The following is a 72,089-nucleotide window of genomic DNA, read 5'->3' as shown; positions in this document are numbered from 1 at the left end:
CCAGTACACAGAATTATCCCGTTGAGCCACTGACAAACCTGAACTGCCTGAAGCCTCATTCTCATAATGAAAATGTCGATTGATAACCAAACATCAAGAAAACTCCAAGCACACATTTCACAAGAAAATTAAGGGCTTTCTTAAAAGAGTACAGATCTGAAAATGTGCACTGTTAATGGTATCCACCTAATGATAGTCGAATGGTAGTTATTAGGGGTGTGACGAGATCTCGTACCACGAGATCTCGCGAGATTTAACTCGACTATATTACCCGTCGCGTTAAAAATCTGTCTCGCGAGATTTGTGAGCTATCCAAACTTGTGGCCTGTGGGGGCAGTAATGCGCCTTTGCTACATCTAGCCTGCCAGAACCTGGAGAAGGAAAAGAAGAAGAGGAGGAGAAGGAGGGGAAGCAGCCGTAAGCTGTATTCGAAATCGTTCCCTATCACGGATAGTGTACTATATAGGGTGCTCGCCATTTTGTAGTGGTGTTCTGGACCCTATTCGTCGCTGTTTTTTATGCTGAGGCTTTTAGTTTATCGAGCCGTCTTTATTTGTTAGTACTTCCGGTTGGACCGGAAGTGACCTTTCCGGAAATGATTCCGCCGACTACTACTTGCGTTAACACCAGAGAAATCGCATCTTCCTCCTTCTTAGTCTTGCTAGCTGTATAATCGCAATGTTTGTAAGTACTGCAGCTCGTTAGGTCATTAGCAGCATTATATTGTGTTTATGCAGTTTGAGTGCATCCCGTTTTGTAACTGATATATATTTATGCTTGTGTTTCAGTTTCACTCTTTGAATTTGAGTAAACCTTCTTAATCGGCACCACGCTTCTTGGAGTTATTCATCATCAATTAGTTTAGCTGAACTGGATAGTGGGATTGCTGCTCAGATCCACCCAGACCAGTACAGTGAAAAAACAGCATAACATTAAGCTGTAAGAAAGGAACGGCTGGAAGAAAGACTAAAGGACCTCCGTCATACTGGCCCCGAGCAAGCCTACATGACAACCTGCCCCGACGTCTTCACCTCAGTGAACACACACATCTCCTCTCACCATGGCAGAAGGGGGTTCTGAATATACCACAGTGCCCGAAGAACGTTTTGAAGAAGAGGACCACAAGTCAATACGGTCTCGTTCCTCAAAAGCATCAAGCAGTTCTTCTGCAACCCAGACCGCCATCAAAGCCAGAGCAAAGGCAGAAGCTGGTCGCTCCAACTTTGCCTACGTTCAGAGGGAAATAGAACTCAAAGTAGAGAAGGCCCGCCTCGAACTAGAAAAGGTCAGACTGGACGCCACCCTAGAAGCTCTACAAACAGAAAAGGAAATGGACGCTGCACTGATAGAAGCAGAAATACTGGAGTCAGGTTTGATAGACTCAGACCATCAGTCACACCGCAGTAGAGCTTCTAAATCTCTCTCACCCCAGACACGACTCCAGCGTACAGAGCACTATGTACGGGACCAATCCAGCCTGAAGTCTTACTCACACAATACACATGCCTCATCTTATCAGGAGCTAACACTAGCTACAAGTGACATAAAGAAGCCTGTTGCGCCCATTCTTCACACACCCCTGCCTTTGGAAACAGAGGCGCTCTGGCAGAACGATATTGGGATGGACGGGAGAGGCCGACAGCGACCCCTCAACGATCCTCATGGCAACCAGGGCAGAACGGTCAACCAGAGCAACCCCGACACCTCCACCGCCAACGACCTCGCCAGGTATCTTGCACGGAGTCAGTTGGTGACCTCAGGGCTAACCAATTTCGACGACAAGCCAGAGAATTTCTGGGCATGGAAGTCCACCTTTTATGGAGCCACCAAAGGCCTGGGCCTGTCAGCTGGAGAAGAGCTTGATCTCCTCATCAAATGGCTTGGCAAGGAGTCCTCAGAACAGGCAAGAAGGCTCAAAGCAGTAAACATCAGGCACCCCCAGGTCGGATTGATGATGGTTTGGCAGAGGCTGGAAGAGTATTATGGCTCACCAGAGGCAATCGAAAGGGCTCTGTTTGATAAACTGGAGGACTTTCCGAAGGTGACGTACAAAGACCCTCACAAGCTCCGCGACCTCGGTGACCTGCTCCTAGAACTAGAAGCTGCAAAGACGGACGGCTACTTACCTGGCCTGTCTTACCTAGACACTTCCAGGGGAGTGGCTCCCATCGTCGACAAGCTTCCATTCAACCTCCAGGATAAATGGGCTTCATTTGGGTCCAAATACAAGGTAAAAAACAATGTGGCTTTTCCCCCCTTTGCTGTGTTTGCTGACTTCATCCGCAGGGAAGCCAGAGTTAAAACGGATCCCAGCTTCAACCTCCCACCTTCCCGCACAGCAGCCGAAAAGAAAGAGAGGTTTGACAGACAGATGAAGACAGCCATATCAGTGCACAAGACACAAGTGTCCCCCACAGAGAGCCCTAGAAACATTGACCCTGGGAAGCACTGCCCCATCCACGACAAAGACCACCCACTGAGGAAATGTAGAGGCTTCAGGGAGAAGACCCTCGAAGAGCGCAAGCAGTTTCTAAAAGACAATCACATATGTTTCCAGTGCTGCTCCTCAACAACCCACTTAGCTCGGGACTGCATCACAGAGGTGGACTGCAAGGAATGTGGCAGCAACTGTCACACCTCAGCACTCCACCCAGGACTAGCTCCCTGGAAGTCCAAGTCCCCCCCCCCTGCTTCAGAGAACGGGGAGGGAGGAGAACAAGCGGACAATCAGGAAGTCACCTCCAAGTGCACGGAAGTATGCGGAGATGGAATGAGTCTCAGAGCATGTTCCAAGATCTGCCTCGTCAGCGTCTTTCCCGAAGGACGAAGGGAGGAGTCCAGAAGGATGTACGCTATCTTGGATGAGCAAAGCAACCGTTCCTTGGCGACGTCAGAGTTCTTCAACATCTTCAACGTGGCGTGTAGTCCATCGCCATACACACTCAGGACATGTTCAGGTCTCAAGGAGACAGCTGGCAGAAAGGCCCGTGGTTACGTTGTGGAGTCAGCTGATGAGAAAGCCAGTTTCCCTCTTCCCACACTCCTCGAATGCAACCAAATCCCAAACAACCGTTCAGAGATCCCAACCCCCGATGCTGCTCGGCACCACGGACACCTGAGACGCATCGCAGACGAGATCCCACCCCTGGTTCCAGACGCACACATACTCCTGTTGCTCGGTAGAGACATTCTGAGAGTACACAAAGTAAGAAGCCAAATAAACGGTCCACATGACGCCCCATTCGCCCAAAAGCTGGACCTTGGATGGGTCGTCGTCGGCGACGTGTGCCTCGGGGGAGCGCACAAGCCACCCCACGTCGGAACATTCAAAACCTCCATTCTGGAAAATGGACGGCCCACTTTCCTCAGCCCATGCAGCAGCAAAATCCAGGTGAAAGAGACGTTCGCCCACGGCTACTCAGCGTTGGACAACACAGACAGCACACAGACGCTCAATGGGGAAAACCTGGGTCAGTCAGTCTTCCTTCACACAGCCAACGACAACAAGCTCGCTCCTTCAATGGATGACCTGAGGTTCCTGCAGATCATGGAGGACGAGTATCGACAAGACGAGTCGAAAAGTTGGGTCGCACCCCTTCCTTTCCAGTCCCCACGAAAACAACTGCCCAACAACAGGGAGTACGCCAAAAGCCGCCTCAACTCTCTCCGCCGCACTCTAAGCAAGCAGCCACAGATGAAAGCCCACTACCTAGAGTTTGTCGAGAAGATGCTTACCAACAAACATGCAGAGATCGCTCCACCTTTACAGGAAGGCCAAGAGTGTTGGTATCTTCCATCATTCGGAGTATATCACCCAAAGAAGCCAGGACAGATCCGTGTGGTGTTCGACTCCAGTGCACCTTACAAGGGAGTCTCTCTCAACGACGTGCTCCTCACAGGCCCTGATCTCAACAATACCCTCTTGGGGGTGCTCATGAGATTCCGGAAGGAACCTGTTGCCATCACCGCCGACATTCAGCACATGTTTCACTGCTTCATAGTGCGTGAAGACCACAGAGACTTCCTCCGCTTCCTGTGGTTCCGCAACAACGACCCGGACAGTGACATTGTGGATTACAGAATGTGCGTTCATGTCTTCGGCAACAGCCCATCCCCCGCCGTCGCCATATACGGCCTGAGAAGAGCAGCCAAGGAAGAAGAAAAGAACTTTGGCAGCGACGTGAGAAGGTTCGTCGAACGAGAGTTCTATGTAGATGACGCACTTAAGTCCTTCCCTACCGAAGCGGAGGCCATCAGTGTCCTCAGACGTGCACAAACGATGCTTGCAGCGTCAAACCTCAGGCTGCATAAAATAGCCTCCAATAGACCTGCTGTGCTAGAAGCATTCCCTCCAGAAGATCGTGCCAAGGATATCAAGGATCTCAACCTCCTCACCGACGACCTCCCTCTACAACGCAGCCTTGGAGTGTCCTGGAACATTGCTTCGGACACTTTCACATTCCAGGCCATGGACGACAACAAACCTTTCACCCGTAGAGGAGTGTTGTCCACGGTGAACAGCCTGTATGACCCCCTTGGCTTCTTAGCCCCCGTCACAATACAAGGCAGGCTGCTCCTCAGAGACCTCACCAAGCAAGCCGAGGACTGGGACTCACCCCTCCCCGGAAACAGGGAAGCTGAGTGGACCAGGTGGAGAGACTCATTAAAAGACCTACAAGAGCTTCAGATACCCCGCACCTACACGTCTTTCTCTCCCTCTAGTACTCTCCTCAAGGAGCTTTGTGTCTTCGCGGACGCGTCTACTACGGCCATCGCAGCAGTAGCTTATCTGAAAGCCACCACCGAAGAGGGACAGACTGAGGTCGGTTTCGTCTTTGAAAAAGCCAAGCTGGCGCCTCAACCAGACCTCTCTATCCCTAGACTGGAATTGTGCGCAGCAGTGCTTGCAGTCGAGATTGCAGAGTTGATCGTGGGAGAGTTGGACCTGGAGGTCGACCGTATCACATACTACTCAGACAGCAAGGTAGTCCTTGGGTACATTCATAATCAAGCAAGGCGGTTCTTCGTCTACGTGAACAACAGAGTTCAACGGATACGACAGTCCACATCCCCAGACCAATGGAGGCATGTGCCTACCGACCACAACCCAGCCGACCACGGGTCTAGGTCTATCCCAGCGGCCCTCTTAAGCAGCACAACATGGCTCTCCGGACCAGCTTTTCTTCGGAATCCACCTCCCCACCCTCTCGAAGCCCAAGAGACATTCAACCTTGTTAACCCCGCTTCCGACTCCGACTTACGCCCCGAGATTGCTGTGAACCTCACCGTAGTCTCTCGACACCTTATTGACCCCACACGCTTTGAGCGTTTCTCAAAATGGACCTCTCTCACCACCACAGTCGCACGTCTGATCCATATTGCCCGTTCTTTTGCCCTGCCGGCACAGAAGGGCAGCTGCAGAGGATGGCACATCTGTCCAAGGGGCCCCTCAGAGGAGGAGATGGATGGAGCCAGGATCTTCGTGATGAAGACCGTCCAGCATGAGCTTTATGCAGAAGAGCTGAAGAGCATAGCCTCCAAACAAAGTCTCCCCCCTCGTAGCAGTCTATTGAAGCTACACCCTTTCCTCGACAGCAATGGGCTTCTCAGAGTCGGAGGCCGCATAGCTCAGTCTAAGCTAGCAACAGAAGAAACAAACCCCATCATCATCCCGGGCCGCCATCACCTCGCAAACCTGCTTGTGCGTCATCACCATGAGGCCGTGAAACATCAAGGGAGGCACTTTACAGAGGGTGCTGTCAGAGCAGCCGGACTCTGGGTGGTTGGAGCTAAAAGATGCATCAGCAGCATTCTCTTCAAGTGCGTCACCTGCAAGAAGCTTCGTGGGAAGACAGAACACCAGCAAATGGCAGATCTGCCGGCCGAGTGTCTACAAGTAGCCCCTCCATTCACCTATGTCGGTGTAGATGTCTTCGGACCATGGGAGGTCACTTCACGTCGTACCAGAGGAGGACACGCCAACAGCAAAAGATGGGCTGTCATGTTCTCATGTATGTGCACAAGAGCCGTGCACATCGAAGTAATAGAAGCCATGAGCTCCAGCAGTTGCATTAATGCCCTGAGAAGGTTCTTCGCCATCAGAGGCCCAGCAAAACAATTACGCTCGGACCAAGGCACCAATTTCATCGGTGCCTGCAGAGAACTCAATATGGATAAACCAAGCCCCAGCTCAGAGACCGTGGAGAAATATCTCCAGGAGCACAACTGCACCTGGGTATTCAACCCACCCCACTCATCTCACATGGGGGGCGCATGGGAGCGCATGATTGGCATCGCCCGTCGCATCCTCGACTGCATGCTCCTTCAACGTGGATCATCGCGTCTCACACACGAAGTCCTGACTACTCTTATGGCTGAGATTACTGCGGTGATGAATGCAAGACCCCTTGTCCCAGTGTCTTCAGACCCGGAGTCTCCTCTCATCCTTACTCCAGCTATGCTCTTGACCCAGAAGACCTGCACAGCCCCTCCTCCCCCAGGTGACTTTGGGGAAGGAGGCCTCTTCAAGGAGGAATGGAAACAGGTTCAGAGTCTAGCGGACACCTTTTGGAAAAGGTGGCGACGAGAGTATCTCCACACACTTCAAAGCCGTCGTAAGTGGCAGGAAAAGAAGCCCAACCTCCAAGTAGGAGACATCGTCCTAATGAAGGACAATCAAGCCAAGAGAAACCAGTGGCCTATGGCTATTGTCGTGGAGGCCTTTCCAAGCCAGGACGGGGTCGTGAGGAAAGTGGACATCAGATTCGTCAAGGAAGGCACCCAGAGAGTCTTCTCCCGTCCCGTGACCGAAGTGGTCCTCCTCCTTTCTCCACAAGACTAGTACTTTTGGTTTTATCTGGGCTCGTTAGAGACCCCAGGGGGGGAGTGTTCTGGACCCTATTCGTCGCTGTTTTTTATGCTGAGGCTTTTAGTTTATCGAGCCGTCTTTATTTGTTAGTACTTCCGGTTGGACCGGAAGTGACCTTTCCGGAAATGATTCCGCCGACTACTACTTGCGTTAACACCAGAGAAATCGCATCTTCCTCCTTCTTAGTCTTGCTAGCTGTATAATCGCAATGTTTGTAAGTACTGCAGCTCGTTAGGTCATTAGCAGCATTATATTGTGTTTATGCAGTTTGAGTGCATCCCGTTTTGTAACTGATATATATTTATGCTTGTGTTTCAGTTTCACTCTTTGAATTTGAGTAAACCTTCTTAATCGGCACCACGCTTCTTGGAGTTATTCATCATCAATTAGTTTAGCTGAACTGGATAGTGGGATTGCTGCTCAGATCCACCCAGACCAGTACAAGTGGTGTTCGAATTCTCAGTGGTTCATTTCATGCACTATATAGTGCACTCAAAATACCCACAATTTGAGTGTACATACGATGTACCCTACATGTTACTCCCGTATACCACAATGCAATGCGGTCGTGTTTTTCCGGAGGAGAAGAAGAAGTTGAATAACCGCGAAAACGAATACATTTAATGATGGAGCCTCCGGCTTGTGTTTAGAAATGTCAACAATTTATTTGGGATTTAACATAGAATATTTAACATTCAAAATTAATTTAAAAAAACTTAGACAAGGAAATGTAACATTCAACATCAATAGAGTGGCGAAGTCACGCCCCTTCCGGTAGGGCTCATGGGACCTATGAGATCGAAAAATATGAATGGGTGTCAATGGAGAGAAAATAATTATTTTCTGGTCCCAGTCTTTATATGCCCTGGATTACACATATGTTGTTTGTGGATTTAAAGGATAATTTTTCATGCAAAGAAAACTAAAAATGATTTGAATGATAATTTTAGGTTTTATGTGAGGCCGCTTTGTGAACTACAGCTCTTCGCTGCTCTCGACGCATATGATATGCGTCACCACACCCGCCCTTGGAACTCGGCACAGAGATGGCGATCTCTCTGCCCCACTTCACCGCTTTTTCCAAGAGGAGGATAAAAGCATCGAAAGAGGTGAAAACCATTATAAGTCGGGGCACGTGCAGAGTTTCAGTTATGCCGATGGGAAGATTGTCGGTCTTCTCCACGCCAGTCGCAGGGAGCGTGACGTCACATACGAGCCGTGTAGTCTTTCTCGTTGTGTTTTCTCTACAGCCTTTATCTGAACAATTGCACAATAAACGGTCGAACTCTTTGCATGAAAAATTATCCTTTAAATCCACAAACAACATATGTGTAATCCAGGGCATATAAAGACCGGGACCAGAAAATAATTATTTTCTCTCCATTGACACCATTCATATTTTTCGATCTCATAGGTCCCATGAGCCCTACCGGAAGGGGCGTGACTTCGCCACTCTATACAACCTCCAGCCCGGTTTGTTTAGATGATGTGGGCGCATCACGTCACACAAATACCCGGCGCATTTACTGACGCAAATGACGTTTAGAAATGTTCAGCGTAGTGTCCCAATTCTCGTTTGTTCATTCCCTATATAGTGCACTATATCATGAACACTATATAGGGAATAGTGAGTGAGTGTATAGGGAACGATTTCGAACACAGCTAAAGACAGCCAGAATGACGTCGGAAAATACCCGTATTACCGTCGAAGATGCCCCCGCCACTTTTAAATCATTTGTTTGGCAGCATTTTGGGTACCTTGATTTGGTTTTGCACATAATATTGTTTGCACTTGAAAAAAATAGATTTTTTTTACTTTATTTTTTTGTTGAAGTAAAATTTATTTTACTTCAACTTTTATAAATGTTAGTTTTAGTTTCAATTTCATGCATGTAAAGAGTTATAATAAAACATTTCAAAATGCACGTGCAACTTGGTTAAATAAAAGTCTGTTGGTCCAGTCATATATTTTGTCATTGTAGTTTTCTTAAAATCTCGTCTCGTCTCGTTCACTATAACTATACTCTCCGAATCAGTTTATCATGTTTAGCTATGCAATTGTGGAAAAAGTATACATTTTTAGGGCATAAGACCCGGGTTTTAAACAGGGTTTATAAATGTGTCTGATTCTAGGGATTAATATTCTAAAATAATTTTGAGTCCAGGTCAATCTGGTGAGGAGTAATAAGCCTATGATTTTTTACAACAGCGCCACCTTTGGGTGCAGTACCACCAAATTTTGGTTTATGCATTGAGGGGTTATTGGTAACCATACCTGGACAATTCAAGAGTTTTTGACTTACGGTATAGGCTGCAGTATGACTTTTACAGAATTTGAGGGAAAAAAAAACGTTACAGAAACAATACGGACCCCTAATTAATCTAAGAAGGGAAAGGAAGAGAAACATTGAACACAGTTAACACAGTTCCGCCACTTATAATTTTTATCCTTCGACAAATTAGAAGGACAGGAGATAACTAAGATACTGCTTTCATGGACATTGGCCATTGATCAAATTTAATTTTTTTGTTTTTCTTCCATCTCCACGTGTGTGTGTGTGTCTGTGTATGATTTCTGGAGAGTATGGGAATTTGCTTGCATGGCCTCTATGTGTATGTTTTTGTGTGTGTGTGTGTGTGTGTGTGTGTGTGTGTGTGTGTGTGTGTGTGTGTGTGTGTGTGTGTGTGTGTGTGTGTGTGTGTGTGTATAAGTAGGAATTCTTTGCAATTTTGATTGTGCTTTGTGTCTGCGTCAACTGTGTTTGTGTATGTATGTGTGTGCATGCATAGTCCCTGTGTGTGAATGGGGCGTGTATATGTATTTATGTGTGTGCATGCATTATCCCTGTGTGTGAATGGGGTGTGTATGTGTATGTATTTAGGTGTTTGTAGCCGTTGATCAAAAGGCAAAGCTTATCTTCTGAGGAGAGAGGTAGATGGATCTGAAATTTCAGAGCTGTTCAGACTTCCTCCTCTGTCACTCCACTCCCATCCCAACCCCACCAACCAGCATACAACACACACATCAAATGTGTTTAAGGGTCAGGCAGACAGACATACTGATAAAATGACCGAGTGATTGACTGATTAACTAACAGACAGACCACCTAACTAAAAGACAAACAGGGATAAATATTCGGCCCTGCCATTTAACAGATTTACTGGCGCACTTCCTATTTGAATGGAGACATTTTATTTCTGAAGTTTATTTATGAAATCCTTTATTCTAGACATAATTATTGTGTGTGGCATGTTTGTTATTAGGTGTTAAGTTAATATAAGAGTGATGCATTGTTCTTGCATGCTATTCTGATTGGCCAGACGATTAGCTAAATCCTCTGCATATTTGTATTTTATAAAGACTGGTCAAGTTGGGCCGTACATTCGTACATTACAGGACTGAACTTACAGATTGGTCTTGCCAGGGCCAGCGCTGACCGTTTCGGTGCCCTAGGCGACTCGACATTAAATTGTGCCCTGGACAGGGTTTTTCCGAGCGGGGGGGTTTTGTTTCTTTTCGCTGGTTTCGTATATTTTTATTAATTAATTAAGGGCGCCACCAGAGGGCGCCCCCGACACATTTGCCGCCCTAGGCAATCGCCCAGGTCGCCTATGCCGAGGGCCGGGCCTGGGTCTTGCCTTTGTCATCAGGTTGGTTGTCCGCATTAAGCGACAAGGGACCTACTCTCTGAAAACTTGCAAAAATAATGCGTAAGGCATTAGTGGTCCTCCTGGGGTATCCTTCTTGTGGGTCCTCAGAAGGCTAAAGAGGCCAATTCTGGAGCCACATACTTTATTACAGTGTGGGCATGGATGTAAGGTGCCAGGGGTAGGGATTGGGAGGGCCTGTTTGGTGGTGAACCTCTCCTTCCTTTGCTGCTGCTTGAGTTTTGCAGCCTGTCGGAGTTGGTCCTCATGGTAAGTGGCACCTTCTTTTAGGAAGTTTCTCCAGGTGGATTTGTGTCGTGCAGTGTCCTCCCAGTTTAAACTGTTAATGTTGAATTTTTGGAGGTTTGTCCCAATATTGTCCTTCTAGCACTTTTTCTGGCCTTCAGGTGCACGGTGGCCAATTGAAAGCTGGGAGTAGAGTACCTGCTTTGGGAGGCGAGTATCAGGCATTCGTATGACGTGGCCTGTCCATCGCAGCTCATGCTTTGTGATAGTGGTGGTGATGTTGTGTATGTTTGCAAGTCAGTGCCATCAGAATGACAAGTCCTTGTGTCATTGTGTACAAAAGTCAAATTGCTTAGTCATGTTGTCAATATAACAGTGTACTCTGCAGGGAAATTCTAATGTAAAATATGGCTAAAGTTTTGAAGACAATTTTTGTAAATTGTAAGTTACACCTTAGTATATGTGGGAGATTGATTGCAAGAGACTGGACAAGATTCACATTTACGCTTTGACTGTTTGTGCTGTAATTTGTTGACGACCATGTCATTGCTAGCAATGTGAACATAGGACAATCTTTTTTTTTATTTTTTATTATTATGTTTATTTATTTATTTATTTTTTCCACAATGTCTTTTTTTTTTTAACCATTTATGATGACTATATGCTCTGTAAGGTGACCTTGGGTGTCTTGAAAGGCGCCTCTAAATTAAATGTATTATTATTATTATCTCTTTAGGGTAAACTGTACATGCATTGCTGTAGGAATTACAGTGCATTCTTCCTATACCTCCTGACATTCCTGGATGTTGGGCCACAAATTCTCGGTAACCCTTCCTTTTATAGTCCCCTAATTACTAGGTGTTTACCCTGTACATACATGGTAAATCATAGTGTATTACTGGGTAATTACCACTGGTAATAAGAAGGTAAATATAGAGGTAGTTACCCGGTAAATACATGGTAAATCATAGTGTATTACTGGGTAATTACCACTGGTAATAAGAAGGTAAATACAGAGGAATTATCCGGTAAATTATAGCGTATTACTGTGTAATTACCACTGGTGATAAGGTAAATACAGAAGAATTACAGCTGAAGTACTAAGTAAAACCTCCACTATTACCCATCAACTCAACTAAGTACCGTGTAGTTGTAACTGTTTAAGGTTGGTAATTACTCAGATATTGTGTACTTTAGGGCTGCAACTTCGATTATTCTATGAATCGGATAAACAAAAGAAACATTTGTAATTGCCGCATCTTTATTCAAAAAATGAACATAACTTCAAATTCACATAACAGACTGAAGTGTAAAAACACCAGGTTATTGCTCCAATGTCCCGGAACTATTAAAAGTAATATTAAATGATGTAAAAATAAAAATACATAACTGGGATAACACAAAAAAAACATACAATGTATGATACATTTATATATATACAGTATATAAGGGATGTCGATTGGTTAACCGGTCAACCGATAAGATCTTTAACCGGTAAATACTAATGTTTAAAAATAAATGAAATCATGTTAAAGGCCCACTATGCAACTTTTTTAGCCAAAATTACATTAAGTATGCAGGTTGAGAGTTATGCTGATGGTTCTGCATCCATTTCTGGGTCGATTGGTGGGTGTGTCATTTACCCATGTCGCCTCTCCAGTGAAAAAGCGCATATGCAACTTGCTCTGTTCGGACCGACACAATCCGGATGTGACGCAGCGGAAGTATCCTCGAAAATGTAGTCAGATTGTAGTTTTGAAAATGCTTTACGGCACAGACACACACCCAAACATGGCACCGGCTAGATATAAACAGCCAGTTGCGAGGCAATTGTTGCATTCATCTTGGATCAATCGACTGATAAGGGACCCATAAGGGACCCAAGAGGCGACCGTCGGTGGAACAAAAGAAGAATGGACCAGAAAAGAGATCAGACACGAGTGAAAGGGGAACTATGCAACTTTTTTGGCTTGATTTACCTTAATATAACAGGCTAAGAGTCATTGCGATGGTTCTAATATACATTTTTGTTCGATTGTTCGTTGTTTCGACTCACCCTTGCGCATCTTGGCGGAGAAAAGGAATATGTTTCTGCCGGCGACCCGCCGCCCACTCTCGCGGGAGTCTCGGGTCTCAATTGCTTTACGGCACAGACCCCCAAACACGGAACCGGCTCGATATAAACACAAGTCACTAAGGGATTGTTATATTCATCATAGATCAGCCGACTAAAAAGAGACAGAGAAACCCAATGTCGGAGGAACAGAAGAAGAGAAAAGGGAGACTGACCGGCAGAGAGGCCAGACACGAGTAAACGTTGGGCAAGCTGTTCAGGAATAGCGTGAACTGAAAGAAAAAGAAGACTGCAAATCAGACGCCGACTCGGCCGTGTTGCTTTTGAAATTGAAAGTACCCTTGGGTGGCCTTTGTCTTCGTGGTATTCTTGATGTTGGTAGTCTCTGTACAAATGTGTTTGCTCAACCATTTTGTTGTGAGCCCTGTAAAAATTGTTTTCTCGACCGTTTTGTTGTGAGCCCTGTATGTTTCTAGCTTGCTTGGTTGCAACCATATAAACACCTTTGTTTCCATGGGTGTTTTGCTTTTCGTCTGTCTCGTCCCCCAGATACAGACTGAATCCCCGAATCCAGGTTCTTGTTTATTTAGATTATTATGTTGGTCAAACCTCTTACACTGATTGTTCTGTTCAACCTAAGATAAAACAATTATAATCTAGGATATAAATTCTCCCCGTCAACTATAAAAAAGGATGGATTCATGTTTATTGCAATACAAATACACCCTTTTAAAAATGTATAACCTTGCCTACACTTTATGAACATCTACTCCACGCATTCGCCGGCTTCTTTGAAAACAAATGCACATGGCTCGCGTAGAAGTGCATGGGGAAGGGTCGTCAACGAGTTGTTACGACAGTGTTGTGAAATATCTACTACGAAGCTGTAGGGGGCGCTGTGTAGAGAAATGTGCGTGCCAAAACCAAGAAAACAGCGAAGAAATGCCCGAAGTTGCATAGTGGGCCTCTCAGATGACAGGAGATTGTTAATTTTTATTGATATTGATACCATTTTTGAGACTCCTTGAAAAATAACTTGTATTATTGCTTTAATTGCTGATAAGATGATGATAGTTCAAGATTGGGCGTTCAACTGGTCATAATTCTATCTTTACTATCTATTTTATATTGCTGGGAAAACAGCAATATATATCAATCATATTACTGAGCCGACCTAGCTCTATATCCTGCCGATTTTAACATGGATTTAAAAACTCGATTACTATTTTTAACTGACTGGACCTTCTACACCATCTGGTTGTGTGATTACTACCGCTGCTTTGAAAGACTGTTGATGCATGCGGTGCCGACTCCGAGCCCGTCTGCACATTGTCTGCAGCAGCAGCAGCTGACAGAGTTTTCGATTGGACTAGACTGAGTTGAAGGAGTTTTTTAACCCAACGACAGTGAAGGTACAAAACTTTTATATCGGCCTACAGTCCAGTGTTAAGTTATGACCAAAATACATGCTGTGGTCACTCACACTAAAGCTCTCTGTGGGTGTGCATGAACCATGAACCAACCTGTCGGCGGCTGGCTGTAAACAGTGCCGCGCCTACGAGTGATGTATTAATCGCGCGACTCAACGAATCGATGACCAAATTCGTTGCCAACGCTTTTAGGAATCGTAATGTATTGCATTTGTGTTGATGAATCAGTTTGGGTGGTAAACCGAATATCCGGCGAATATCAAACCGGAGGCTAACTTGCACCTGTTGAGGCAGTATGCTCCGGTAGAGCTGCTCTTAGCATGCCCGGTTAGCATCGCGCTAACCGGGGCTAACAGAGCCTGTCTCTTCCCGTCATATTAAATGTATTTATGGGAGAGAGACCGATTAAATCCGGATATTTTAATAAGGTGGGTGTTATAGGTTTTAAATAACATGTCCGAGTTGTTTCTGACAGAAGCTCCGCTAGCTCGATTCTAAAGTGCTAACCGGAGGTAACAGCCTGTCCCCTCCCGTCCTATTAACTGTATTTATGGCTATTCCTTTTTCTCTTTTTAATATGACCAAACACAATGGCCAGAGGATCAGCATCCTTTCTTAACTGATAAAAAAAATAATCTTTGAGTTCTACATGTTCTAGAAATGTTCATTAATTGACAGTCCTAATGTTTATTTTCTTGTCTTCTGATTCTTTATTACAGTATGGAAGGGGAGATTTGGAGGTATCTGGTCAGGCCTTTGTCAGCCTACAAATCCCAGATGTGGAGACTGCAGGGATATCTCACGGAGAGGACACTAAAGTATGAAGGTATTATTGTAGCAAAAGTCTTTAGCACCTGTAACTGCAGAATTTGAATGCGTACACTAAAGTCACAGTAAATTTGAAGTCGTATATATTTATTTTGCATGTGTACTCTAAAGTCACAAATGTGTAACAGTACATTTGTAGTCGTAAAAAAAATATAAATATTTTTTATACCATTGTAAACACAAAATAGGGTCTACGAGTACGCTAATCTGTGTTACAGGTGCACAAATCCTTTTGCTACAATTATTGCAGCGCAGTTGGTGCAAAACACATTCGCACACCCGTGTTTCATAATCTGAGAACATGCCCAAAAGGTGTGCATTCGTAAACCCAAATTTGAACAAATGCATCAGAAGTTGCACATCTGTGAACGCTATGTTAATTCAGCATTTTAATGAGCGAGCACAAAACCATTTTACAACTGCTCGAATCTGCTCCTGCAAGTCTCAGCTGTGGGTTTTTTTGCAGGTTGTTTTGCAACACCCCTAGGTGGTAAATGTGTAGCAAAAGTATTCGTATCCGTAGATGACAGAGCGTCCGTGAGCGGGACAAAATAGTCCCGCCCATAATTTCCTAATCCAATGAAAATCGCCGGCAGGGATGCATTTCTCAAATTACACTGGGACCCACCCCGTGCCAGCCATGGAGCTATAAAGATCGCAGCATACTCAGCACGGGATACGTTTCTTTCTGGAGAAGTGAAGAGGGCGTCCTACTGAACGGAGATGGGTATCCTACATTATGTTAAATGAAATGACTTAGTTGTGAATTCCCCCCAAAGTATTTCATTAACATGCCGCAAATGTCCTTGAATGTATTTTAATGGTCGCCATAACATAAATTCAGAAATGTTAATGCAATACTTTGGGGAGAATTCCCTTGAACTAAGTCATTTCATTTTACATAATGTAGGATAAAGGATACCCACCTCCGTTCAGTAGGACGCCCTCTTCACTCGACCTGGGACGGCTGGTATAAATGGGCTAACAGAAGCCCTCTTACAGTGAAAATAAAAAAAATATTATTAAAAACTTAGAACATATTGTTTTAAATTTTGGTAGAACCTAAAGGAGCAACAGCACCAAAAAGTGACAGAAAAACCCAGGATATATATATCTTCGTTATTTTCCTGTGAATGGGCTAAATGTATTCAGCCCAAGCGCAGTAGCGTAAGCTTCCATTGACGTTTGATTGACAGGTGCCCTGACACGCCTCCTTCATATGCTTCCCATTTGGGCTAAATTAGTTTAGCCCAAAGGCTGACCTAGCACAGTAGCTACAGTACAGTGTCCTTCGACTAATCACAGCACAGTAGCGCAAGTGCAGTATGGCGGGCGTTAGCATGAAAATGAATGAAGTGGATTATTTACTTTCTAATCGGTTTTCTTTAATGTCTTTGGAGGAAAAATTGGAAGTGAAAAGATTGGGGACACATCAACCAAACGATGTACAGATTTACTGTCAGGAGTGCGGTCAGAATATGGCCGGTAATAGTGCATTTGTAAGCGGGTCAACTACGTTTCGTATCGAAACATTAAAAAAGCTGTCTAAATAACACAACATGACGTGACAAGTGTGTAGAGATAGTGGCCCCTCTCCAAACTGCATTTCAGCGACAGGCAGTAACAATAAGGTTCTCTAAGGAATCGGAAATGATCTCATTTAATGTTGCATACAACATTGCCAAAGAGGAGTTGCCATTCTCAATTTAAATCCGAAATTATTCTCATGAAGAGAAATGGATTAAACATCAACCCGACGTAGGCCTATAGCAATGAGATGGCATGTGCACAATTCATTGCAGTAGGCCTAATGGGCGACACCTTAAAGCAAAAGACAGCTGCGGACGTCGGAAACGCCACATAGGCCTACATGTCCTTCATGATTGACGGCGATACAGACGTCTCTACCAAAGAGTGTGATCGTCTACAGCCGCATTTTGCGCAAAGGGAGACCAGTCAACATTTTAATTGTGTAATACTTTAAGCACAAAAAAAGTTTTATTTTGCTTAATGGTTTAGTTCGAAATGTTCAATTTCAGCTCAGTGAAGCACTTTAAACACCTTATTTTTCTTTTTATTTATAATTGTGCTTCAAATAAAGAAATGCCTTTCTCTACACCTTAATCTTGTTTAAAAATCATACACATTATATGAAAGTTATGAACAGAGATATAAAGGTGACCTCATGGCGTCTGGAGCCCTGTGAAGTATTGATAAATGTAATGCATTCTTTAGCCCACCCACCCAAAATCACCACCAGCCGTCACTGTAATTTGAGAAATGCATCCCTGCCGGCGATTTTCATTGGATTAGGAAATTATGGGCGGGACTATTTTGTCCCGCTCACGGACGCTCTGTCATCTACGGATACGAATACTTTTGCTACACATTTACCACCTAGGGGTGTTGCAAAACAACCTGCAAAAAACCCCACAGCTGAGACTTGCAGGAGCAGATTCGAGCAGTTGTAAAATGGTTTTGTGCTCGCTCATTAAAATGCTGAATTAACATAGCGTTCACAGATGTGCAACTTCTGATGCATTTGTTCAAATTTGGGTTTACGAATGCACACCTTTTGGGCATGTTCTCAGATTATGAAACACGGGTGTGCGAATGTGTTTTGCACCAACTGCGCTGCAATAATTGTAGCAAAAGGATTTGTGCACCTGTAACACAGATTAGCGTACTCGTAGACCCTATTTTGTGTTTACAATGGTATAAAAAATATTTATATTTTTTTTACGACTACAAATGTACTGTTACACATTTGTGACTTTAGAGTACACATGCAAAATAAATATATACGACTTCAAATTTACTGTGACTTTAGTGTACGCATTCAAATTCTGCAGTTACAGGTGCTAAAGACTTTTGCTACAATAATACCTTCATACTAAAGAGCCATCTCTCATTCATCGAGTGGACTCATTGGTTTGCGAATGACCACAAAGATGCTCCCATGGGCAGATTGCTGCATGGCATTTGCCACTTATTCAAATTGTAGAGGTTGAAGCAGTCTTCATTGTGGTCACTTGCCATAACACTCATGTGTTTTATCAAAACAACATCAGTAACATTTATATTGAGTTGATGTGGACGGCTCTTTTTTTTTGTCCGATTTTTTCAGTGTTCAGTGCCTGTTTGTGAGATATGCATTGTTTGAAAGATAAGCCTTTGATTTTGTTTAATTAACGCCTGGTGTCACAAATATGCAACAAACTGTTTTAGTCAGTCAACCAGCCGAGATAGCATCTGCATTCCCCCAATGCCGGTTAGTGCATATTCGCTACGGACCTAGGAACCTTCGACAAGCAGTTGTTTCCCGTGGGACCGCAAAGTGACGGACCTGTTAACTCTTTACGCACAAGGATAAATCCGGTTATGCTGCTCACGATAGGAGTTGGGGAAGTTCAATCCTGTAATAATTTTAAGGTAAGTTGTGGTTAGATAAAAATACTCACATGCTTATTGTGTGCTTATACACTTGACGTAATGAGGTGAAATGTGTGTGATTCGTATTTTTGAAGTTATTATCATATTTAGCTTTGTAGCATATTAGCGACAGTAGGCCGCGACAGTAGGCCGTTAGCCTAATGCTAACCACTAACCAGCGCTATTTAGTAAAAATATTTTTGGGCGGCTTATCTAGGGAATCCACTGTATTTTGCTAAGTTATTTCAGATAATCATTATACTGACACTACGCTGGGATGTGAATACAACTGCCATTTATTTTTATGCAGACCTGAATGAAACCCTCCGTTTTTTACGGCAAGCGCGCAAGCGCGAGACCGCACGTAAGGGCACTCCCACAAGACAGTGAGGATAGTTGTCTGAGTGACAGTGCAGGCAGCGATGAGGAATATGTGCCAAGGCCAGGTGATGAGAGCAGCAGTGAAAGGGACAGGAGCAACAGTGATGAGGATGTTGCCAAGCCAGTTGAAACAGGATTCAAAATTCGCACCAGCCAATGCTGGTAAATTAGAAGAGGTTGTTTCCAGAACACTATAGAAGCCATTTTCATTCATTTTCAGAAATACATAGTCTATATATTTACATTTTGTGTTTTAGATATATCAGTGGATATGCATTAGGCCTACAGTTGTACTTGATTTATTTATACATAATTAAAATCTGGTCAAACATTTCTAAAATAATACATTCCAAATACATGACTTTTGAATATTTTCAAAGATGGATATATAGCTTTTTGGAACCAAACTCTTAATTTTGGTGTTGGCAGGTAGATTTTCTAATGGCTTATTCTGATCCCTGCAGATGAGGGTGAGAGGAGCAACAGTGAGGAGGAGGAGGCTGAAGGAGACGCAGGCAGTGTGGGCAACGGCGGTGAAGGTGTTCCGGGGAATGAAGAGAGCAGCAGTGACGAGGAAGTGGTTGCTACCACCAGTGGCCAAGCTGCAAGAAGGAAACAAAATAGACGAAACAAAGAAAAAGTGACATGGAAAACAGTGAAACAGGCTCAAAGTTCTAAAAAAAACGTGCCAGTGTGGCAAGGGTCCCTCCCCGACAGTGACTCAATTAGACAGCCCATTGATTATTTCAGAGACTTTTTTGACCTTGACCTTTTAGCGCTTATTGTCAATCAGAGCAATCTGTACAGCACCCAAGAAAACCCCAACCACGCCCTGAAATTAGATGTGAAGGAACTGGAACAGTTCATTGGAACCGTTTCGTATATGAGTGTGATCCGCTTACCACGCTCTAGGATGTACTGGTCTAATGCATGTCGAGTAGACCAGGTCGCTGATGTGATGCCCCGTGACAGGTGGGAAGAAATCAAACATTACATTAATTTCAATGACAACACGGCAACCAACAACAGTGACCGGCTGTTCAAAATTAGGCCACTAATTGATTCACTGCTCCCCAAATTCCAAGCTCTCCCTCAAGATCAGATGCTGTCAATCGACGAACAAATGGTGCCATTCAAAGGCAGATCTGTTCTAAAGCAGTACATCCCCAAAAAGCCCTACAAATGGGGATACAAAATCTTTGTTTTGTGCGACACAAAAGGCCTGGTGCACTCTTTTGACATTTATGCAGGGACATCTGATCCTCCACCAGGTTCACCAGACATCGGGGCAAGCGGGAACATCGTGCTAAAACTTGCACAAGTTATTGAAGGCTCAGTCAACCACCTGCTGTACTTTGATAACTGGTTTTCCTCACTCGATTTGTTTGTGGCTCTTGCTAACAGGGGGATACCAGCCCTTGGCACTGTGCGGGAGATGCGAGGCTGCAGTTTCAGCAAAGACAAAGAGCTCAAAAAGAAGGGAAGAGGGACATTTGAGGAGCAACAGGCTGTTGTTGACCGTGTGGAAATTAGGGCTGTCAAATGGTTTGACAACAGAGGGGTGAACGTTGCCAGCACTTTTGCAAGTGCCCAGCCTGTTTCCCTCGTAGAGAGGTGGGACAGAAAGCAAAGGAGGAAAGTGTCTGTGGAATGTCCAAGCATCATCACCCTTTTTAATAAGTTCATGGGTGGTGTTGATGCACTTGATGCCCTAATCGCCTACTACCGCATCCACATCAGGTCTAAGAAGTTCTACCACCGATTCTTCTTTCACTTCGTGGACATGGTGGTTGTGAATGGCTGGTTGCTCTATCGGCGTGATTGTGACAACTTGAATGTTCCACGGAAGAAGCAGAAGGACTTGCTGGCTTTCAAGGCTTCCATTGCACAGTCCCTCTGCATGCAAGGCAAAGATCTGTCGGCCAAAAAGAGGGGGCGACCTTCGTCTGACGTGGAGCGAGAGTTCCAGAAGAAGCAGCGCAGGGGACCAACTAAGGCTATTCCCACAAAAGATGTCCGTGCTGATGCTGTGGGTCACTGGCCTCAAATCGACAGTGTGCGGCAACGCTGCAAGTTCCCAAAGTGCACAGGCCACACGAGCTTCAAATGCGCAAAATGTGACGTTCACCTGTGCCTCAATAAGAACAAAAACGGCTTCTGTGCATTCCACGAGTGTTAAAAAAGGGGGAAAAAAACATGTGCACGAACCACGTGTGTGTGAGGGGTGAGGTTAACCCTAAGGGCTACATAGTTACAGAAAAACACTTTTTTAAACCTTGTTACATTGTTTACATTGTTACATTGCTGATGTGTGGTATGATTGTGTGTGTGTGTGTGTGTGTACGCACGCGCACGCATTGGAATAGAAAATAATTGCTTCAAATGAATGAAATGCTGTACCTGCCGTTGCAGGTTTATATAAATAAAGTAAATAAAGGATGATAGGATGAAATAAAACATTGAAACATTGAAAAGGATTAAATAAAATATTGTTTTTTCACTGTTATATCACTGTGTTATTGTTATGTTATTATTGACTATTCTGCCCCCGCTTCCTTGTGTGTGTGGCGCGAACTAGCCTGTTGCGTCAGCTCGGCAGATAGATGACAGTTTTCCCTTATAAAGAATGAAGCAGCTTGTTTCCTTTCCAAACTTTACTTGGTAAGCACTGTAAAACTGGACAGATACAAAATACATCTTTCAGTATCTCATACAGACGTTCAAGAACAGTATTCATCTATTGTCCGTTTAAAACGTTTCATAACAAACATTAACATATACGTTAGCTTAGGGCAAACGTCTATTGGAAATTACATTAAGATGCTCGCGATTAGCATAAAAGATCAAAATATACATTCTGAACTAATTTAATTCCATGACAAGATAGCTGTATGACATCTACTTACAGGCAAACGTGTTTTCTGGCCAACCAATACAAAAGAGAAAAAGTACGTGACTGTTGGTTCACATGCATCGTCGAACTACGGCAAGACTGCTAGTACAAAAACATTGCGTTAAAAGTTGACCACTAGGGGTCTCCCTTTCACCAAATAAACATCAGAACAGCACACTCCCCGCTTGTTATAATGCGTTATGACACTATTCCCCTTTTACAAGTAGAACAACTTCAGAGACTGGTCTAGAATACACCCGTTGAGTACCCTGTCTGACCACCCTCACATCTACTTTGCGAACTTTAGAGTCTTTGCTGGGAATGGCATTCAACACCACTCCGACAGGCCATTCATTCCGCTTGCCCTGTGCATCCTTGAGCAGCACAACATCTCCTTCGCTCAGGTTTGGCTTTTCAACGTGCCACTTTCTCCTTGGCTGGAGGGAAACCAAGTATTCTTGACGCCAGCGTTTCCAGAATGCGTCGGCCAACGCCTGTACCTGCTTCCACTGCTTGATGTATAAGTCTTTAAGGTCGTACTCTCCAGTGGGTGGAAGCACTGGGTTGACTTTCTGTGTTAGCAGCATGGAAGGTGTAAGGACTGTAGGCATGTCTGGATCAGATGACACTGGAACAAGGGGTCTGCCGTTCATAATGGCCATGACTTCAGACATGAGTGTGACCAAAACTTCATGAGACAGACGGGCAGTGTTTGTCTTTAAAAGCAGTGCATCCAGTATTCTGCGGGCAATGCCTATCATCCGTTCCCACACTCCACCCATATGGGAAGAGTGTGGAGGGTTAAAGGTCCAGGTGCTGCTTTGGTCTTCAAGGTAAGTAGTCAGTTCATGGTCACCAGATTTGATCTGCAGTTCCTTGCATGCGCCTATGAAGTTTGTTCCTCTGTCAGAACGGAACAGGCGGACAGGGCCACGGACAGCTGTGAATCTCCTTAGTGCATTAACAAAGCTTGAGGAGGACAGAGACTCTAGCACTTCGATATGTACTGCTCTTGTGACCATGCAAGTAAAGATGACAGCCCAACGTTTATTTTCTGCTATGCCACCTCGCGTGCGCCTTGTGCTTATGGTCCATGGACCGAACACATCAACACCTACATTTGTGAACGGGGGGCCTGCTTCAAGCCGTTCAGCAGGTAGGTTTGACATTATTTGTTCTTCCATTTTTCCTCTCAGCTTGTTACAGGTTACACACTTGTGAATGATGCTTGACACCAGTCTCTTGCCTCCAATCAGCCACAGTCCAGCAGAGCGAACAGCGCCCTCTGTCAGGTGTCTTCCCTGATGAGCAACCTTTTCATGGTAATGCCTCACCAATAAGGTTGCTACGTGGTGCTTTTTGGGGACGATGATTGGGTGTTTCTCTTCCCAAGGTAAGTCGGCCAAAGGAATCCGTCCTCCAACTCTTAGCAGGCCGTCTGCGTCCACAATTGGATTCAGTTTCCTTAGAAGACTGGACTTTGGGACAACTTCACCTCTGGAAAGGCATTTCATCTCCTCAGCAAACGCATCGTGTTGAGCATTTCTGACGATTATTAGTTTTGCTTGTGTCATCTCATTCATATTGTTGATTGAGTCCTTTGTGTAGGACCTGGCCTTGTGTATGAGCTTGGTAACGGCTCGACTGAGTGACTTCCAGCTGGAGAAGCGTTCAAATCGGTTTGACCCCAGCTGACATTCAAAGGCCTTGGTTATGAAGGCTTGGACCTGTGGACGTATGTCTATGTCCGCTTCAGGGTCAATTAGCCCAAATGCCTCTGGCTGTGGGGTGTCTTTGGCTAAGAAAGCTGGACCTTTGAGCCAGTTGGTGTCTTTCAACATGGCTGCTGGCACTGAACGAGTTCCATGGTCTGCAGGGTTGTGTTCAGTGCTGACAAAGTGCCACTGTTCAGGGCTTGTGGACTTCCTGATGCGAGTGACTCTGTTGGTTACGTATACATAAAATCGTCTGTTATCGTTGTTGATGTAGCCCAATACGATTCGGCTGTCTGTGTAGAATGTGACCTTGTGGATGTCTGTGTCGAGTTCTTCTGTGATTAACTCTGCCATTTCAACAGCCAAGACAGCACCACAAAGTTCGAGCCGTGGTACAGTGTGTGGAGGATGAGGTGCCAGCTTTGACTTGCCCATGACGAATCCAATGTGAGTGTGTCCATTTTCATCTGTTGCTTTAAGATAGGCCACTGCTGATATGGCCATAGTGGAAGCATCAGAGAAGACACAGAGTTCTCTATGTTTGGTGGAGCACAAAGAAACAGGCACATAGGTTCTTTCAATCTGAAGCTGCTCAAGCTCATGGAGTGAGTCGGTCCACATTTTCCACTGTTCCTCTTTTAGCGCTGGCAGAGGAGCATCCCATTCAGCTTGTTCGGCAGACAGCTCCCTGACTAAGGCCTTTCCTTGAATTGTGACAGGTGCCACGTAGCCCAGGGGGTCGTAAAGCCCATTTGCAGTAGACAGGATTCTAGTAAATGGCTTCTTCTCTCTGGATACACGGAAAGTGAATGTGTCTGACTGCAAGTTCCAGGTGAGTCCCAAGCTGCGCTGCAGTGGCAAGGGGTCAGCAGTTAGCTCCAGATCCACTAAGTTTTTGGCCCGCTCCTCAGGCGGAAAGGCATCCATCACAGTGCGGCTGTTAGAGGCTATTTTGTGTAGCTTAATGCTTGACTCTGCTAACATTTCTTTTGTACTTTGCAGGACGGCAATGGCCTTTTCTTCAGTGGGGAATGAGGATAGCCCATCATCAACATAGAAGTTTCTCATGACAAACTGTCTGGCTTCGCTGCCGTGTTCCTTTTCTCCATGCAGGGATGCTTTTCTCAGGCTGTAGATGGCTACCGCAGGGGAAGGAGAGTTGCCGAAAACATGTACCTTCATCCGGTACTCAGTGATGCGTTTGGTTGGGTTGTTATCTTCAAACCACAAAAATCTCAGAAAATCTCGATGCTCTTTCTGGACAATGAAGCAGTAGAACATCTGCTGCACATCGGCTGTTACTGCTACAGGCTCTCTGCGGAAGCGCATCAGGACCCCCAGTAAGGTGTTGTTCATGTCAGGCCCACTGAGAAGGACGTCATTGAGGGAGGTACCTTCGTGCTTCGCACTGGAATCAAACACTACCCGTATCTGGTCCTTTTTCTGTGGGTGATAAACACCGAATATTGGTAGGTACCAGCACTCTTGTTGAGGCCTCAGCTCTGGAGCAGGCTCTGCTTGGTCTGCTTCAAACATGGCTTGCATGAAGTTGAAGAACTGTTCTTTCATGGCACTTTTCTTCTCCAGCATGCGACGGAGGGAGGCAAGACGGTTGACAGCATGCTGTCTGTTGTTGGGCAGGCGCGGCCTATTTGGCCTGAATGGCAGCGGTGCTACCCAGCAGTTTGCGTTGTCCATGTAGACTTCCTTATCCATGAGGTCAAGAAACAACTCATCTTCGATGGAAAGGCCAACTTGGTCGTCACGCTGTGTTCTTTGAAACACGTTTCTGCCCAGGCTGTCTATTTCATTGGTTGCAGGAGACACGCATGGAGAGGTGTGGGGTGGCACAGCACTGTCAATCTTCTCTCTGACTGTTAAGCTGCTGTTGCATGGGCTGAGGAGGGAGTGGCGCCCGCTTATCAGCACACTGGTTCTGAAGATGTTGACAGTGGTGGGTTTGTGTGCTCTTCCTAGACACACATCTCCGATTATCACCCATCCCAGGTAGAGTCGTTGGGCAAACGGTGCTTTGTGTGGCCCGTTACATTGTTCTCGCACTTTGTGCACCTGAATTAGGTCTCTTCCGAGGAGAAGGAGGATGGACGCTTCTGGGTCGAGGACTGGGATTTTGTCTGCCAAGTGTTTGAGGTGAGGATGATGTCTGGCTGCATCTGGTGACGGTATTTCAGACCTGTCGTCTGGCAGCATGTCACACTCAATCAGCGTAGGCAAAGGAATGTGGATGTTGCCGTCTAATGACTCCACCATGAAGTTGCTGGCTCGCCGTCCGGCCGTATCCACCACTCCTGAGCACGTCTTCAAAGTGTATTGTTTTCCTGTGCCTTGAATTCCAAAGTGTTCAAAGAATTCTGTTCTGCCTAGCGACTTGTTGCTCTGCTCATCAAGAACAATGTAGGTCTTCATGGCTAGGTGTCTTTGACCTGCAGGATACACTAATGCAAGACAGATTTTGGAGCATGATTTTGAAGTGTTCACACTTCCACAGATTTCCGTGCATTTCGACGTCACAGACGGAATGGCTTCGAGCGTCTGCCGCTCCCCGCTGTGATCCATGGTACTCACATGGGCCTCGGTTTTCCATGGAGCAGGACCTGGATGTAGAGCTGCTGGGTGTCTGTCGCTGTTGCACTCCTGGCACAGCACAGTCTTCCCACAGTCCTTAGCAACATGAGTGGACGACGCACAACATTTGAAACAGATGTGTTTTTCCTTCAGATACGCTTTTCTTTCTTCCAGAGTTTTGTTTCTGAAGCTACGACATTTTCTCAATGGATGAGGCTTGTTATGTAGTGGACACTGTTTGTCTGGGTCATCATGTTTCCTGGCTGCTGTGTTGTTATCGTCGCCACTTGTTGAGATTTCAGTCCTACTCACAGCAACTGATGTTCTTGTGTGATGACTGGACGGCTGGAAAACACTCTTTTCTGTCTTTGTTGTACGCCATGCTTCTGTTATGCTAGCAAAGCTAGGATCGTTGCGTGTTTTTGCTTGTTCACAGACAAAGTTGACAAAGACTGAAAAAGGAGGATATGGTACTCTGTGCTGATCCTTGTAACGTGATCCTACAGTAATCCACCTCTCTTGCAGGTTGGACGGGAGTTTCTGGACTATTGGGTTTACTCCACGGGAGGTGTTGAGGTATGCAAGACCAGGTAGGAATCCATCTGCCCTGGCTGCTTCAAGTTCCATGAGAATATCTCCCAGTTCTCTTAGCTTGTGGTTTTCTTTGACTGAGATTTTAGGAAATTCTTCAACTTTTCCTAGAAGAGCGTTTTCAATCACCTCTGGTGAGCCATACACATCTTCCAGTCTTTGCCATAACATCCTGAGGCCTGAAGGTGGATTGTGAATGTGCACCGCTCTGATTCTTTTAGCTTGCTCAGACGACGAAGGCCCCAGCCATTTGCACAGCAGATCAAGCTCCTCTCTGGGAGAGAGTTTTAGGTCGTCGGTGGAGCTGATGAAAGATGCCTTCCAGGCCCAGTAGTTCTCTGCCTTGTCCTCAAACTTCAGCAGGCCCGAACTCACCAGCTCACGTCGCATCAGGTACCTCCCTAGGTCTGTTGCAGCCACTGCGCTGGATGAGCTTGTGTTGAACATAGGGAATGACTGTGTGTGGTAAGGCTGGGAAGGTTGGAAATCATCACTGGTTGGTTTCAGGTTGTAGGAGAGCCCTCTGTAGCTGTATGATTTTTTCTGTGCAGTGCTGGTTGCCTGATTTGGGATCCAGGTGTCTTCTCCTGTGAGTGTGTGGGGTTGAGGCAGCTCAATAAATTCATGGTCACTGCTTTTACTCAGATGTGCATGGCCCTGGTTTTCACATTTGTTTACTTCACCGCTGTCCATGGTAGGCTGGCGCTCTGGTGAATGTGAAGTTTTCTGTGGCTTTGCATCTGATGGTGAGACTGTGACTGTATTTACCATGCAGGCTGCTTTTTCACCCCGATAGGACTGGTGACCTGGATTTGTAACAGGAGTCTGCAATTGAGCATTTGAATTGTGCATTTCGACTTGGGTTAGAGGTTCTGTGTTTTCATTTGCTCTCCTTTTAATTGGGCTTGACCATTCATAATCATATTCTTCAGCAGCTGCTTCTAAGATTAAAGCTTCAGCGTTTGCAGCCGCCGCTGCCTTTTCTAATTTCAGTTCATGCAGACTGGCGTTTAGAATGGCTTGCTGTTTTAGTAGCTCTGCCTCTTGTCGAGCAAATGCAAACTCAGCACGTGCAGCTTCTGCTTTAGCCCGTGCTTGCACTGCCATAGAATTAGCTACTGATTGTCTGCTGGTTCTGGAGCAGTTGGATACGAGTGATCTTGTTTCTAGTTCATCACAATCCTCTTCTTTTCTTCTAAGTGACATGGTGATTGTGTTAGATGGTACTTTACCTCCAGATCGGACGAACGCTGGCCGTTGGAAGAGTTGCCTTTTTACTATTCTGCCCCCGCTTCCTTGTGTGTGTGGCGCGAACTAGCCTGTTGCGTCAGCTCGGCAGATAGATAACAGTTTTCCCTTATAAAGAATGAAGCAGCTTGTTTCCTTTCCAAACTTTACTTGGTAAGCACTGTAAAACTGGACAGATACAAAATACATCTTTCAGTATCTCATACAGACGTTCAAGAACAGTATTCATCTATTGTCCGTTTAAAACGTTTCATAACAAACATTAACATATACGTTAGCTTAGGGCAAACGTCTATTGGAAATTACATTAAGATGCTCGCGATTAGCATAAAAGATCAAAATATACATTCTGAACTAATTTAATTCCATGACAAGATAGCTGTATGACATCTACTTACAGGCAAACGTGTTTTCTGGCCAACCAATACAAAAGAGAAAAAGTACGTGACTGTTGGTTCACATGCATCGTCGAACTACGGCAAGACTGCTAGTACAAAAACATTGCGTTAAAAGTTGACCACTAGGGGTCTCCCTTTCACCAAATAAACATCAGAACAGCACATTGACCATTATGCTTGCTGTAGCAAATTTGCAACATACCAAATTGACCCCAAATTGACCATTATGCCTGTTGTCGCAAATTTGCAACATACCAAAATTTCTATTTATTTTTTGTGCAAAAGTGAAAATAATAATCTCAGCATTATTTACCATCTACTTTAAGGTAAAAACACAAATAAAATATTTTTTTATATGCAGCTATATAAATTCAGGCGTTAAGGGGTATGCCTTTCATCAACAGTGGTTTGGGGCTTTATAACAACAATTAAAATGATTAACTACACTCAAAAAAACAACTCATTGGATGAACTCAATTAAATTGTGGGCAGGATTTCCATCCAATAAATATATGTTACCCCAACCTAAAACAAGTCCATCGATTCAATACAATGTATTTGTGTTCATCTACCAATTTTTTTTTAAGTTGGTCCAGCTGAAACTAAATTCATCTATCTAATGAAGTTAGATTGAGTTAACACTGCATATTTGTAACAAAGAGAGGTAAACAAAAGTTATTATATTAAAGTAGTTAAAATAAATTGTGTTTGTTCAACCTAAAAATATATGGTTCATTGGAAATGAATTATTCAAAAATCCCCCCCTCCCATTCTACCCCCTACCCCAATATAACATACATGAGACATTAGCTGTTTGAGGTTATTTTATTACAGGGTTCCTACAGATTTGTTCAAGTCAAATTCAAGTCTTTTTAAGTCCCTTTTAAGACCACTTATATAAAAATTAATACCTATTTCACAGACCTACCGACAACGTTTGTTCAAAATTTGTTCATTTATTTCAACAAATGTGAAAATGTGGACTGTAAAGCATTATGGAATGATGGAATATTGCAGCATAGTGGTGAGTACTTACGCCAACAGCACAGACTCCTGAACAATAAACAATGAAAATCAACTCAACAATAAATAAAATTATGATCACACAGTCAACTCCTAAGCTCTGCACTCTTAGCAGCGATCTCTTTATCAAGGAGAGCCAGTTCTGCCAACTTCTCTTTATGGCCTCTCCGCAGGATGTTTGACCTGGTGATCAGGCCAGCCATCTTGCTCCCTGCCTTCGCTTCAGCCTCCTCAGCCATCTTGTCCGCATCCCTAGCCAGACCCTCAGATACCTCCTGTACACGTCTCCTCTTAACCTTCAGCTCCTCAAGACAGTCCTCTGCTTCCCTCCTCTTGAGAGCCTGGTCTTTTGCCTCCCTGTTCCTTCTTTTGGTCTCCAGATGGGTACGATACCTTGTCCTTGCCCTTGCTACACTTTCCAGTAGCGGTTTACTGAGTGGAACCTGGGTATCGGGTTGGGGAAAGAGAACCAGATTCAGTGACAAACTCAAGAGACCAACTATGTTGATTCTATCAACTTTTAAGTCAACAGCATATTACTACTCCAGACAGGAGTCATCTTACCTTGGTAACACCTCCATGTTGTATGATGTAGTCACACACCAGTCTCCGTGTGACCACAGTATCCTCCGCCAAGTTATCAGACTCCACCTCTTTATTGATTGAGAATCCACGCTCAACTGTAGCTTGACCGTGGGAGAGGATGAGCAGCTTCTTGCAGAAGGCCCACAGCTCGGGATAAGGCTCCATGGCGTTGCTCAGGAAGATGTCCAGCCTCTTCTGCATGGGTTGAAAGGAGAGGAAGTCCTCACTCCGGCTCTCCAAGGACAGGAGACTGTCAAACTGCTGCAGTATGACATCCCCTACGACAAAACAAATGAGAAAATGAATCACCAACATCAAATTACCTTATGATGATGCACAATGTAGCCACTATTTTTTACACATCCTAACCACAAACCCCATTTTGTCATAATGGATCAATTGAGCCCAATCAGTGGTTATAACGTTAAGTAAATTGTTACCATCATCAACTCGGTCAGGTCCTTGGGGAGGAATGGGAGCACAGGCTCATCCGTCTGATATTTTTTCAGGAAGGGATTGAAGGTCCTGGCAATTGCTGCGTAGAACTGCAATTTGGCCAAGACGAGTGGATCCTTTATGGCTGCTGCAACTGTGTCATATGATGCTGAGAAAAAGACGTACAGACAGTCAGACATTTCAACTTAGCCATATATTACAAAAACTATGACAAGGCCACACCACCACCAGGGTTAGGACACAGTCACAGACCTATTCACATCATTTAAGAAGGGCCTACCTGTTCCAGGGTTCGGGAGTCTCTTTGTTTTCACAGCTTCCATGTACAGGAGAAATGATGGCCAGACTGCCAGGGCTCTCTCCACAACCGGAAGGTTTTCTACCCAACGATGGGCACAGAAAGATAGACGGAACACACTGGACTTGGTTACGGTGATGTAATCCTCTCTCTTGGCAGGCGTATTGTGAAACAATGTGTGCATTGCTCTCAGCAATTTGTCCAGCTGCCATACAGTGAACCCACACTTGAAGGAGTTGTGTAGCGTGTGTAGGCCACAGCTCCCCACACAAACGAGCTGAAGACCTAAAGGTTTCAATGCAAACTTGATATTAGAAACCAAATTAGAACTTTGAAATTGTTTATTCAATGTTAAGTGCACTACAAATAAAATACATTTTTATAATTACTAATGGATCAGAAACACACTCACCCACACACACACAGTAATAGCATTATAAACTCCTCACCTCCGTACTGCTCAGCTTGATCTTTCTGGAAAAGGTCGAAGAGTTTCCAATTCACATTGGGCCCATCCATTGAAATAGACACCAAGTTCCTGAGGTTCAGTTTGTCCATACATTCCTGAAAAAAGGGCTGCATTTCATTACTCAAAATAAGAGGACTAGGTAAGCATCACATATTGTTAGACACACACACACACACACACACACACACACACACACACACACACACACACACACACACACACACACACACACACACACACAATGTTGACTATAGGTCCTTTCTCGGGTATTGGCTAACACAATGGCTGGCTACGTGCATGCACAAACCTGTCCTTAAAAAAAACCTAAACGTTCGTTTTCAGAAATGTGCAACTCACCGAGTTGTTGTGTACGTTGATGTTCCAAATCAAGTATCGTAGCGAAATACAGTTTCTGTCATGTTTTATTGCACATGTATTGCATTTTATAAATCCCATTGATTCCGGTTGGAAGAATCATTGCCCGGTAGAAACTGTATTTCGCTACGATACTTGATTTGGAACAACGAACGAACACCACTAACCACTCGGTGAGTTGCACATTTCTGAAAACTTCGGTGTCAACTGAGACCAACCAGAAATGGGGCTCAATGTTCAAAATACCGGAATTGTAATAAAATTGCTCTGCAGTGAAAAAACGAGCAGATTCTCACCTAGCCTAACGGAAAGTAGACTATACGTTAAACCGTTATATTCCTGCAGAGGTAACTCGTTTTATTTTCCCTCTGAGCCATGTGCTGACTGACACTGAGCATGTCCGGCATGTCTGCGGACTCCGCGACGTTCGCGCCCATTATTCAGGATACATAAATTGGCCTTAAAGATTTAAATCAATGAGAGCCCCTTGTAAACAAGTAAATCTATCACAAAAAAAAAAATCATCATTACAAGACAGTGTGCTTATGTCGGTTCCCGCGTGATTGAGCGCTTCTTTACAACTATATTAAGCTAGCTCAAAACTGAAATGAGGCCTCACACAGCCACTGCCTGCCAACTCAACCTTTAAAAAACCATGTGAAATTCTTCTGTTCTTTACATTATCACGGCAACTTTACAGATGCCAATTTATAGAACAGCATGCAATAGCTCCCACTTTGGGACTACTGAAAAAAATGCAAACTTACCGAGAGTAAGTTGAAGTCGCTCGCTGCAGGCAGAAGATGAACAAAATGGCGCGCTGCTTCAGGGCATGGAAAGAGGGGCGTGGTCACCTCACGTGCGCATACTTCCGTCATTGACCTCAATCTTTTTGGTTTGAACGGATAGGTCAGCAGCGTCAGCGGAGACGATGAATACATTTTAAGTTGTACGAGTTAAACTATTTTGGTTTTTATTTGAATTAATATATATTTCATTAGACAAATAGAATATTAATTTGTCACATCTAAGAAGTGCTTGAATCATTTTTATGAGTGTACTGGTGAACGAAGTTGCAGAACATATATGGTACAAGTTTGTGTTGATTGCATGGAAAAGGGAATAACCAGTTATAACTTATATGGTAAGAGCCTGGTAATACCATGGAAACAAACCAGGCTTCCTTTTACACTACAGTTTCAGCTTACTCAGTGGTTAAATTGTCATGTTTTACTTAGTAACGTCGCAGAACGTACATGGTACAAGTTGGTGTTGACTGCATGGAAAAGGGACTAATGTATTACAAATTATATGATAAGAACCTGGTAATACCATGGAAACAAACGAGGCTTCCTTTTACAGTACAGTTTCAGCTTACTTACTTGGTAAATTGTCGTGTTTTACTTGGTAACGTCGCAGAACGTACATGGTACAAGTTTGTTTTGACTGCATGGAAAAGGGAATAATGTAATACAAATTATATGGTAAGAACCTGGTAATACTATGGAAACAAACGAGGCTTCCTTTTAAAGTACAGTTTCAGCTTAGTTACTGGGTAAATTGTTGTGTTTTACTTGGTAACATCGCAGAACGTACATGGTACAAGTTTGTGTTGACTGCATGGACAATGGAATGTATCTATTATAAATTATATGGTAAGAACCTGGTTATACCATGGAAACAAACGGCTTCGTACCCAGTAGTTAAGAAGATGTACCATGACACTAGAGGAAAACTGCTCCTGCAGAGGTTGTTACCAGGTAAGTATTTCCATAGTGGTAAATCAAATAAACCCTTTCTAAATGGGTGTAGCTATTAATAATAAGAAAAAGTAATTTATTGGAATGTACTATGTTGATTTCTAGATAGTACATCATTAAACTTGGGCTGTTAACATAAACCTTGGATAACTACAATTGTAACTTGAATTAATAGGTGTTACTAAGAATTGGTTGCTTTATTTCCTAGGAAGTACACAATATCTGAGTTATTACCAACCTAAAACAGTTACAACTACACAGTACTTAGTTGAGTTGATTGGTAATAGTGGAGGTTTTACTTAGTACTTCAGCTGTAATTCCTCTGTATTTACCTTCTTATTACCAGTGGTAATACACTATGATTTACCATGTATTTATCAGGGAAACTACCTCTGTATTTACCTTCTTATTACCAGTGGTAATTACCCAGTAATACACTATGATTTACCATGTATGTACCGGGTAAATACCTAGTAATTAGGGGACCGTAAAAGGAAGGGTTACCAAATTCTCATTCTCACGCAGCCTTACTCCTCTTCCTCTTCTTCTTCTCTCTGACTGTTGACCCCGTCCAATTCCTGGTCTTTCCATTGTCAGACAATGTAACATTGTGTTGAGCTCCAGCTAATATACTTGCCAGTTTATGGTTCATGAGATGCACCTTTGAGCTATTTCAGTAAACTGGTTGATCGTTCGTTGATCTAACACAGCAATTTAGCAATTCAGGACAGATTTAGAACTTGACATATTATGACAACTTGTGCAACCATTTAGCAAGTAATGACTTATGCAATGAACTAATGCCTATATGTTGTGGGGGTGAGACTATTCAGTTGAGACCCATCACAATACATTTTGATCAGCAGGACATAAGCAATTGATAATGTAGGAAAGAGCAGAGAATTGATCATCTTTTGCATGAATGTACCAAAGCATTTACAACTTGTTCAAATAAATGAGAAACTGCTTTTTTGATGTGCACAAGTGACACACTGATGTGAAGATTTAACAGGTAGTTTTGAGAATTTCAATTCTGATCTGAGAAATATACCAAAGCGAGTGAGAAAAACTGTAAGATCACCAGCTAAAATAATTTCACTGTAGTATAATCTGGATAGAAGATGCACAAGAGACGGCAACGCAACATTTAAGGCAGACGGAGGCCTATAACATCCGACAACACTTATACAGAGGCCCTTAAACAATTCCACATTCAGTGCCAGAAATTCCAGTTGCTTGCTAATTGATTAAGAGACAATTAACTTAACATGAAATTTCGACTTTACATAAATAGCAATACCTCCAACTTTCTTTGGTCTGTCAGCACGATACTCATTGTAGCCATCAATCCAAATATCATTATCAGCAATTGATTTTGTCAGCCAAGTTTCAGATGTTACAACAATATCGGTATCTGTTGATCTAACCCATATTCTGAGCATATCCATTTTGGGTAACAAACTGCGCACATTTATATGTATGACACTGAGATCAGATGGCGTCCGAATGAGCTGCAACTCAGGGCCAGAGTTAGGTTGTACGTTACCAGACAGAAGTAACAACATTGGCAGGGATGAACCAAAGACTTTGCAACTCGTTCAGAGAAATGAGAAACCACTTTTTTTATGTGCACAAGTGACATGATGATGTGAATATTGAACAGATAGTTTTGAGAATTTCAATTTACTCCCAGGTGATTCTTGATGTTCACTAATGAAGGGAAATGTATGAAGCGTTAGATCAACCAGTTTACTGAAGTAGCTCAAAGGTGCATCTCATGAACCATGAAGTATATACGTATATAGCTGGAGCACAACACAATGTTACAATGGAAGGATAATGGAAGGACAAGGAATTGGACGGGGTCAATAGCCAGAGAGAAGAGGAAGAGGATTGCCGTTGCGTGACGGAGGAGTTGGGAGGCACTACAGAGGTAGAGGCAGAATGTGTAGCACCCCTGTAAAAGGGTTGAAATTATCATTAAATGAATTAATTATCAGCCGACGCTGTGTCTCTTCTTCATGACATGAATTGATCTGAAGAGCAAACACACTGCGCCCCCTACAGACCTGATGCAGACCAGAACAATTGGTCGCCGGCTCACCAAAATACACTGTTCACCGGACGATAGATTAATCATGTACTGTTTTAGACCAGAGTCCTGTAAACTGTTAGAAAACAAAGTCACAATGATACACAAAATAGGGAAATAATGAGAATGGCTTATAACCAAAATAAACACATTAAATAAATACCTTTGACTCAAAATAATAGCTTGTAAACCGTCAATCAATATTATTATAAAAATCAAAATATATTCAGCCTACTACAAATGCACGTTCCTGATGAGATAAGAGCCACACTTGTAGACCATGTTCTCATTCATGGGCTTACAATTGCCGAGGCTGGTCGAAGGGTGCAGCCAAATGTTGGGAGAACAACTGTGCCCTCAATCATTCAGACTTTTCGTCGACAGAACAGGTGCTTAATCTAATGATAGGCACTGTACTGTATACTTTCTGTAATACTTCATACAATATTACAGTATTACACTTGCATTTTACAATATACAGTAAGTATACTTTCACTGTACTGTATTTTTTTCCACATAGGATTTCAAGATAACCTCACAGGGGAGGCAGAGGGCCCCTTTTCACACCTGAACAGGAGCAGGCTATTTGCACCATGGTTGTAGAAAACAATGCCATCAATTATGCTCTGTAAGGTGACCTTGGGTGTCTTGAAAGGCGCCTCTAAATTAAATGTATTATTATTATTATTATTATAAGACTAAGGGAGATAAAGAGTGCCATTATAGAGGACAACAACATCTTTGAAAACATCCCAACAGTCAGCATCTCAACCATTGATAGGGTGTTGAAGAGGCCAAATTATGAATATGAAGCAGCTTTACAATGTTCCATTTGACAGAAATGTTGAAAGAGTGAAGGAGCTGCACTACCAGTATGTACAGGTAAAACTAGTGGAGGCTTCTCCAGTGAGGAGAGGGAGGAGGATCCTCCTTAACATTGTTAAGAATAAAAAATTTAGATTGCCCAGACGAATTAATGCCCTTAAATATGACTACTTTAATTCCTTTATATATGTAATGTTCGTTTCCCTTGGTAAATGGGCATTAGCACTCCCTATCGCCTATTGACAATTACTTCAGGGAGGACGTTCATCCCTCAGCCTCCATTGACTCCCATTAATTTCCCCGAAAGTGTTGGCGGCCGGTGAATAACATGGGGTTCAATGGGAGAGAGGAGAAAAGTCCTCCTCTGAGTGGGTGTGACTAGCTAAGGGATCTGGATCCCGCCTACGACTGTTCATAGCACATGGCTACTCTATGAACCAATAAGATGGAGCCCTGGCTGTGGAGCAGCCGGGAGGGAGGGGTTATCCCCTACAAGAACCAACGAACTCAGTCGTATGCCTCGTCTCCACCGAGCAGTGTGCTACCGTTCGTTTGTTCTTGTTGTTCTTTTAATTGTTTGTTATTCTGACCATTCTGTTTGATATTGTGGGAAGGATGTTAGTGAATGATTCAGAGCATGATGCATTTTAAATGGCGTCACTTTTGGCCTTGTGTCTTCATTTTTCTTAAAACAATTGTAGCTGAAAATAATCATAGCCAAATTACAACCAATAGCTTTAGTCCTTGAGGGCAAAAATAGGCCCAATGATAGGCCCAGATTTTTTTATTTAGTTTTCAAATCAAGAGTAGGCCTGATTTGACAAATTGGCTTTGCATCCTTGTAGTCCAAGACATGCTTCCCACCAGCTTTCAAAGTACAATGCTGCCACTGGTGGATTTGTATTTATTCACGTAATTATCCCTCCCTGCTATTTTGTAGTTCCCCAAAACACCCTGAAACATCTTGAGTCTCACATACTGATGCTACCATACGCCACTAACAAGCAGGCCAATGGCAACCAAGCACGCAGTCCTTCCTCCCTGACTTTAAAAAACCACCAGCCGCCACTGGGTAAAACATGTATGAGCATGCAGTAACTTTACCTCACAGTAAACAGTAAGACATTGTATAGTGATATACAGTACTGTAAGTGTGACCTTTACACATTTGCTATGGCTGTAGAAAATAAGATGCCATATGTGCTGTATACAATTGATGTAACTGTATCTTGTCCAAAAGGAAAATGCATGTAATTCATAAAACTCATTTTGTGTCTTCTGGACAGAGGTGGCTAGAGTAGCCAAAAAATGTACTCAAGTAAAAGTACTCTTACTTTAAGACTATAAATACTTAAGTTGAAGTAAGTAAGTAAGTAAGTATTCATAAAAATAATTACTCAAGTAAGAGTAAAAAGGTACGCAGTGAAAATAACTACAAAAGTACTTAAGTACTGAGTTTCTCCAGATTTATCTTTTAAACATACAGAGCAACACAAACGGTACAAAATAGACACGAACAACATATAAAACATGTTCAAATCAAAATGTTTAATTTAAATAAAATGTTTAATTTAAATAAAACAATAAATGTCTTTAAAAAATAAAATTAATAACCCTTGAACTAAAACAATAATAAATTAATTATTTGCTAAAGGAAATACATCAACCTTTAAATAAAATTATAATAAATTAGGTTTATCCAAAATTATATTCATTAAAACCAATACACTTATAACACTGTTGCAATTATTTTGCACATAAACATTTTTAAACCAATTCCTAGGTTACAATATGTCACAGGCCCTGACAAAATGATCTGGGTTGTGTTCAGCCCAAAAAATGTAAAACACAAAAACTTGAATACACATCAAAACCTGCTGGCAAACTCACGCCGGGATTCCACCAGACGCGTTACGGCTGCGGCACGGAACGGCTGCGACTTCTGCCCTGCTTGGATTTCCACCGGGTGCGTTACGGCAGCGAAGCGGCAGCCGTATTCACGCGAGATCACGCGATAATCCTAAACCTAATGTACTCACCTTCCACTCCCAAAACTACTGCAATTAAATGCCAAGCTTTGTCCTTCCGGCCATTGTCCTTATAAAAAAGATTATTTGGTACATAAATGACTTCATGTTGCGGAACTTCGAAAATGAGTCTCTCGTCGTCCATGTTGCCAACCCTCTGAGACCCTTTGATTGATTGACTGCTGACCTGGTGCCATCGGTCATGACGTAATAATGTTGATGTGAAGTTGTGATAGGCTACATGAGCTGAGTATTGTGTTTTATTTGGAAAATTGGCCGGATGCTCTATGGCTTTTACTTTTTCACTTCCTGCCCTGCTTGATCTGCTCTGTTGAAATTGACGCGGTTCAGCAACGGCTTGCGGCAAAAATAGAAATGCTACGGAATGATAGCGCTGCGGCATGGCGAGCCGCTCCTGGGACGCTGCTGAGACGTTCCGCAGCCACGCCCGGTGGAAATGGTCTCATTGATTAGAGTGGAAGCTATCTGCTGCGGTGACCGCGGTCAAGACATGCCGCAGCCGTAACGCGGCCGTAACGCGTGCGGTGGAGTCGGCCGTTAATCTATGAAACTACAGCGGCTGAAAAAAGAGACCACTCAGACTCTCACACATAGACTCAGGGCATGCAAAGTGAGTACAGAGTAAATGTAGCGCGTTACTACCCACCTCTGCTTCTGGAAATAGCGTATAATGGAACTGGAAGCAAATGAACTAACGCACAACTTCATCTATGTAGGTGAGGCAGGATTCAACCTAACGAAACACAGAAGGGGTGGTCGAAATATCATCGTCACAGAGCTACAGCTGATGTGCCAGGCCAACAGGGCGGGAACATAACGATTGGTGCTACTATCTCTGAGAATGGTGTTCTAACGCATATTCCCATTATTGGGCCATAAAATACAGAGCGCCTTGTCACCTTTTTAGACACTCTCTACAGAGATCTCATCCCTGAACCAGAGAGGAGTCAGATTGGAGATGACTTGCCAAAGTACGTGATAGTTTGGGACAATGTCAGTTTCCATCGCTCCAACATCATCAGGCAATGGTTTGCGACCCACAACAGGATGCTGATGGAGTTCCTCACACCCTACCCATTCCTTAACCCCATTGAGGAATCTTTCTCAGCATGGAGATGGAAAGTATATGATCGCCAGCCACATACACAGATGACCCTTCTCGCTGCCATGGATGCAGCGTATGATAACATCACAGCAGATGCCTGCAGAGGCTGGATAAGACACTCTAAAAGATTCTTTCTTTCTTTCTGCATCGCGACAGAAGATATTTGCTGTGATGTGGATGAGAATTTGTGGCCCAACAGACAGGAACGTCAGGAGGTGTAGGAAGACTGCAAGACTAACAAACTGACATACAGACTGACTAACTAACAGACTAATTAACTGACTGACTGAATGACGGACTGGTTAACCGACTAACAGACTGACTGACCCGACTAACAGACTGACTGAATGACTAACAGAATGACTGACCGATTAACAGACTGACAGAATGACTAACAGACTGAGTCAATAATAATAATGATAGATCAAATTTATATAGCGCTTTTCCCAGTGATCAATGACGCTTCACAATTGCTTCATAAGCTGAATTATAAGAAACAAAAAATTGCTAAACAAAACAAAAGTTTAAAGGTTAAAAGCAAGGGTGAAAAGGTGTGTTTTAAGGGCAGTTTTGAAAAATGAAAGAGTGTTGGCATTGTGGATGTTGAGGGAGGTTCAGGTTGTTGAGGGCTTTGAATCTGATGAGTAGTATTTTGAAATCAATCCGGTATTTGACGGGAAGCTAGTGGAGGTCTTGGAGGACAGCGGTGATGTGGTCTGAGCAGCGGATGGATGTGAGCATACAGGCTGTGGAGTTTTCGAACATATTGCAGTTTATTAACTAAGTGTTTTGATGAGCCGTATAGGATGGAGTTACAGTAATCAAGACGGGATGAAATGAATGCGTGGACCAGAGTTTCGGCGGCTGAGTGTGATAGGGAGGGACAGAGACGAGTGATGTTCCTGAGGTGGAAGAAGGCTGTTTTTGTAATCTGGTTTACATGGGGAAGGAATGAGAGGGTGGGGTGAAGGATGATACCTAAGTTGCGGATGTGAGTAGAGGCGTTGACAATGGAACCATCAATATTAAGTGAGAAGTCCTGGGTGGAGCGGGTGAGGGAGTTTGGGCCAATGTTGAGGATTTTTGATTTATTGCAATTTAATTTGAGGAAGTTGTGTTGCATCCAAGTTTGGACATCAGTGAGGCAGGTTGTGTGGGTCCAATGGGTGGCTGCAGAGATGGTGTTGGTGGAAAGGTAAATCTGAGTGTCATCAGCGTAACAGTGAAGAGGTTTTGACCGAGTGGGAGGATGTATGAAAAGTAGGGGACCAAGTACAGAGCCCTGGGGGACACCATGAGTGAATGGGGAGGTGCGGGATTTGCAGTTGATTTAGTGAATATTATTTCTGTGGTTTTTGCCATGTTTCAGTCATGCAGAGAAAGTCCAGATTATTGTCAGTTATGAATTCATTGAGTATGAGGCCCTTGCTGTTTAGGGATCAGGTGTTTAACAGCAAATTTGAGATTTGGTTGCATTTGGACAGGTTGGGGTGCTATGACTAGGGGGCGGAGGCAGGCAGGTTGCATGTGTAGGTTGTTGTGGTGATGGAAGTCTCGTTGGCTGATAGGGAGACTTTCCGGTGCGAGTGTCAGTGACGGATGTGGCCGGCAGGGGGAACTTACGTGGGGAACAGTGATCTTGGCTGACGGCGTGTCCCCAGACTCCTGGTCTTCTCCACCTTCCTCCTCGTCACTCCCACCCTGGCTGAGGTTATCAAAGATGTTCCCCCCTTTATTTTTTCTGCCTCCTTTCTTACTTGGCTGCACTGACAGCACAGAATCTCTTTATTGTCATTGCACAAAGTGCAACAAAATTGGGGTAGAGGCTCTCAAAATAAGTGCTTTTTAAAAAATAAATAAATAAAAATAAATATAAAAAAAGATTTTTAAAACAAAAACTAAATGAGAAAAGGGTTATTTTTTAAAAATATATATAGAAAGTTAAAGAACTCAAAAACAAAAAAATATATTTTAAAATGTCAGCCAATTTTAAAGGTCAGGGGCCGTATTCACAAAGGATCTTAGGGCTAAAAGTAGGTCCTAACTGGCGAATTTAGGAGTAACTCCTAAAAATAATGGGCGTGTCACTCTTAAATTTAGGACTAACTTTTTTCACTAAGAGCAATTCACAAAGTATTTTAGGACTAAAAGTAGCACCTAAGTCTAGGAGAGCTTAAAAGTCCTCAAGAGGACTCCTAACTCAGTAAGACCTATTCACAAAGAATCTTAAAATGCCTGCGAGACGAAATGTTAGGGTATTCAACTTATTGTGGAGTTAATGCGCGATGCAATAACATCCCCGACTAACAGGAATAATCCGATTAGTCCCGAAATAAAATGTTATAAAGTTATAAAGTTATAAAAAAATATATATAACTTATAAAAAATAAAAATAATTGCGCCATCAAAAGACGAGGACGTGTTCGTCAATAGGAAGAAAGTGTATTCCATCAACACGCAGGTTGTTTTTGATGCAAATTTTAACATAGCCTACTGGATGTTGTTGCAAAGTGGCCTGGATCTTCAGCTACCCATGATTCGCGCATTTTAATGGTGAGCGGTCTGAGGCAGCTTTTTGAGATGTACCAGTTGGGTGTCACTTGCTGGGTGACAGTGACTATCCATGCAAGACGTGGCTCTAGACACCCTACCTCAATCCACAACCGGGAGCACAGTTAAATGTAAGTGATTACGCAGATTACGCTTAGTCCTATGCGTAAAACACATCGTATTGGCTCTTTGCGAGCACACAAACATACACGAAATGTTGTGGAGAGAGGAATTGGGCAGATGAAACGTCGGTTTCATGTCCTCCACGGCGAAATACGCCTCACCCCAGAGAGGGCAAGCACAGTAATCACTGTATGTGCCATTCTACACAACCTCTGCAAGCGGAGGAACATTCCACAGCCAGACGACGATGATGATGATGATGATGATGATGATGGCGATCAACATTACAAGGAATTTGGCCGTGTGGAACCGAGTGGACAGGCATTTAGGGATCACTTTGAAAACACATTTTAGGTAAACACCTTGGCACAAATCAGTCAACACTTGGGTAGTTCGTAACATTTATTTTCTTTTACGTATTTTTATTGTTTGCTTTCTCTCTCTCTTGAACGTGCAGGCTACAACGTCATTATCGTGGTCTGCACAAAATTGTCATCATGCGTGTATTCTGCTAACTGCACTATAACTACTTAATAGGAATTCATTTCTAGCCTGGGCTATTTCCTTGTTTTTCGGTGATTCAGTGGGCTCGTCTGAACAACCAATCACCGAACTGACAGCTTCTAAACTCGTGCACGAGAATTTACGTAATCCATAGCAACGGCGCGTCACTCTTAGTTCACTCTTTGTGATTTATCCTTAGTAAGAGTAGGTCTCAGCGGCTTTGTGAATAACTTTTAAGAAAAAACTCCTACGTAAAATGTTTTAGCGCGAGTTAGGAGCACTCCTAGCGGTAAGATAATGCTTTGTGAATACGGCCCCAGATTGGTATGATAATGCAATCATTTATAATTCTGCATTATTGAGAGAAATAACAGCTCTGGGGTAGAAACAGTTTTTTAGCCTGTTTGTTTTTGATCTGATTGCCCTGTAGCGCCTCCCCGAAGGCAACAGTTCAAACAGGTTTATGGCCTGGGTGGGATGAGTTTCTCAGGATGCTATGAGCTCTCCTGCAGTTTCTATTGTAGACATCCTGAAGAAAGAGAAGAAGAGGACATCTAATGACTTTTTGTGCTGTTTTTATGACCCTCTGGAGCGCTTTCCTCCCAGCTGCAGTGCAACTGGCAAACCACAGCGAGATGCCGTAGCTTAGGGCAGTCTCAATGGTGCTGCGATAAAAGGTCAACAGCATTTTATCCTGAAGATTGTTCTTCCTGAGGATCCTTAGGAAATACAATCTCTGTTGGGCGTTTTTCAGAAGCGCCTTGGTGTTTATTGTCCAGGTCAGATCCTCCTGAATGTATATGCCCAGAAACCTGAAGTCCAAGACTCTCTCCACGCTCTCCCCGTTCATGTAGATGGGCTGAATGTCCGGCTTATTCCTCCTATAATCAATTGTTAGATTTCAGCTTATTTCTAAACTGTTCGGACAGACTCTGCGTTGTGTATTTTCAGTCGTAGTAGTAATTCTTGAAGTCGAAATCAAAGCAGCTTGACAGGTTGGATTAGAGGGTTGAATAGATGGTTTATTCCAGATGTAATACAGCGAGATACAGACTTAGGTTGAATAATCTATAGTGGACCCGGTGGTCGATGACTTGTTCCTTGGCTGTCGAACCCTCTTCTCGTCGAACCAAAGGGTTGGCGAGTATAATACAAAAAGGGGATAGATGAATAACACGTGAACAGACGCACTCTCAGCCTTGATAAGGTATTTGGCCCTGGCTATGTCCCGGAGGACCAGGTTGGTTCAACCTTGTTGAGACATAACAATGGCAGAATGTTGGGGATAACACCTTGTATCAGTATGAGAGGCCCTGGCCTGTTCCTAGACTAGAAATGTGAACAATAAGAGAGACACTAAAATACACCAACATTCTACATTCCTCCCTCTTGATCATCCTAAACATAGTTTAAAGATCACCCACAAAAAGAGGATTCAGTGTATTTTCTGGTGACCCATTAATAATTAACAAAATCAATGAAAGAAAGCATAAAAGGCAATAGACAAGTAAATTCAAATCATACACAAGTAAACCAGGTGTAGGCCACTATAATAAAGAAAATAACAAACTCATTAGGTTACTCATGATTAAATCAAAACATAAAAGATTTAAAGAATCAAGAAAGTCTCCCAGGTACGATGAAACATGAAACAAAGAAAAAGTGCAGTATCAGTCATGGGGGAGGCATTGTCACAGCCTCCAACAGTAATAATAATCAACTCTGGTTTGTAATTGTCTTAATGATTCGATAAACAATGAAAAATGATCATTCAAAAATTAATCGCTTGATTGGAAAATGGTTATATCAGTAATCAGTAATCAGTCATCATAGTTCTACAATAAACCTTGTGTGAATGAATGAATGAGTGAACCTTTGTTCAAAAAATAAAACAAAACAAACAAAATGTTCTAAAGCTGAGCAGTTGTGTCAAGAAGGAACAAACATGAATTCTCAATTAGATAAGCGACAAAGGTGACAAAAGTCCTAGCATCTTTCGAAGATTAACCTCTCGTGAAAATAAAGGAATGAAAATAACAAACACTCCCTACTCTTCACCCCGTATCAGTCAGTTTGCATGCCAAATCTAACGAGTGTCATTCCAAGTCGGTGTTATTGTTGGTTTCCGACATTGAATCGCATATGCGGCTGAGTTCTTCAGCACTCTGCGCTTGTAATTTCTTCCATCGTTCCCTCATTTTGTTTGAGCGGTCCCGGTGCATCTTTCGAGGGGCCTTACATTCTCTTTGCCAGTGTCCATTTTGTCCGCAGTTGTGGCATGGTCGAGGTTCTCTCTGCCTGTCGGACTGGGGGAATCTTTCTCGGTCCCTGACTATTTCCTTCTTCTCGTCTGTGGCCTTCATGTGTGGTGTGGCTGCGCCTCCCATCGTGCTGCAGTGGTGTTGTATGTCGTCATCAAATCCTCCATTGAGTGACTCATTCTTAGCCACTGCTCCAGACCTCTCCGCGTGGGGTTGCTGTACCCGGGGGTTCGGATGTTGAAGGAAGGAATGTGGTGGGACAGGGGAGAATTGGGGAAATTGTTGTGGGATCTGGGTCGCATCATAATAAGCATAGTCAGGTGGGGCAGATGGATTTCCCTTCTGTGGCACGTGGGGAGTACTGCAGATGACCGGGTACTCGCCTATAGAGCTGTTGATGTCTGAAAGAACACTGTGTCCCGACTCCTGTAAACCACCAGGGAAGATGTATTCCCCATCTGGGCCACACAATGGCAGTTTGGGGTACATGCGACCATAGGCTCCCAAGGTTCCTCCTCCTTTGCCTTGGTCACTCCCCTCAGAGGGCCCTGAGTCGAGGGGGTACTGGGCCGCTATCAGTCCTTCTCCAACTAGCGTCGTGTGTAGGTCTGTGAACTTCCTCTGCTCTTTGTTCCGAGTCGCTTCATCCTTGAACAAACTAATTTCGTCGGCAAGCAGTTTGATTTGCTCTCTAATTTTTTTCAGAGCAGTTGTCTTTTCCAATTCATTTCTCTTTTTGTTACAGAGTCTCGCTAACTGAATAAAGATCAATCTCTCTAACCTCCACTTCAAAATAATCTTGTTCCATTGGTTCAGATTGCTATCCTCTTCCTCCTCCTCTGCCTTCTTCCTGCCTTTACCTTTCGGCATTTTTCCTATCTTTTTCTATCTGTAAAGTAACTAAAACTAGCGACCAATCGCTGCTTAGAAAGAAACAAATAGACGCCTCCCACGGAGCTCTGTATGCCAACAACAGATGATGGCACACTTTTTCCCTCTTCGATTAAAAAAAACAATATGTGATTCCTCGGCGGGGATCAAAACAACATAGCACAAACAAAAAAACTCTAGCGATTCATGTAACCTCACCAGTGAATTCAATACAAATACGGTTTCACTCCTTGTCTGACAAGTCGTAAAACAAAACCCCTGAGCAAAACCAAACGTCTTAAGTTATATTCAGGACACGTATCAACATTGACAAACTAGCAAAGATGAACAAATCACTTGAATGACATGCTATTACAATATTCTAGGACTCTAGCCCAGCTTCTAGGACTCTAGCCCAGCTTCTAGGACTCTAACCCAGCTTCTAGGACTCTAACCCAGCTTCTAGGACTCTAACCCAGCTTCTAGGACTCTAACCCAGCTTCTAGGACTCTAGCCCAGACCAAAGGCCTTATTCAACAAACAAATTCAAAAGAGTTTCATATGGCGTATATTCAGTGATTATTGAGCTCTTAATCACTAATACAGGTCCTCACTTCGTCAAGCTCTTAATGACACAACTTCATTACTCAGCAAATGTAGTGCAGCCTAATAGTAAAACAAATAATAATAATCACAGTTATGTGTGTGTAGATTATTTCAAGATTACTTTCTTGTTCTTTTCTCTTGGTCGAGAGTGTGGAATGAGATTCAGTCACCGTTGATTCCCACGTGGTGCATGGAGATGCGCTGGTTCAGCCGCGTTGTGGATGCGGGTCCCTCAGCAGGGCAGGCGTTGATACGTCTTCCCAGGCAGGGCGCGCGGTCTTCTCGGTCACAGGGCAATCTTCAGAGGCAATCGTCTTCTCACTCCTCTCTCTTCAAGACGGTGTCACGGCACCAAATGTTAGATTTCAGCTTATTTCTAAACTGTTCGGACAGACTCTGCGTTGTGTATTTTCAGTCGTAGTAGTAATTCTTGAAGTCGAAATCAAAGCAGCTTGACAGGTTGGATTAGAGGGTTGAATAGATGGTTTATTCCAGATGTAATACAGCGAGATACAGATTTAGGTTGAATAATCTATAGTGGACCCGGTGGTCGATGACTTGTTCCTTGGCTGTCGAACCCTCTTCTCGTCGAACCAAAGGGTTGGGCGAGTATAATACAAAAAGGGGATAGATGAATAACACGTGAACAGACGCACTCTCAGCCTTGATAAGGTATTTGGCCCTGGCTATGTCCCGGAGGACCAGGTTGGTTCAACCTTGTTGAGACATAACAATGGCAGAATGTTGGGGATAACACCTTGTATCAGTATGAGAGGCCCTGGCCTGTTCCTAGACTAGAAATGTGAACAATAAGAGAGACACTAAAATACACCAACATTCTACAGAAATAACAGCTCTGGGGTAGAAACAGTTTTTTAGCCTGTTTGTTTTTGATCTGATTGCCCTGTAGCGCCTCCCCGAAGGCAACAGTTCAAACAGGTTTATGGCCTGGGTGGGATGAGTTTCTCAGGATGCTATGAGCTCTCCTGCAGTTTCTATTGTAGACATCCTGAAGAAAGAGAAGAAGAGGACATCTAATGACTTTTTGTGCTGTTTTTATGACCCTCTGGAGCGCTTTCCTCCCAGCTGCAGTGCAACTGGCAAACCACAGCGAGATGCCGTAGCTTAGGGCAGTCTCAATGGTGCTGCAATAAAAGGTCAACAGCATTTTATCCTGAAGATTGTTCTTCCTGAGGATCCTTAGGAAATACAATCTCTGTTGGGCGTTTTTCAGAAGCGCCTTGGTGTTTATTGTCCAGGTCAGATCCTCCTGAATGTATATGCCCAGAAACCTGGGGCCGTATTCACAAAGGATCTTAGGGCTAAAAGTAGGTCCTAACTGGCGAATTTAGGAGTAACTCCTAAAAATAATGGGCGTGTCACTCTTAAATTTAGGACTCCTAACTTTTTTCACTAAGAGCAATTCACAAAGTATTTTAGGACTAAAAGTAGCACCTAAGTCTAGGAGAGCTTAAAAGTCCTCAAGAGGACTCCTAACTCAGTAAGACCTATTCACAAAGAATCTTAAAATGCCTGCGAGACGAAATGTTAGGGTATTCAACTTATTGTGGAGTTAATGCGCGATGCAATAACATCCCCGAATAACAGGAATAATCCGATTAGTCCCGAAATAAAATGTTATAAAAATTATAAGTTATAAAAAAATATATATAACTTATAAAAAATAAAAATAATTGCGCCATCAAAAGACGAGGACGTGTTCGTCAATAGGAAGAAAGTGCATTCCATCAACACGCAGGTTGTTTTTGATGCAAATTTTAACATAGCCTACTGGATGTTGTTGCAAAGTGGCCTGGATCTTCAGCTACCCATGATTCGCGCATTTTAATGGTGAGCGGTCTGAGGCAGCTTTTTGAGATGTACCAGTTGGGTGTCACTTGCTGGGTGACAGTGACTATCCATGCAAGACGTGGCTCTAGACACCCTACCTCAATCCACAACCGGGAGCACAGTTAAATGTAAGTGATTACGCAGATTACGCTTAGTCCTATGCGTAAAACACATCGTATTGGCTCTTTGCGAGCACACAAACATACACGAAATGTTGTGGAGAGAGGAATTGGGCAGATGAAACGTCGGTTTCATGTCCTCCACGCCGAAATACGCCTCACCCCACAGGCAAGCACAGTAATCACTGTATGTGCCATTCTACACAACCTTTGCAAGCGGAGGAACATTCCACAGCCAGACGATGATGATGATGATGATGATGATGATGATGATGGCGATCAACATTACAAGGAATTTGGCCGTGTGGAACCGAGTGGACAGGCATTTAGGGATCACTTTGAAAACACATTTTAGGTAAACACCTTGGCACAAATCAGTCAACACTTGGGTAGTTCGTAACATTTATTTTATTTTAGATTTTACGTATTTTTATTGTTTGCTTTCTCTCTCTCTTGAACGTGCAGGCTACAACGTCATTATCGTGGTCTGCACAAAATTGTCATCATGCGTGTATTCTGCTAACTGCACTATAACTACTTAATAGGAATTCATTTCTAGCCTAGGCTATTTCCTTGTTTTTCGGTGATTCAGTGGGCTCGTCTGAACAACCAATCACCGAACTGACTGCTTCTAAACTCGTGCATGAGAATTGACGTAATCCATAGCAACGGCGCGTCACTCTTAGTTCACTCTTTGTGATTTATCCTTAGTAAGAGTAGGTCTCAGCGGCTTTGTGAATAACTTTTAAGAAAAAACTCCTACGTAAAATGTTTTAGCGCGAGTTAGGAGCACTCCTAGCGGTAAGATAAAATGCTTTGTGAATACGGCCCCTGAAGTCCAAGACTCTCTCCACGCTCTCCCCGTTCATGTAGATGGGCTGAATGTCCGGCTTATTCCTCCTATAATCAATGATCAGGGGCCGTATTCACAAAGGATTTTAGGGCTAAAAGTAGGTCCTAACTGGCGAATTTAGGAGTAACTCCTAAAAATAATGGGCGTGTCACTCTTAAATTTAGGACTCCTAACTTTTTTCACTAAGAGCAATTCACAAAGTATTTTAGGCCTAAAAGTAGCACCTAAGTCTAGGAGAGCTTAAAAGTCCTAAAAGTCCTGGGAGACAGTGACTATCCATGCAAGACGTGGCTCTAGACACCCTACCTCAATCCACAACCGGGAGCACAGTTAAAGTATAACATGTAAGTGATTACGCATATTACGCTTAGTCCTACGTGTAAAACACATCGTATTGGCTCTTTGACGCCTTGTATTTGTTGAATCCATATTTATTATTGTTTACTGATTTCTTCCATATATGCTAGAGCACACAAACATACACGAAATGTTGTGGAGAGAGGAATTGGGCAGATGAAACGTCGGTTCATGTCCTCCACGGCGAAATACGCCTCACCCCAGAGAGGGCAAGCACAGTCATTACTGCATGTGCCATTCTACACAACCTCTGCAAGCGGAGGAACATTCCACAGCCAGACGATGATGATGATGATGATGATGGCGATCAACATGACAATGAATTTGGCCGTGTGGAACCGAGTGGACTGGCATCTAGGGATCACTTTGAAAACACATTTTAGGTAAACACCTTGGCACAAATCAGTCAACACTTGTGTAGTTCATAACATTTATTTTCTTTTAAATTTTACGTATTTTTATTGTTTGCTTTCTCTCTCTCTTGAACGTGCAGGCTACAACGTCATTATCGTGGTCTGCACAAAATTGTCATCATGCGTGTATTCTGCTAACTGCACTATAACTACTTAATAGGAATTCATTTCTAGCCTAGGCTATTTCCTTGTTTTTCGGTGATTCAGTGGGCTCGTCTGAACAACCAATCACCGAACTGACTGCTTCTAAACTCGTGCACGAGAATTGACGTAATCCATAGCAACGGCGCGTCACTCTTAGTTCACTCTTTGTGATTTATCCTTAGTAAGAGTAGGTCTCAGCGGCTTTGTGAATAAGTTAGGAGCACTCCTAGCGGTAAGATAAAATGCTTTGTGAATACGGCCCCAGCTCTTTGGTCTTTGAGGTGTTGAGGATGAGGTTGTTTTCCGCACACCATGTAGACAGTCTTTGGACCTCCTCCCTATATGCAGTCTCATCCCACCTATGATGAGCCCGCCCACTGTTGTATCATCCGCAAACTTAATGATGGTATTGCTGGGGTGGCTGGGGATGCAGTCATTGGTGTAGAGAATGTAGAGTAGGGGGCTCAGCACGCAGCCCTGTGGGGAGCCGGTGCTGATGCTAAGTGCAGAGGAAAGATGGGCGCCTACTCTAACTCTCTGGGAGAGCTCTGTCAGAAAGTCTTTATCCAATAACAGATGGGTTGTGAAAGACCCAAGTCCATTAGTTTGGTGAGCAGTCTGTTTGGTATGATGGTATTGAAAGCAGAACTGAAGTCTATGAAGAGCAGCCTGGCATAGCTCCCCTGATGTTCCACGTGTTGCAGCGTGGCGTGGAGCGAGGTGGCTATTGCGTCCTCTGTAGACCCGTTTGCTCTGTATGCGAACTGGTGGGGGTCAGAAGTGGTTGGCAGGCTTGTTGTGATGTGGCTTCGGACTAGTTTCTCGAACACTTCATGATGACTGGTGTAAGGGGCACCGGCCGGTAGTCGTTGAGGCTGCTGACAGTGGTCTTTTTTGGTAGAGGAATGATTGTGGTGGACTTCAGGCAGGGTGGGATCTTGCACTGGTACAGGGATTGGTTGAATATATCAGTGGAGACATCAGCCAGTTGGTCAGCGCAGTCTCTCAGGACTCTCCCCGTCACACCATCCGGTTCAGCAGCTTTCCTAGGATTCACTCCCTGTAGTATGCGCCTCACCTCATGTGCCTGCACTGTGAATATGTCGTTGCTGGGGGCTGGTGGATGTGAAGGGGCCACCTCCAGTGTCTCAGCCTCGAAGCGGGCAAAGAAGCAGTTTAGTTCCTCAGATAGCGAGGCATCACCGTTGGTTACTGTGAGGTTGCTGGACTTGTAGTTTGTGATGTGTTGGACACCCTGCCACACCTGCCGTGAGTTGTTGCTGCTGAAGTGGTCCTCAATCTTCCTCTTATATGCTGTCTTGGCCTCCCTGATGCCTCTCTTCAGGCAGGTTCTGGCAGCGCTGTAATGTGCGTCATCTCCAGACTTGAAGGCGGTGTCCCTCTCCTTCAGCAGGGTCTGGACGTCTTTTGTCATCCAGGGTTTTTGGTTTTGATACACCCGGATGCGCCTGTCCCCAGTGACAGTGTCAACACAATGCTTGATGTAGCAGAGTACAGTGGAGGTGTACTCTTCCAAGTCCTGATTTTTGAAAATGTCCCAGTTGGTATTTCCAAAACAGTCCTGCAGCTGTTGTGCGGCATCAACAGGCCAGGTTTTAACAGTCGTTGTTACTGGGGGGGCTTTTTTCCTAATTGTGGTGTACGCTGGTATCAGAAGCAGGGACATGTGATCAGATGTTCCCAGGTGAGGTAGCTGTTTAGTCTTGTAACCATGCTCTATATTTGAGTAGGCTTTGTACAGAGTGTTTCCTCCCCTGGTAGCACAGTTTATGTGCTGATGGAATTTGGGAAGCACTACTTTCAAATCAGCATGATTAAAGTCGCCTGCTATGAGATGCACTGCCTCTGGATGAGTGTTTTGCTGAAGGCTAATGGCGTTGTACAGCTGACTGAGGGCGGAGTTAGCATTTGCATTCAGTGCTATGTAAACAACCGTAACCATGACAACAGTAAACTCCCATGGAAGATACTTGGGCCTGCATTTGACGGTCAAATACTCCAAGTCAGGGGAGCAATAGTAATCGATGGTAGTAACGTTGGTGCACCAATCGTTGTTCACATAAATGCATAAACCCCCTCCTCTGTTCTTACCAGAGTCGCTATTTCTGTCATAGCGGTGGGCTGTACGACCTGTTATTTCGATAGCCGTGTCCGCAGAATCAGCAGATGCAACAGTCCTGGATGATTTTGTTTGCTGCAATCTGTCGTTTTTAGTTCATCCATTTTATTTGCGTTTTTTATCTGGCATTATAGAAGAAGATGCTTCGAAGCGGCAGTGTGTGTTGTCGTCGTTTTAGCTGCAAGAGAACGCCAGCCCGGCTGCCTCTTTTTTGTCTCCTCTCTCTACGCCGCCTCCGCTTCCTACCTGCAGGGATAACAATCCACGGAGCGCCCGGCGTCCTTGCGATACATTCTGGTATGCCGTTGGAGTCAATAAAGTCCTTATTTACGGCCTGTTCGGCCCGAAATCCAATGCTGATTAGATCCTGACGACCGTAGACAGGATTTGCCCAGCTGAAGTTACAATTGAAAAACGAATTGATGTACAAAAACACTAAGAAAAAGCACCGAAAAGGAGAGCTCAAAGCCGCTGCGCCTAGACGGGCCGCCATAGCAACGAGCAACCTCTTCAGCCGCTGCATGATCTGCTCGTCATCGTCATCATTGTCGGGGTCACCGGCTCGCCCTTTCCAGCGGTCTTTCTTCTTTTTCTGCTTCCCCTGCGTCTCCTTCACAGCCGGCTCCTCTGCTTCCACTTTGCCGTCTGTGGCAAGGTCCTCAAAGAAACTATTTTTCCCCTTATTGTCCTTCTTCCCTTTCTTCAGTTTTCTCTGGGGCTGCCACGGAAGGGACACCTCTTCCCCTTCCCACATGGGCTCTTCTTTCGATTTTTTGGGCATGATGGTGTCTTTGAGAGGCCAGTATGTGTGTTTCAATGACTAACAGACTGACTAACAGACTGACTGACTGACTGACTGACTGACTGACAAACAGCCTGACTAACTGACCGACGAGGTAGCCTGGTCAGGAGGCTTGGAGGCTTCCTCCCCCCATCACCTCCTCACTAAAACTCAGTGATTACTGGAGGCTTTACTGAGTGATTGCAAACGTATTTTCCTTTTTTACAAGCTAGGGATCACACAAAGGAGCTAATGAGAGCCCAGTCACAGGTGTGTGTACCTCTACAGCAACGGCGTCCAAACACGGTAAAATGCAGAATCCTAATTCACTCCCGCTCATACACATTACAGCACACACACGCCTGGAGAGACGGCGCGGGACGAAAGCCCATTCTCCTCCAAACAACCTCAGCGAGGGGAGAGATTAGGGCTAAATTATGGGATATGTAAATTGCCCGGTGAGAACGGCTCTATTGAGATGGGAGGGGGGATGTAGCAAATGGCTTTCCCACTGCGCTTGCAGGTGTGTGTGTGTGTGTGTGTGTGTGTGTGTGTGTGTGTGTGTCTGTTTGTGTGTGTATTTAAGTGGTTGGTTGATGCCAGCTTGACACACTGGACACTTGGCCTTCATGCATAACTTCGTAAACATCCAGAGAGGGGAAGCAACTGCTAAGTCCATCTCGCACTCTTTCTTTGTATTAATGTCTCTCTCTTACACTAACACACACACACACACACACACACACACACACACACACACACACACACACACACACACACACACACACATACAAACATACACACACTCTTTGTCCTTCACTGTCTTTCCTTTTCTTTTGGTCCTATCCTTTCCATTTAGCATACAGTACATTAAAGAATGTGTTCCTGTATGTATGCATACAATATACAGGATGTAAGTATATATGTATGCAAGGTTGTATTATTTTATGGTTATATGTATGAATGTACCATTGTATGGTTGTAGCGTTCTATGTACGGTTGTATGGTTTGATATATAGATGTTTGGATGCATATCTGTATGTATATATGCATGTATGTATGTATGTTTGTTTGTATGGTTTTAAGGTTGTATGTATGTGTGTATATATGTATGTATACATTAATGTATTTATGTATGTATGTGTGTAGCCGCGTCACCAGCGAACAAGGAAACTTTGGAGGAACCCCCGCACGAATCAGAGTCTAAATTAAGATTCAGGGAAATTATTTGACTCCCCAGAAAGTCCCTGCTCTTACCAATATAAAAAAATACCCAATAAAGTTTAAACATTCGATGAACAGTGCAGAAAAAGAGGAACATTGTTGCTGGGGCTTGCAGCGCTGTATATATCTATACTTACTAGACCATGGAATACAATATATTTCAACTTATTCAACAAATTCAACTCATTCAACAAATTGAATGGAAATATTATATAAAAAAATAATGAATTAGCCCCCAGAGAGGAAAATAAGGGCAGTTGGAATTGAAAGATGACGAAACATAATATCAATAAAAGATATTCAGTGTTTTTAATCTAGGCAGTAAAATGGAAGCGCAAGAGGAGGGCGCTATAACTAGCATGTTGAATTGCATTAAATGTAAAAAAGAAAAAAGATAATTTAGTATCGGCTCACATGGAATAATGAGAAACATGTCTGCAGATGACATCAAATAGGGATTAAGGGTTGTTTATGGCCAATAAAGCTGATCACTCAAATGGATCCAGATAGAGCAATGAAAGATAAGTTGATAAATGATTCTTTCTTGTCTTGTTTTTTTTTTATGGACCAATTTCTTCCCCTCTCTCTCTCTCTCTCTCTCTCTCTCTCTCTCTCTCTCTCTCTCTCTCTCTCTCTCTCTCTCTCTCTCTCTCTCTCTCTCTCTCTCTCTCCTGCCTGGCTTCAACACCTCCCCATTCCGTCTACTGTGCTTCTGTTCCTGCAGCCGGACAAATCCCTAATTACAGATTCATGGGCCTGATCTGCATGCAAAATAGAAGAAGTAAGGTGCAGTGTGATGGAACGAGAAAACACGTGGGAGAGGGGTGTGTGCGTGTGTGTGTGTGTGTGTGTGTGTGTGTGTGTGTGTGTGTGTGTGTGTGTGTGTGTGTGTGTGTGTGTGTGTGTGTGTGTGTGTGTGTGTGTATGTGTGTGTGTGTGTGTGTGTGTGTGTGTGTGTGTGTATTGGTGTGTGTGTGTAGTGTAGTCAGGCTGTACCTTCTATCATGTGACTGTCATGTGACTACAATCTGATGTTCAGATTGTACGGCTCAGAGATGCAAGGGTTGGCTGGACTTGAATCCAACCATTCAAAACATTTGTGTCCATTATTTAAACATTTGTGTCTAGTGCATGTATGTCTAGTATAGCGTTGATGTGACACAATTACTGTTGAAAGATTGTGAAAACAGGATGATAATATTAATACTAATGATATAATGGAAATAGCATGAATCTGATTCCAGAGGAGGAGATCAATGGAGGTTTGTTAAGCTGGTTACGAAGAAGAACATTAATAGAACATAAATCAGTACATGAGTGTCTGCACATGTGTAGAAAAAGTCTGTACCATGCTTTATGTGTGTGTGTGTGTGTGTGTGTGTGTGTGTGTGTGTGTGTGTGTGTGTGTGTGTGTGTGTGTGTGTGTGTGTGTGTGTGTGTGCGTGTGTGTGTGTGTGCGTGTTTGACAGCATGTCAGGTTGTGTTACCATTGCCTAGCAGGAGATCTACTCCAGTCTTAACGAAGCTGTTAATTAGTGCACTATCCAAACTTAATGAGTATCTCTCTTGCAGCACTGTTAAACACACACGTTAAATACACCACACACACACACACACACACCACACACACACACCACACGCACACACACACACACACACACACACACACACACACACACACACACACACACACACACATTCACACAAACACTATTTTATGTGCATGTTCGTGAGCCGACATCTTATCTTACTATCTTATTTTACTATCTTACTATCTTATCTTAAATTACTATTATATAATAGCAAGCCTGTCGGACAAGTTACGCCGGCACACTTGGTCAGTGTGCATGTGCCAAGCAGCCTGCAGCTCACACACACACAGCACGCGCGAACGCACACGTGCACCGCACGCACTCACAAACATACACACTGCATACACATACTCACACACCGCACACACGCATGAACACACACACACGAGCACACACACCGCAAACACGACGCAGACGTTTCAAGACAAAGGCAGCGCAGGACATCGCATACACACACACCGCACTAGGGCCGGCCCTGACCAATTTGGCGCCCTAGGCAAGATTTTTGCTGGCGCCCCCTACCCCTTTGGGTCGCACAGTAAATTCGACTACCAATGTTCATAAACTCAGAGAAGCTACAAAGCTTTGTCTTTGAGACTCTTTGATTTTAGATAGAAAATTAAACACACGAAACGTATTACAAACCAAGTAACAAGCAATGAATCATAAATACAATATGGTATGCACAAAATACTGCAGACGTTAGAACATTTAATAATTAAACACTTTGCAGTAAAAAAAGGTCTTGCAAAACAAGTGACAATGAATCACTCATACAACAAGGTATGCACAAAATACTGCAAAGAAGTGCATGATGTTTACTAAAGGCATTCATAAGCAAAAAAAGAGATAGAGTTCAGATTCAAATTATTGTAAATACAATTTAATGTAGTATGGTTTATCTAGTTTGGTTCTAACCAGAGATTAAACAAGCACTCAACTGAATTATAAAAAAAATACAATAATGTATTAGGGCTGTGCAGAGGTAGACAGGACAGCAGCACCTGATGCTGTGTCACTGGGGGTGGTACTGAAATATTTTAAAAGTGCATCTGAAGAGAGAAGAGAAGTATATGTGACGACTGCATGTTAAATTTTAATTAAAAAAACAGATGCTTGTTGAGCTATACATGAGACTAATATAGACTAATAATGAAAATGGGATGAGATTCATTCAACTTTATTGTCAATGCAATGCAATTCAGTCTAACCACAGTGCAAAAACCAGTAAAGTGCAGTGAAATGAATATATATGTATATATAGCCTATGAATGATATGTGAAAGCTAAGGTATGAAATATTAACAGTAAACTGCACTTTAACACTAATGTAAACTTTAGCAAACATAAACTGTGACACATAAAACCAAATGCTTACAACCACCCGATTACAAAGGATTACAAAGGGGTTGGACAACTAAAACGATTTTAACTGACATACAAGCAGGAAAGACACCTGTAAAATAACACCTGAACAGGCCTAACGTTAAGTTTCCAAACGTCCCTGATGAATTTAAGGTGGAGTAACATTAACACACGTCGACTCAGCTATTTATTGATTATTAAACAATGTTGCTATCGTTCGAAGCAAGCTAGCAAGCTAACACTCTGCTCCAACAACGGTAACTACGATGCATTAAACTATTAATTTCATGCACTTCATCACATTGACATTACTGTACCTCTATCTTTATCACGTTTTTCCTCCTCTTCTTTCCTTCTTTTCCTTCCTTGGGCGCCGGATGGCTTCAGTCTTTTGGATATAATTCCGATACAGTGTCATTAATCTTTTTCTTCGTCTGGGGTCACGGCCCGGTCAGATTCAGGCAGCTGGCCTCTTGACCCCGCCCCCCTCACAGAGGCCAGGTACAGAGCAACGAGCCAGGCAGGCACCCAGAAAAAAGGCTTCTCCATTATTTAATAGTCTTTGCTATGACTTTATGTTGCTGTTAAATAATATTTCGAAATAATAGTAGTAATGGCACTGATAAAAAAAAAAAAGTAGTATTTATAATTATATATATAATTTTCTTTTTATATATATTTTTTTCTCCCCCCGTTTTCGGCACCCCCCGCGGATGACGGCGCCCCTAGCATTTGCCTATACTGCCTATGCCCAGGGCCGGCTCCGCACACACACACATGCAAGCGCAGACACACACTGCACACACGCGCGAGTGGACGCAGACGTTGAAAGACAACGGCAAGATCGAGATAACAGCCCCGCCGTCGACACATTCTCCCAGCTGAGACGTTATGTCTTTTATAGACTACACTTTTTTAGCAAAACTTTATTTATTTTTTAATATTAGCACCCCCTTGAGCATCCCCCACTGTCTTGCGATATTGACAAATTGACAAACTCTCACGTCGTTTCTCACGTCGGCAACGCTACGGCAGGTCTTTCATTTTATCATCTAAAAAACGTTTAATTCAAACAACGCGCTGACCGGCATATCAACACACAAGTCACGTGATCTTAAAGAGAAAGCGTCCCTGTAACACAGAACGACAACATGTCAATGACACAGTATGGTGTATTTGAGCCTTCCGAAATGTCTTGACACTTTGTTGTTTAAACTTAATATAACTCTCCTCCTTGAGCCTCCCGAAATGTCTTGCGATACTGATATCCCATGGCCAACTGTTAGTTGTTTTATTTTTGTAATTTTTTGTGTGTATGCTATTTGTGACTGTAGGCTACTGCTGCCTTTCTTGGCCAGGTCACTTGTAGAGATGTTTAATCTCAACAACGTTTTCTTCTGGTAAAAAAAATAAAACAATCAACATCTTAAACTCTCACGTTAGGTAGCCAATGTACAATCCGCAATCTTGCGGATTGTACACGGATTGTAATAAAATGCTGAAAGACTAGCTGATTTCAGACACACGTGTAAGTTCTGATATTCTCCTGCTATTCTCCTGATGGGCCGTATGTGTGAACATACAACATATCCTGATATTTGTACCCTAGAATCTCCTGAATAATACTACCCCTGAGGTAGTATTTTCTCTGTAGGAATTGTAAATTACCTGATTTGTGAATGAGTAGAAAGTTTGTATTTCTCATACCACTTCCGTGGCCGTGTTGATGACGCTTCGGTATGTCATTGATTGACTGTTGTAACTTTAACATTTGCAAATTTTTTGAGTTAATATTGAATATTCATTTGTTTACATTGCAACGTTTGTTTACAAGATACATTTATTTAGATGCATTTAATGTGCCTAATTGCATATTCAAAGGGTTATTACTGTGGAGATTTACATTGCAAAAGATTTCCTGTGGTTAAAGGACTACGTTGCCCAAGATGCATTGCACTTGTACTTCCTGTATGTGCTACGTGACTAGAGAGAACAAGCGACGATGTGCGAGATTGCTCATTAAAGTTACCTGTCTTTTACAAAGGATTCCGACTCCATTTAATTTGCAAACTAGTTATAGATGACGGAACAGTGACCCCCTAAATGATAATCAGCATGTTGCCTTTTGTTCTGCCTCCGTTTTGTCTGTGGTCAAACCAAAACAACTACAGTGACAGCGGCCAGACTTAGCCCGCGTCTTGCGAACTTAGACACTACGTCATATCCTGCCCCTTGCAAGCTCACCCCCTAAACCCCCTGTTGATCCTACTGATGTCTAAATGACATTGATGTCCGCATATAGTATCAAGTGTGAATCGTCCTCAGGGTCGAATCTCCTGATATACAAATGCGGCAAACATGCAGAGGACATGTGTGAAAGCGGCTTATAAGTAGATAATGATTATGCTTGCTTCGTAATATAAGGAGAAAATTATTTTGCTTTCTTCATTACATAATAGGTAATCCAAAATTTTGAGCTCTGTAACATTACATTGTGCTCAGAAATGTGTTACATTATCGACTTGGCCGCATTGAGACCATTGAGAGTAGAGACTAGTAAGAGAGGGTTCAACAGATTAAATAGATACATAGATAAATACATAGATATTATGTATAGTTAGTATATGCTACACGTGAACCTCCTAAGATGCAGTGTTGTATAGTAGCGAAGTAGAAATACTTCGTTACTGTACTTAAGTAGTTTTTTTGGATATTTGTACTTTACTTTACTACTTATATTTCTCTGTACTTTTACTTTTACTTCGCTACATTTTGCGAAGAAAACTGATACTTTTACTCCGCTACATTTCCCTTGAAACCTCCGTTACTCGTTACAAAATCAACTCATCTTTAGAAAAAAAAAAAAGAATCATGAGAGATATGAGAATAACGTCGGGGACTGTGGTAGAACACAGACTGCTACACGCAGTATTGCAACACTATCTTATACACTTCAATACGCTGTATATGTGCCATTTTTGCTACAAAGCTAATTTAAATACCCTTTTTGGGCAGGGACTTAAGTTTTCCGAAAATCCGCGATCCTGGATGACACCAAAATCAATATTAAGTAACGTGTACCAGCGCTTGCGGGATAATAGGTCGGGCTACGATATCTGTCAGTGTCAGTGATTTTTTTTTGGAGTAACTCCGCGACAGCATCCAGATCATGGCAAAATGGACTGCAATATGCAGTGGAAGGATGTTTTCAAAAAAGATCAACAACGAAGGGGAAACAACAATAATCGAAGCAAAATCATACAGGTCTCAATCAAAAAATTTGAAACTTCACGACCTCAAAATAAATACCACCAGCACAACATTTTAAACTAGTAAGGTTCTTTCACCGCTGGGTAATATTTGTATATAATATTTCAAGCTAGCTAATAACCTATAAAGATTATTCATTCTTATTCCATCTCTGGCGAGGTATCTATCTAGCCAGTTAGTGCCAAGGCATGATTGGACGAGGGCAGTTATAGGGAGGAGTTTCGATAACGGTTACTTGTACTTTTACTTTCAGTACTTAAGTACATTTAATATCAGAAAAGTACTTTTGATACTTAAGTACAGTAAAGATCAGATACTTTAATACTTTTACTTAAGTACTATTCTAAAAGGTGACTTTTACTTTTACTTAAGTAATTTTCCAGTAAGGTATCTGTACTTTTACTTAAGTATGGCTTTTGAGTACTTTATACACCACTGCTAAGATGGAGCAATTTGATTGGTTCGCTATCTCGGGATATTGGGCAATGTCCCATGATTGACATCTCAAACTCGATATTGTTTTCATCGCCAAATGTCCGCTAATAACAACAAATAAACCACTAATAAAAACAAATGAATCCCTGCAAAAAGTGTTATCTTGTTTATTTTTGGTGTTCACGTGTAGTACATACTAAAACATTTAATTAACAATTATTCACCGCAGGCTCCTATTCCCCACTATTCACTTCGCCTTTGGCGAATAATTGTTAATGAATAGCCTAGATAGATATATAGCCTAGTCAAGTTTTTATTAATACCAAACGACACAAATCATCGGGAATTCATTTCGGTGATTCGGCTCACATAGTATAGCCTACAAGACCAGACAGAACAAGGGAAACAACAAGTCTGACTGGACATACACAAAATACATCACATTAAAACTAGACACATGCGTTGATAGATCAACCCGGAATCACGCAAAGGCGTGAAATAGATACGTTGGTCCACATGGCAAGGCGTGTTCAGGGTCACGCTTTGCATGACGAAAGCGTGACCCTGAACACGCTTTCTTCTCCATTCGAAATGAATGGAGGAATAGCACAAACTGGTGCGAGACGTTCTCCTAGCATTTGGTGAAATTGTTAAGTAGCCTATATTAATCTTCAACCCAGTCGCCAAGAAAAAACGTTGACGGTGTACGTTTCCATGAACACTGGAGACGTACTATTACAACGTAAAAACAGCGTGTTATACCTACAGTATCCACGCGTGCCGCTGTGGAGGCGGGTTTCGGGTTTCACGGCTTTCGCGGCAAATTGTGGACACGATTGTTTAGGGGGGGGATGGGGAGGTAGACTGTTGATGACCGGGGAGGGGGGGGGAAGACACGTTTGTTGAGGGGGGGACGACGACACGATTGTAGGGGGGGGGGGGGGGGAACACGTTAGTTGAAGGGGGACGACGACGACGACACGTTTGTTGAGGGGGGGGGGAGACACGTTTGTAGGGGGGGGGGCACGCTCGACAACGAGAGTTGGTTTTTATTGAACGCTCGACAACGAGAGTTGGTTTTTATTGAACGAGACTTCAACACGGAACAGCTGCACGAAACGATGGTCACGTCACTCTCGGTGACGGTGTCGACAACAATGAACACACGAACAATGTTAATAGAACAACACACAACCACATAACATCCCGAACCCATCAACCCCACTTAATCCTAACAACAAAACAAGTTAACAAAAGCCCCATTTGTCAACTGACAACCCCAATTCCCAGAATCCCCCGCGGCTCCGGAACACGGCGTAGTTTATATTAATCTTTATTATCCGAATGGGAAATGCAATATTTTAGGACAGATACACCATTAAACGCGTTTCTAATGACATTTCTAGCGAGAAATGTACATTTTCCTTACATAATCTTCAGTCAGTGAATGTGTATGATCTTTATTAATCTTTATTATCTGAATGGGAAATGCAATATTTTAGGACCGATTCACCGTTAAACGTGTTTCTAATAACATTTCTAGCGAGAAATATACTTTTTACTTGCATAATCTTCAGTCAGTGATTGTGTCTGATCTTTAGTTTTATAGTTATTAGGATTTGATCGGATCGCTCGCATGTTTCAACGTCAGGTTGTTAGGCTGCTTTCGCTAAACTAGAAGCTCACGTGCTTCCTGCGTTTGTGTTATTAAACTGTTACTTTATGTAACTTTTAATGATATCATCTTGTTAGAAACACGTATATCTGAGAGGCAACCCAGTCGCCAAAAGCATTCGTTGACAGTGTACGTTTCGTGAACACTGGATTACGTCGCATTTCAACATAAAATAGCGTGTTATACACACACACACGCACGCACACACACACACACACACACACACACACGCACGCACGCACAGACACACACAGACACACACACACACACACACACACACACACACACACACACGCACGCACACGGTGCATTTCGCTGCTAAAACAACAACAAAATATTCCTTCAAATATTATTACTAAAGAACCGTTTTCCAAAGAACGAAATGTAAACCAATGCATTCTGAATGGGAGTGTTTCTCCGATTTTTCCATGCTACACAGAACGAAATGTAAACCCATGCAAATAAAGACTTCATTGTCATAATCATTTAAATATCATTAATCTCCGTGTGTTGGGTGGTATTCTATTTTTTTCAACGGGGCTGGTGCCGTCTCCTTTTGACCTTTTGGCCCCAGACTTCTGGGGGAATAGCTGAATCAATTCATTAGTCAATCAGAAGCATGTAAATATCTTCCCCGTGGCGTAGGAGAACGAACAAGGTGTCCTTCAACATCTACACTTCCAGGCGATTGCAACGGTGCCACACATGAGCATATTCGAACATGTTTAATGGTAGTAATTAGCTGTCGAAATTGGAGGCCTTAATCAATAATGAGCAGCTATTGATTTGCTTCCCGATAAAAAAAAGTGACAAATGACATGTTATTTAGCATCTACACGTTGAGCTGAGTCCAATGACACCAAGCATGACACTCTAGCTAATGGTAACATGTATTTTACATGGTACACCTAGGTCTAGGACATGATCTCGGTGTAGCAAGAGGGCGAGCTTGATCTCATTGGACTCAGCTTAACGTGTAGATGCTAATTAACATGTAATTTGTCAAAAATCCCCATCGGGAAGCAAATCTATAGCTGGTTATTATTGATAAAGGCCTCCAAAATCGACAGCTAATTACTACCCCGAAACATATTCAAATAGGATCATGTGTGGCACTGTTGCAATCGTCTCGAAACGTAGATGTCAAAGGACACCTTGTTTGCCCTGTTGCACGACCGGGAAGATATTTTCATACTTCTAATGGATTGATTCATATTTTAAGGTTCTCGGAGTGAGACTTTAAGCGGCTGCAGCAGAAGTGTTGAGACGAAAGATGATATCAAGACATTAATAGAATATTCCCATTCACATTATGATTCTTCGTCATAACATCCGACCAAACATCCTTTACATTCACCGAGCGAAGATTATGAAAGTCCAGGCCCCCCCTTCCTGCACTCGGGGTCCGACCGGGCCAAGTTTCGGTGCGGGGGTCCCAGTTAGGCCCTAGAATATGGTATTCAAATTTCAGGGCGGTAGGACCTTCCTATCTCAAAAACTGTTTTTCCACCACATTCTGAACCATTAGGTCTCGCAGGCAACACTTCTGAAGGGGCTTTGTCCAAATGACAGTCCATTTGGGAAAACTTTTTTTCTCTATGGGCTAGAACTACAAATCTTGGATATGTCGTTCTCGGGGCCCCGGGAAATGTGTGTAAACATTTTAGCATCCCTAGCTATCTCGAAAAGGCCGGAAAAGGGGCGTGACCTCCAACAGTACAGTCAATGTACATAAGACAGAGGTTAGTTTCTAGGCCCCATTTTTTGCGGGATGGAGGTGTACATTTGTGGCTTAATGTGTGTAGACACAGCTGGCCTGTGGCCACGTCTTTGAAGTCTGGGGTCAAAAGGTCAAAAGGAGCCGGCACCACGCCGCTTATGAGATAACAAAAAGTGAATCTGTATTTCTCTCATAACATTTTGTCATTATTGAAGAGAGGCCTGATTCTCAGATATGCATGTTGGACTGTTAGGGTATAGGTCTGGGAAGAACTTCAGGCCAAAATCTTGCAAGCGAGCCGCTGGGTGCAGGTGCAACGAGATGGAGCACTTGCTGAGTCATTTCCTGTAGGGCTGGAGCCACAGGTTGAAGCGTATGCGTCCTTTGAAACCCCCTTTGATATATAAGAGACCCCAAGGTCAGAGGCGTCGTCAGGCCCTTTTTACTGGGGCACGTGCCCCAGTAAAAGTCTCCAGTGCCCCAGTAAAATTCCATTGATCATCATTAAATTAATCTGCAGAAGCGCCGCTCTCGCTATGGAATCGGCAGGATTCATCAAGTGCATCTCCTGCTGCCTCGGGAGTCTTCAGTCGAGCCTGCCACTTACCAGCCAATCAAAAAACGAAAGGGGCCACATAAAAGCCAATCAGAAAATAGCACTACTGTATCTGGGTAAGATTTAACGCAACAACCAATGAAAAAAATCAGTTATTTCCGGATTCGTCCATGTGACTCTTCTGAATGTTTAGTTGGAAACCACGGGAGCTGGAAACAGCGCAGAGTATAGTCATCTCCTGATTTAACGTTACAACAAATGCACAACTTGTTTGACACAAACAATGACAACTTGATTGCTGTTAGAGAATGTTGCCCACATAAATAGCACCAGTTTTTCAATACTGAGCGTCTGTAGCCTGTCGTTTTATAACACACACACGCACACGCACGCACGCGCACGCACACACACACACACACGGAAAATGAATAATCTTCAAAATTTGAGGAAGTTTTAGTGGCCAAAAATTTCCTTAACACTAAAAAGGAAATTATGGATATACAGGGTGTTTTTAACATACTGGATCCAACAATGTTCCCAACACTGAAACAGATAATTCAGATTGCACTCACAATTCCTGTTAACAGTTGTAGTTGTGAGCAATCTTTCAGTGTGTTGAGAAGGCTCCACACCTGGCTTAGGTCAACCATGGGGCAAGGAAGGCTTCACCAACTTTCTCTTTTGTCCATTGAAAGGGAGCAACTATGCAAAGTGAGTCTAAGCCAAATTATTGACCGCTTTGCCACCATGAAGGCGTGGCGATACAGCTTAATAGTGAAAAAATAATAATTTAAAAAGGCTCTATGCAGCAGTGTATGGCCTTATTTAGTTAAATTTAAGATCTTTGATGTTCTATAACATTTTCCAGGTTGATTGGTGACAATGAGCCACCTCACCTTAAGTCAGAAATTATATTTTAAACCTTGTTTCTGGCCTTTATAGTCCATGTCGTTCTGGCAAAATTATGCTGTTTCCACACAGCTTCTAAATAAATATAGATGTGTAGACTTCTCCTGATAAAGAGGTGAAGGTCATAAAGAGACTTTTTGTTTATTTGTCAGTTACCTTATTTGTAAATCTTTGAGATGTGTATGTGTTTAAATACATATCATTGTACGGTACTCATGAATCTATCTTTGAATCTTTACCTTTACCAGTGCTTTAATATAGCCTACAGTATGACAGTGACAATGATTTTGAAGCTCGTACATACCCTTCTGTATCCATCTATTTCATATTGTGCCCACGTAATAAAATAAAATAAAATAAGTATTGGCAGTTGGGGGCCTGTGCCCCAGTAAAACTCTAGGTCTAGCAACGCAACTGCCCAAGGTACAGTTTACTTAAATGTTCTCGCCTCAGTCACCTATTGCATCACTTCCTTTAGGGCTTCGGCCTCCTAATTGATCATTGTAGTATAATTGAATGCCCTCTTTCATATTATATGATACTTCCACCACTGGGACGTGGCAACAACTCTCCAAATCCATATGGGGAGGGGGGGGGGGATGCTTTTGGACAGTAGGGGTGTACACTAGACATAAATAGGAAGCAAACTCAGGAGAAGGAATGACCTCTCACAAATATTTATTGAATAAATTGTTTCAAATAACCCTGCCTCGTTAAATCAATGAACTTGGTGTTTTGCTTTCAAAAATAGGTTATAGAAGAAGTCTAAACTGCAGAAAATAAAAACATCCAAGCTGCCTTTTAAGGATACCTCGGAATATCTGTCTATTTTTTAACCGTCGGACCCCAGTTTACGACAAAAACAACACAATTTACGGCAGCTCCTTTGCCGCGTGGTTTTTAGAGCCATGTAAGGATTAGAGGGGGCGGTCGATAGCAACCACCATAGCAGCATGACGGTCAAGTGACTGGATGCAGCCCCGTTGAAAAAAATAGAATACCACCCAACGCACGGAGATTAATGATATTTAATCGGAGAAACACTCCCATTCAGAATGCATTGGTTCACATTTCGTTCTTTGGAAAACGGTTCTTTAGTAATAATATTTGAGGGAATATTTTGTTGTTGTTGTTGTTTTTGCAGCGAAATGCACCGTGTGCGTGTGTGTGTGTGTGTGTGTGTGTGTGTGTGTGTCTGTGTCTGTGTGTCTGTGTGTGTCTGTGCGTGTGTGTGTGTGCGTGCGTGTCTGTGTGTGTATAACACGCTATTTTATGTTGAAATGCGACGTAATCCAGTGTTCACGAAACGTACACTGTCAACGAATGCTTTTGGCGACTGGGTTGCCTCTCAGATATACGTGTTTCTAACAAGATGATATCATTAAAAGTTACATAAAGTAACAGTTTAATAACACAAACGCAGGAAGCACGTGAGCTGCTAGTGTAGCGAAAGCAGCCTAACAACCTGACGTTGAAACATGCGAGCGATCCGATCAAATCCTAATAACTATAAAACTAAAGATCAGACACAATCACTGACTGAAGATTATGCAAGTAAAAAGTATATTTCTCGCTAGAAATGTTATTAGAAACACATTTAACGGTGAATCGGTCCTAAAATATTGCATTTCCCATTCAGATAATAAAGATTAATAAAGATCATACACATTCACTGACTGAAGATTATGTAAGGAAAATTTACATTTCTCGCTAGAAATGTCATTAGAAACGCGTTTAATGGTGTATCTGTCCTAAAATATTGCATTTCCCATTCGGATAATAAAGATTAATATAAACTACGCCGTGTTCCGGAGCCGCGGGGGATTCTGGGAATTGGGGTTGTCAGTTGACAAATGGGGCTTTTGTTAACTTGTTTTGTTGTTAGGATTAAGTGGGGTTGATGGGTTCGGGATGTTATGTGGTTGTGTGTTGTTCTATTAACATTGTTCGTGTGTTCATTGTTGTCGACACCGTCACCGAGAGTGACGTGACCATCGTTTCGTGCAGCTGTTCCGTGTTGAAGTCTCGTTCAATAAAAACCAACTCTCGTTGTCGAGCGTTCAATAAAAACCAACTCTCGTTGTCGAGCGTGCCCCCCCCCCCTACAAACGTGTCTTCCCCCCCCTCAACAAACGTGTCGTCGTCGTCGTCCCCCTTCAACTAACGTGTTCCCCCCCCCCCCTCCCCTACAATCGTGTCGTCGTCCCCCCCTCAACAAACGTGTCGCCCCCCTCCCTCCCGGTCAACAACAGTCTACCCCCCCCCCCCCCCCCCCCCTAAACAATCGTGTCCACAATTTGCCGTGAAAGCCGTGAAACCCAAACCCCGAAACCCGCCTCCACAGCGGCACGCGTGGATACTGTAGGTATAACACGCTGTTTTTACGTTGTAATAGTACGTCTCCAGTGTTCATGGAAACGTACACCGTCGACGTTTTTTCTTGGCGACTGGGTTGTAATCTTTATTATCTGAATGGGAAATGCAATATTTTAGGACAGATACGGTCATGGTCTGTCGTGTTTTGGTGTGTTTCCCTCCTGTGTTGATTACTGTTCCCTCCCCTAATGTGTCTCAGCTGTTCCTCGTTGTGTTTGTTACTTAAGCCCTTGTCTTTCCTTTGTTCCTTGTGCTATCATTGTGGTTGTTCGTCCTGCGTGTTCCCTGTTCCCTGTTGTCACCTGAGTTCCCTGGTTCCTTGCCTTAGCCTTTAGGCATAAATAAAGTGCTGTTCTCGCTAAACCGTCTGCATCTGGGTCCTACCTTCCTGCCTGCACCCTCAACCCCTAACAGAATGATAGCACCAACATTGGACCCAGCGGACGCTCAATTTAGCCGTGAGTTGGAGGATTTATTGTGGTTCATAATGAAAGAAATGGATTTCTGGAAGAACATTCCCAGCAAGAAGGAGCAGGAGGCTATCGTGAAACGTACACGCAGGGCTGTTTCGTCAAGGCCTGAGTTGGAGGACGCCTTGCCCGAGTGGGCTGTGGAGCTGCTCAGCCCCACAGTCTTTTGGCCTGAGAGCTACATGCCGGTGCCACCGGACTTTTGTGACCGGCCTAAGCCTCCACGCTCCTACTCTCAGCCTCTGCCCCCGGTTCCCCGCTACCAGCCTCTGCCCCCGGTTCCCCGCTACCAGCCTCTGCCTCCCGTTCCCCACTACCAGCCTCTGCCCCCGGTTCCCCACTACCAGCCTCTGCCCCCGGTTCCCCGCTCTCAGCCTCTGCCCCCGGTTCCCCGCTCTCAGACTCTGCCCCCGGTTCCCCGCTACCAGCATCTGCCCCCGGCCCCCAGCTACCAGTCTCTGTCCTCGCCCCCCCGCTACCAGCCTCTGCCCCCGGCCCCCCGCTACCAGCCTCTGCCCCCGGTTCCCAGCTACCAGCTTCGGCCCCCGGTTCCTAGCTACCAGTCTCTGCCCCCGGTTCCTAGCTACCAGCCTCCTCCCTTGCGGACAATCAGAGTGGGGGTGGTGAGTTTGGGGTACCACCTGGTTCCTCCTGACACTCCAGCCCCCGCACTGACTCCGGTCCCCGAGCCCTGTCCGGTTCCTGAGCCCACTCCTCGCCTTCGAGAGGGGGACCGGCCTCTTCCCCTGCCTGTGGAGGTCCGCCCTCTGCTCCTGCCGGAGGTGGCCCGCCCTCCAGACCGTCCAGGGGAGGCACGCCCTCCGCCCCTGCCTGTGGGGGCCCTCCTCCACTCCGTCCCGAGGGGGGTTCCTCTCAAAGGCCTTCCAGAGGGGTCCCGCCTTCCAAACCTCTTGGAAGGGGCACGCCCTCTGCCTCCAGAGGGGACCAGCCCTCTACCTTGCCTTCCTGAGGGGTCCCGCCTTCCACAGGGGGTCCGCCCTCTACCTCGCCTACCTCCAGAGGGGACCAGCCCTCTACCTTGCCTTCCAGAGGGGGTCCGCCCTCTACCTGGCCTTCCTCCAGAGGGAACCCACCCTCTACCTGGCCTTCCTCCAGAGGGGACCCGCCCTCTACCTGGCCTTCCTCCAGAGGGGACCCGCCCTCTACCTGGCCTTCCACCAGAGGGGACCCACCCTCTACCTGGCCTTCCACCAGAGGGGACCCACCCTCTACCTGCTCTTCCACTAGAGGGGATCTGCCCTCTACCTCTCCTTCCTCCAGAGGGGACCCGCCCTCCACCTCGCCTTCCTCCTGAGGGGACCCGCCCTCTACCTCGCCTTCGCCGGCCTACTGAAGGTTTCCGCCTTCGCCACTGCTGGCCTTCAGAGGGGTTTCCTTGCCGCTGCAGGCCTCATGAGGGACTGAGCCCTCATCGTCCTTGCCGCCGGCCTCCTGAAGGGTTCCGCCTTCACTCTGCCTCTGCTTGCCCCCCAGGCCGTCCGCCTGAGGCTCCCTGCCATGCCCTGGGGCAGTTTTCTGGCTGCCCGCCTGACGTCCCTCCGCTCTGCCCCAGTCCATTTTTTTTTTATTCCCTCCTCCTGGCTCCCCTCCACCCACCCGTTTTGGGTTTGACTTTCTTTGTTTTTTTTGCTTGTCGTGGGTCGCCTGGGAGTCGACCCTTAAGGGGGGGGGTACTGTCATGGTCTGTCGTGTTTTGGTGTGTTTCCCTCCTGTGTTGATTACTGTTCCCTCCCCTAATGTGTCTCAGCTGTTCCTCGTGTTTGTTACTTAAGCCCTTGTCTTTCCTTTGTTCCTTGTGCTATCATTGTGGTTGTTCGTCCTGCGTGTTCCCTGTTCCCTGTTGTCACCTGAGTTCCCTGGTTCCTTGCCTTAGCCTTTAGGCATAAATAAAGTGCTGTTCTCGCTAAACCGTCTGCATCTTATGGAAAGCCAAGAAGGCCACAATCCGGCCCAAGAATGGCGCGGTAAAAGTGCAAAACCGCACGGAATCCGTACGGTTTCCGTACGGTTTTGAATGACTAATAGCCGCGGCTATTAGTCATTCACTCCGGCTATTAGTCATTCACTCCGGCTATTAGTCATTCACTCCGGCTATTAGTTATTCACTCCGGCTATTAGGTATGCAGAACGAGCCCCTCCCTCTTCTTTGCTTGAGTTTGAAGGCTGTTTGAAGGCTGTCTAAGCAATCAGAGCTGCAGTGCCTCCATGTTTCGTTGTAACATAAAGCTGTGTTGTCTTTACTAGTTTCACTACAATGTAATGACCACCATTAGCTAGTGGAAAATACATTTGTGTCTAGTACAGTGATATATTTGTATATGTTAGGCTATATATTGAGATGGCAGTGTGCGAAATACCGATAATATTCTAGGATGTCCTCATCCCCAGATTGTTCTCGATATGCAGTAGCCAGCTAGGCCATAACATTACATAATATTGCATATTCTCGAAGAAAGTTGTCCAATCCCGGGTTGCTTTAAACTCACTTCATTTATTATAAAGTCGTCGGCATGTTTCGGCATGGTAAGTGAAGCTATACGGAGGGAATTGTAGCTAAAGAGTGGAACACGTGTGAGAGATAATAACTCTGGCTACTATGGGCCACGGGCAGAGGCCCGTGACCCTTCGCGGGTGTCGCTGCAAATCTCTCTCTGGTCTCTTCACACTGGGTGCACAGGTAAGAGCCCGTTAAGTGGGCGTGGCCTAGTGGGCGTGGCCGGGGTGCCGTACTGGCTTCGGCTTCTTCGTATATATAAAAGCGCTGCTATCTGTGGCTGGAGCAGCCTCCAATAAGGTCTTGCTCCCCTTGTGGCTATGTATGGTATTTACGGCTAATATGTTTGGTCCTGCATCATTGGGTCTATGTGTGGGTAGCTAATTAGATTCTTAAAATACGTAACAATCCCTCCTTGGTCATCTTAGATGACCATACAATAATATTTTAAATCATAAACACCATTTACCACACCGAAAACATAGTCAAATTAGGATCAATCATCAACACCATCAACTGTGTGGAAAACTCTTGAATAGAGGAAAAAACCACAATGCGCTCATAATACTGAGACGTCATTCACCTTGTGGGTCTCATTGGGAATACAGGTCATTATTTAACAATACAACAATGAACATAAATCTTGTTATCATACAATCGCATGGCCAAACAGCACACAAACAAAACCATTCATAGAAATCCTGAGCTAATACTTTTGGTCATGTGCTACAAGGTCATACAATTTTCATCATGTGCAAAAGTAAAGTAAAAATTGTCATAATACAATTAAAAAAAAATTCAAGATTATTGATAGCCTAGCATGGATTCGGGTGGTTCAGGTGATCTTCGTGCATTGGTTCGCTGTTGCATGTGGGTGGTTTTGGGCGTTGTTATTATCGTAGCCATTGTTTCTTCTGACGCCGTCGGGCCTGTAATTCATGAACCCAAGACTCGTCCCTCCTTGTCAAGGGCTCAACTCAGAGAGGTTACTCCTACATCATGGGAGCCTCCAAACAGGTTCTCCGTCGTCGTCGTGT

The 72,089-nt window shown here is 43.9% G+C and overlaps 5 protein-coding genes across 5 annotated transcripts; 1 reads left to right on the top strand and 4 right to left on the bottom strand.

The window, feature by feature from the left end:
- The first annotated feature begins 18,292 nt into the window (after positions 1 to 18,292).
- On the top strand, positions 18,293 to 21,376 carry LOC132469608 (piggyBac transposable element-derived protein 3-like). The gene is made up of 2 exons (XM_060067596.1): positions 18,293 to 18,526; positions 19,372 to 21,376. The coding sequence occupies exon 2, from the start codon at positions 19,791 to 19,793 to the stop codon at positions 21,084 to 21,086; it is 1,296 nt and encodes a 431-aa protein (XP_059923579.1). The 5' UTR covers positions 18,293 to 18,526; positions 19,372 to 19,790; the 3' UTR covers positions 21,087 to 21,376.
- Positions 21,377 to 21,529: 153 nt separating this feature from the next.
- On the bottom strand, positions 21,530 to 24,258 carry LOC132468973 (uncharacterized). The gene has a single exon (XM_060066858.1). The coding sequence runs from the start codon at positions 24,134 to 24,136 to the stop codon at positions 22,007 to 22,009; it is 2,130 nt and encodes a 709-aa protein (XP_059922841.1). The 5' UTR covers positions 24,137 to 24,258; the 3' UTR covers positions 21,530 to 22,006.
- Positions 24,259 to 29,153: 4,895 nt separating this feature from the next.
- LOC132469577 (uncharacterized) lies at positions 29,154 to 30,335 on the bottom strand. Its single transcript, XM_060067566.1, has 3 exons — positions 30,323 to 30,335; positions 29,926 to 30,224; positions 29,154 to 29,804 (listed from the first exon to the last, which is right to left on the bottom strand). The coding sequence occupies exons 1-3, from the start codon at positions 30,333 to 30,335 to the stop codon at positions 29,448 to 29,450; spliced, it is 669 nt and encodes a 222-aa protein (XP_059923549.1). The 3' UTR covers positions 29,154 to 29,447.
- LOC132469020 (uncharacterized) lies at positions 30,288 to 32,603 on the bottom strand. Its single transcript, XM_060066937.1, has 4 exons — positions 32,312 to 32,603; positions 31,150 to 31,264; positions 30,683 to 30,985; positions 30,288 to 30,550 (listed from the first exon to the last, which is right to left on the bottom strand). The coding sequence occupies exons 1-4, from the start codon at positions 32,483 to 32,485 to the stop codon at positions 30,363 to 30,365; spliced, it is 780 nt and encodes a 259-aa protein (XP_059922920.1). The 5' UTR covers positions 32,486 to 32,603; the 3' UTR covers positions 30,288 to 30,362.
- Positions 32,604 to 40,781: 8,178 nt separating this feature from the next.
- On the bottom strand, positions 40,782 to 53,596 carry LOC132469576 (ATP-binding cassette sub-family F member 1-like). Its single transcript, XM_060067565.1, has 3 exons — positions 52,649 to 53,596; positions 45,634 to 45,651; positions 40,782 to 41,140 (listed from the first exon to the last, which is right to left on the bottom strand). The coding sequence occupies exons 1-3, from the start codon at positions 52,944 to 52,946 to the stop codon at positions 40,782 to 40,784; spliced, it is 675 nt and encodes a 224-aa protein (XP_059923548.1). The 5' UTR covers positions 52,947 to 53,596.
- Positions 53,597 to 72,089: the final 18,493 nt, after the last annotated feature.

The sequence above is a fragment of the Gadus macrocephalus genome, chromosome 12 (assembly GCF_031168955.1).
Source record: "Gadus macrocephalus chromosome 12, ASM3116895v1".
NCBI lineage: Eukaryota > Metazoa > Chordata > Actinopteri > Gadiformes > Gadidae > Gadus > Gadus macrocephalus.
Note: the sequence above shows the minus strand (reverse complement) of the source record. Positions and strands in the feature narration are given on the sequence as shown.

Coding starts and splice junctions, on each gene's coding strand:
- LOC132469608 (XM_060067596.1), top strand. CDS start 19,791: ATGAGTGTGATCCGCTTACCACGCTCTAGGATGTACTGGTCTAATGCA.
- LOC132468973 (XM_060066858.1), bottom strand. CDS start 24,136: ATGTGGACCGACTCACTCCATGAGCTTGAGCAGCTTCAGATTGAAAGA.
- LOC132469577 (XM_060067566.1), bottom strand. Junction 29,805..29,925: donor AACATGGAGGTGTTACCAAG/GTAAGATGACTC, acceptor CCCGATACCCAG/GTTCCACTCAGTAAACCGCT.
- LOC132469020 (XM_060066937.1), bottom strand. CDS start 32,485: ATGTATTCATCGTCTCCGCTGACGCTGCTGACCTATCCGTTCAAACCA. Junction 31,265..32,311: donor GCGACTTCAACTTACTCTCG/GTAAGTTTGCAT, acceptor CCCTTTTTTCAG/GAATGTATGGACAAACTGAA. Junction 30,986..31,149: donor TCAAGCTGAGCAGTACGGAG/GTGAGGAGTTTA, acceptor TGAAACCTTTAG/GTCTTCAGCTCGTTTGTGTG.
- LOC132469576 (XM_060067565.1), bottom strand. CDS start 52,946: ATGCCCAAAAAATCGAAAGAAGAGCCCATGTGGGAAGGGGAAGAGGTG.